General features: G+C 39.2%; 1 protein-coding gene across 3 annotated transcripts; it reads left to right on the forward strand.

Moving 5' to 3' along the window:
• The first annotated feature begins 364 nt into the window (after positions 1–364).
• Positions 365–46,551, forward strand: LOC124140780 (probable methyltransferase-like protein 24). Of its 3 annotated transcripts, none has more exons than XM_046508540.2 (7): positions 365–486; positions 31,340–31,561; positions 33,414–33,499; positions 34,103–34,231; positions 37,137–37,211; positions 40,220–40,361; positions 41,584–46,551. In XM_046508540.2, the coding sequence occupies exons 2-7, from the start codon at positions 31,382–31,384 to the stop codon at positions 41,899–41,901; spliced, it is 930 nt and encodes a 309-aa protein (XP_046364496.1). In that variant the 5' UTR covers positions 365–486; positions 31,340–31,381; the 3' UTR covers positions 41,902–46,551. The 3 variants fall into 3 exon arrangements, with proteins under 3 accessions (XP_046364496.1, XP_046364505.1, XP_046364514.1); XM_046508549.2 differs by lacking the exon at positions 365–486 and adding an exon at positions 15,279–15,418; XM_046508558.2 differs by lacking the exon at positions 365–486 and adding an exon at positions 30,518–30,537.
• The last annotated feature ends 18,836 nt before the right edge of the window (positions 46,552–65,387 follow it).

Below are 65,387 nucleotides of genomic sequence, written 5' to 3' on the forward strand. Positions count from 1 at the left end.
TAAAAGTGGAAAAAATCCTCGGCGAGCCTCGGAGTTTTCCCACTTTTATCAACTCGTGTTGATATATTTGATATCAAAAGACCCTCGGGTGAGATTCTCTATTTAACAATTGACGCCAACCATGTGTAAAAAAACCCAAAATGGCCGCTCTCCGCATGTAGCACGTCCCCCATTCTAAATTACAATTCGCACCTCAAGTTGAAAGACGGACAAATACCACACATCAGATGTCGATACAGTACCACACCCTAGGGGTTCACTAGTTATTGGTAACTTAAGTCAACAGAATTATAACGAAAATCAGCTAACTTAGTCTAACACGGGTTTTCAAATCGAACGAGGCTTTTATGTTATCATGATCACTGCGCATGTCAAACACCCTTGAGGTCAATTCCTGAACAGATACTCCCTTATCAGGTAGTGTTTCTAGACCCAGAGAGTGTTCGGAACTATACTGAAAGGCGGAGACTTGATTGACCACGAATGGTATGTACATATTCATGTGTACCTCTTGTGTGATGTAACATACTAGCCTGTGAGATCTTAAGCTGACAGCGTTGCTTCTTTTTCAGCAGTGCTAATATCGACATGTGCGATAAGATATATTTTGTGAGTGAGGTCATGAGTTGTTGATAACATGTCATGTTGTTGATTACTATATAACATGTCATGTTGTTGATTACTATATAACATGACTATGCTGCGTGATTTTTACGAGTTTTGTGTCTGAGTAACTTCGTTGAAAATGGGAATATATATTTTGTGTTCTGTCATTCACATTACACCACGACACTATATTGTCATACACTTAAATACACTTAAAATACAATTTGCAGTATCAGCTGAGACATTTTGAGCATTAATGTACATTAATATACGATAATTTATTGAGGCTATAAATGTCATAATACTACGTAAAAGAATTCTGTATTCGATAATGGCACAATAACCTGGTTTTACGCCCAAAGAGTTCCGCATGCGAAATAAACTGCCGAAGAAAAGAAAGTAAAGAGACCGGATAGTGATGTAGAAATTGATTTTATTTATAACATTGTATATTGTAAAATAGGATCTTCATTACCAGCGGGAGACGAAAGAAAGACAAATATTTTATGCTTTTCTTTAGGGGCGGCTGGCCTGTGAAATTGAAAATAACGTACATAGAAATAGCGTCCAAGTTTCACACCAGGGCGTGGTCTCGTATACCGCCGACCACGCAACATTCCTAAGACTAGACTCGCTCGATCTGTTTGAACAATTCGCCTGTCGCGTTCCCGCGTTCCCAGGTTCACATTCAGCAGCAGTCAGTTTATGATAACAAGTAGTTCCCCTATGCCACCCCATACACTGTGTGCTGCTTCATCAGCTTCACAAGCTGTATACCGAGGAAGGATACAGAGTACGTTAATAAGACCTGCCCTTATTACTTCGTCTCCGAGAAAAATAGTTTTGATATACAAGATATGCAATTTGATATTCTGAGCTCATTGTCAGGGTTCACTGACTTCACATAGAGACCATATAATAGATGGTCTCTGCTTCACTTCACTAAATGATGCCACGCTGAGCTATTCTATCAACGATACGACTCGGTGATTCACACACCACAAGCCCTACCCGCGCTACACAAAATCCCATAGCAGGAAGTAGAAGAGAATCTTATTTTATTTTGGTGTCTCATATATATACAGAGAGAGAGAGAGATAGAGGGAGACAGTTGAAAATGGGAATATATATTTTGTGTTCTGTCGTTCACATCACACCACGACACGAGAGAGAGAGAGAGAGAGAGAGAGAGAGAGAGAGAGAGAGAGAGAGAGAGAGAGAGAGAGAGAGAGAGAGAGAGAGAATCTAGTTCATTAAAATATTCATAGTTAAAAAATGTACAATATCCGGCCAGCGGGCCTATGAGACATCCAGCCTAATAATAATTGTAATAATTATAAATAATAATAAATAATATCAGATGGTTTCAGTTTAAGATTATTCACTACATTCTTACAACTACCAAATATTTATATAAAACCGGATATGTTGATTCTCCTGTATGTACTTTCTGTACAAATCAACCTCAAACAATAATCCACATGTTGTATGATTGTGAACATGTGAGAAAGATTTGGGAGAAACTGTACATTTGGATAAAATCCGCTGTGGAAGAAACCATTGATTTAAACAGAGAAAATGTTTTGTTTGGATTTCAAGGCAAACTTAAAAACCCATTGAATATTGTACTTTTAATAACAAAACAAGTAATGTACAGACAATGTAGGAAAGGATTAAGGCCACATTTTGAACACATACAGCATGTGATATTAAGTTATTATAATGCTACAAAGGTAATGTCATTCATAAATTGTAACTATGGAAACTTTTTTAGTTTTTGGTCTTCCCTCTACACTTTGTTAAAAACTGATACAGTGATACACTCATACAGTACGTTGACTTTACAGGCAAGAATTTATATGTATGGAAAGATGTACATTTCTTGAACTCCATGTACCACAATTGTATTGACATGACATGTATATATAGATGCTGTACCTGCTGAGATGAATAAAGAGGGAAAAAAATAAATAAATACAAAATATTGTCACATTGTGGCCAGAAGCCACCACACACATACGTATATTCATATACATGCACAAAATCAGTCACACACCAAACATATAAAATTGTACCTCTCCTCCATCCATTCACATCATAGGCGTACCTGTCACCCGTCCACTTAAAGGGATGGGTAGGGGGGCAGAAAATAAACAACATTCAGTTTCGCAATGCATACAAACTGCTTCCATCTATCAAAGTACACCAAGCAAGGTTTACCATGTATATACTTTCACACAAATCCATTCCTTTCAAATACGCATCTCTTCACGTTAGACATATAGCACATGTATACCATCACACACAATGTAAAATATCATACAATATATGAGAAATAAAGGTGTAATAGTTATCCCACAACACTAAATGTTTACATCAATGGTTTAACAAAAGCTGTTTTCTCCGTTGAAATATTTGTAGTACTAAGGCGGCTAGGGGTGTAACAAGCTTATCATTCTGCATTAAGAATGAGGTCTGGTCGGCAGGGGACATCTGTAAACTGTTGGGTTTAAGTTGGATGCTAGTTTCCATAAATCGTACCTTAAATATGAATAGAGATTACAACCGACAAGAAACTGTATCTCACCTTTAACGCCATTATTATTACAGAGTTTACAAATTATGTCCTGAAGTGGAGTTTTAGGGCGAGTAAATCTACCTAATTCTATTTTTAATGGCAGGGGACGGTCAGGTAGCGTAGTGGTTCAAGCGTTCGCCAGTCACGCCGAAGACCCGGGTTCGATTCCCGACATGGGTACAATGTGTGAAGCCCATTTCTGGTGTCCCCCCGCCGTGATATTGCTAAAAGCGGCGTGGTCCGGAGTAGAATATGTCTTCAGCAACCCATGCTACCCGTAAAAGACGACAATGCTTGTCGTAAGAGGCGACTAACGGGATCGGGTGGTCAGACTCGCTGGCTTGGTTGATGCATGTCATCGATCCCAATTGTGTGGATCGATGCTCATGATGACAATCACTGGATTGTCTGGTCCAGACTCGATTATTTTACAGACCGCAGTCATATTGCTGAGTGCGGCGTTAAACAACAAACAAACAAACAAACAAACAAACAATTGATTTGTGTCGCCTTAGACGACTAGGCCACCCATTGCCTGCTGGTTTCAGAACAAATATCCTTTCACGATCTATTAAACATCTTCCTGATAGCAGATCCCTCGCTATAAAATCGATACTTGTACCCCGTTTACATAAATCTTGGATAAGGTCCCTTGTAATCAGTGTTAGTCTTTTTTGACCCGATACACGTCTTCCGACACGATTCGGGCAATTTACATTCAATCAATACGTCTTCATAAATGTTTGATGTTTCCACAACAACGGGTGGTAATGTTATCGGTAGATCATTCATTTGCAAAGTTTGGGCTAAATTCTTCCAAGACTTTTGAAAAGAATACTGGATTCCGTATGGTCAGTCAAAGATTTCAAATCACATCATGCATTAGTTTTGTTCAGCGGGCGAATTCGTAGCCGCATCACCTCAGCGCTAAAATTTAGTACTTCTATGTCAATCATTGTCAAATAATATTAATGTGCATATTTGCCGTATCAAGAATATAGATAGATATTCAGAGAATATATGTTTCAATAACATGGCAAATGAACGTATAACAGCAGAGTTGTTAGATTTTATAAGACTGATCATTAACATGTTGTTTTTATGCCTGTTGTTAAACATCGGAATATACTTTGCTCTAAGCGGTTCATACTTATCACATACTAATAAAACATGAAATTCATCCTCAATTTCTCCTGATTAGCATATACATATATTAGTTTTTACATATACCCATTTCAACGTCCCTTTTTTACAGCTACGTCTAAAATGTACACTGAAATTGTGTAATGACATTCTGAACTTACATAATGCCATAACAAGCGATTTATCATCTGACATACTTATATATACTTCTCTGGTTCTATAGACTTGATATCCTTGTAATGGCTAAGGAAACGAGAAGAGGATATACTATCATGCCAGTTTTGACTATACATATCCTGTAACCTTTGCCACCCGTGGAGTGTAGGCGACACGATACCAATCCCTGCCAACATAACTGTCATATATGGAAAGGAGAGGCTGGGGATTGAGACAGAGACCTAACATTCTTATAAGCTTTCATAGCCTGATCCGAGAATTGTAATTTCAGTTTTAGTAACCTTATTATTATAATACAGGATAATTCCTAAATATGTAAAACTATCTACAACTTCAATTAAAATACCATTCTAATGCCACTGCTCTAGAGCTTTAATTTTACCACCTTTCTAAAACAACTAGTCTAGTTTTAGAAATATTAACTTCTAATTACCTCCTATTCGAATAAGCGTATGATGAATTCAGCTGTTGCCCATAACAGTTTCAGAGAATATCCCAAGGTCATCAGCGTGCTTTAACAGAAGGGTGCTAAACAATTTATAACCTGTTACATCAAGTTTGAACGAGTTGTCTATCCAGCATTCACACAGAAATACAGTATCATATAAGTTCAGAGAAATGTTTTTGATTTTTATCCTCCATTAATGATCCAGGATATGATTTTGATCTGCGCTGACACCGGTACCACACCCCCAGGAGTGCCGCACCTCCACGTGGGTGCGCCAGGCCGTATATTATTTTACCCTCGATGTACAAATTGTCACATACAAAAAATGTTTCCTTGTTTTCAGGTTTAGCATTCCTGAATGCTGACACCAAATATTTCCTTATTTCTTGTATTTCTGTGAGACATTTCCCCGAAACAGTTAATTTTATAATTTAAAGTCTATAACAGATTTTTCTCACTAGTTCACGTTTAGGAAGCGGGATTTGTCTACGATGGGTCGGATTGTCACACTAGTTTGTTTTCCAATTCTGTGTGCCCTGTTTGTCTCCAGCGTCACTGTTACCCGCACCTCAACTGCACTGAACCTCTGAACAGTAGCCACACATTCCTCTGTATCCCAATCCTCCTGCGTGACGAGGAAGAGCAGATTATCACGCATAGATCTACAGAGGCGGTGAGATGGTGAGGTGAAATGGGGTTTAACGTCGCGTCCAAGAGTATTGCACTTATATAGCGACGTACATGTACGCGCGCGCGTGCGTGCGTGCGTGCGTGCGTGCGTGCGTGCGTGCGCGTGTGTATGTGTTTTTTTTTTGCAATGTCTTCCATATTAAACATCAAATCCTGCGCCCAGGGTGGGTGCTCTGACGACTGGCTGCCGTGGGGTACGAGTAGTTCACAAGGGTGACCGTGGGGGCTGCTATGTGGACTCCGTACCCCATACTGGATGTATTGAGAAGAAAAGTTAGTATATCATCTACGACAAAATATGAAGCTCTCAAAACTATCATAGAATAAATCTACACCTCAGCTCGAAACGCTGGGCTTTGTGGTCAGTTGGCGGAAATTGCGAGCCAAGGAAGTAATTAAACTGTAGATTGAACTGACAACCCATATCACCGAAAGCACAATGTAGACGGCCAGAGGACAATCTGATGCTACTTTTGTAAGTGACAGCCATCTGGTCTGGATATGATTGTATGTAAGCACCAGATGTACGTTACAGCTACTTCACTACTCTCCTTCCACGTGGTACTTGACCACGTTGATCACGTCAGCACCGTGTGGACGGACAGACAGGTTCAGGCAGACAGGCAGAGAGACGGACAGTTTATTTAAGTCTCACTTATGTTCAGCAACATTACAAACAGGTTGTAACGTTTACATCCGGGAGACAATGGTACAGTCGAACCCCTTTGTGAAAAACTCGTAATGCCTGGGAAAAAGGTTCGAGAAATCCGGGTTCGAGACATCAGAGGAATTTTATTTAATTTGGATACATACATTTACCTATTAAACAGTACTTATCTTCACTTGAAACTTAAAATATCTGTGTCAAATACGCATGTATAAAAATCACAAAATTTATTACACAATATATTTATAAAATTCTGTCAATAATACAATAAAGCCCGACGGCGAGATATAATATAATATAGGGCTTCGGTAACGTAACAACACATGTCTTCGTTTGACATAAACAAAATCCACCTGATTTCTGTATATCTCCCTTATTCGCCACTGAAACAAAACTGTCTTCCACTGTGAAACAAGCAAGGGTGACCAACCCACACCCCAGGAGCAGCAGTATTAGGCGTGCACTTGCCATCTCCTTATAAGTACTAACCGGCCCTATTCTGGATTGTGGTTATATATGATTCTCCCATGAATTTGGAAAATTACTCGATTCTGATTGGTCACTTGGAGGTTGTTAAATCACAGTGATTAAGGGATTTCTGATGATTTGATTGGTTTATTTGCTGACCACATGTTCCGTTCATATTTAAAAAAAAAATGACGTTTACAAACTTAAGCATAAACTTCAATTTTTGACGTTTACACGATTTTTGAACGGAACTACTTTCCCCGAGTGGAACAGTTCTCTATTTGTCTCCCCTGCTTACCACCATCGTGAGGATCGGCCATGTCGGACAATAAATTAACGTTCCTTTTCAGTAAAGGTTAATTACACATCCGCAAAACCCCCTGGATGCCACAGGGACAAATATGCCCCTCCTCTTCTGTCCTGGCTAGATACTCCTCCGTGGGGAATTCCCTGTTCTGTGATATCCTCCAATCTCATCATAAGAAAAGAAAAAATACTGAAACTGACCTCTGAAAATTAGGTACATCGTAAATCTCACCATATACCATAGGGTATGTTTTGAAATCAAATGTATATTTACTCGGATATTAAATTTCAAAACTAGCATGTCGGTGATCTCGGTGTATATGTTTTTTTTTATCAAATCACCAATGGTCATTGTAATACGTCGCCGATAACTCTAAAATCGTTTAGTGTGTTTTGGAAAATACGCAAACACGAACGCCGAAATAACTTTCGGCCATTTTGGACAGTGTTTACAAATCACGTTCACGTATTCCGGTTAAGGGACGCCTATTACATCACGTATTTATTTACACTCAGCTACGAAACATACATCCCTGATTTCCTCATATATGTTAGAATCAAATGATAGATGGTCTTTGTCAACAATACAAACTGTCTAGATGAACCCAAGCAAAATACATTAGCTGTGCTCGGAAAACTGCACTTGTTTGGATGTAAACAAAGCAAAATGTGTTCTCTATCCACCATGATGTGACAGTATTATCCTTCTGTTGTCATTAGGGCGGTCGGGTAGCCTAGTGGTTAAAGCGTTCGCTCGTCACGCCGAAGACCCGGGTTCGATTCCCGACATGGGCACAATGTGTGAAGTCCATTTCTGGTGTCCCCCGCCGTGATATTGCTGGAATATTGCTAAAAGCGGCGTAAAATCATACTCACTCACTCACTCACTGTTGTCATTACCTACTCATGTTATCCCACTCATGCAATTGTTGTTACTGTTAATCCTCCTCCTACTATAATATTCTGTACTCAAACTCCAGTACAGACATAGTCAACAACATTCCATACGAATATACAAAACTATCGGACCAAGGCAAGGGCAACAGCTGAAGCTGTGTTGTATCCCCTTTCACATAGATATTCATGGAAATGAAAAAAAACAGGCACACTGGCGAAGCTAGCTCTAGACAAAGCGGATATACAGCCTATTCCCTTTAGTAAACTAGAGATGAAAAGCAAAATCAAAGCCTCTTTAGCCCAAAGATGGCAAGCCCAGTGGGACGCAAGTAAGATCGGCAGATGACCATACAAAATTCAACTTTTCTATATACAGCTGTGACGTCATATCTTTTGCATCACAATGAGCGATATGTCGGGCCGGGCCTAAAAGTCGGGCCGGGCCGGGCCAAGACGGGCCAAAGTGTTATTGGCTAATTACTTCATTATCGGCGATCATACCTACATATTATTGATGCAACATACACACATGACATTAATGAACAATCACCAACCAAAAACGTGAAACATAATTAGGTATTTCGGAGTAAATCGTTTGAAATCCATATCACATATTTCCATCTGTCGGCATAGCGTTTATATTTATAGGGTAGTACTATGTCTATGTAAATACCACTTAATAATGTCACTGTTCATCGTGTATAAAGCAGACACGTTGGTTAAAGTAGACCTCTTCTCCCCATACTCTCAACAGTCTCACAAGTGTTCGGTCCGACTTGGCCCGGGCTGTCAAAATCAACTTAAACCTCACAGATGTAACATGAAATGGATTCACATCTATAGATTAGTATTATATCTACCTAAATATCTCTTTATAGTGTCTCAGATCGCGGTTTTTAAAGAAAACAAGGTGCTCAGAGTGAAGCCCTTTTCCCTCTACATTCTCAACATAGTCTCTATCAGAAGTGTTTGGCTTGTGCTCGGTCCGACTTGTCCCGGGCTGTCAAAATCAATTATACACACAGATGTATCATCAAATGTGTTAATATCTGTAGCTTAGTGTTGTATCTACCTTTAAAACACTTTATAATGTCACAGTACATCGTATTTAAAGAAAACTTGGTGCTCAAAGTGAAGCCCTTTCCCCTCTACATTCTCAACATAGTCTCTATCAAAAGTGTTTGGCTTGTGGTGGGTCCGACTTGGCCCGGGCTGTCAAAATCAGCTTTAAACACACAGATGTATCATCAATGTAGAGGGAAAAGGGCTTCACTTTGAGCACCAAGTTTTCTTTACATACCGCGATCTGAGACACTATAAAGTGGTATATAGGCAGATATTATATCATTTTCTCTTGGAACATCTATAAGATGTACAGCTACATGTATTTACCAAAAGAAAGAATCTACGTTTTTACTTCATTAAATAAACATTCACTCATTGAACATCTCCAACAGTTTTGTCCATGTTGAGATCCACTGAAATGGTTAGTTCACTTGTTACATTTATATAGAACAGAACGATATTTGTGATTAAATATGATTGTGGATACATATACCTTGGCTATATTTTAAAATTCAACAATAGCTTGCGTGTGGTTTGTTTGGAAGCATAAAATCAACTATTGTTTGTAAAAACCATTTTTGTCTGTTAATATATATGTTTTTTTAAAGGAAGAGGTGTTTGAATAAATAATTATTTGTGTGTTCACAAACCCCTATAATGTAATTATATTTTCCTGAATAACATGTTGTTTGCATGTAAAATAAATGTCCCTGTTCACCTATGTAGAAAGTCAATAAGCGAAATAAAACTGAGTAACAGACTGTGTATTATAGATCCATAGAAATACGATTGCATAGACGATTAATTCAGAATACAACAGGTGTAAGGTGTGGCTAATTAAAATGTATCTCGATGACTAATTGAAATGTATTTCGCATGTAATAATCAATAAACATTGTGACATAAAACAGCAGTGTAAACATGATCTAACATGGCTTAATGAGGAATGTGTCTAGGATTGTAAACTGTCCATATTATTCCAAATTGTATGCATACACAGTACATGTGTCATGTCTTTATTTGGTTTTGTGTCTCTACCCGCAAACATATGTGGCAAGATACACCTTCAAGGATAGTGGACGATGTGGACACTGACGAAAATTTCTACAACATGTCCAAACATTCCCAAACAGACAGAATCATATGCTTTCTGAAAGTCAATGCAGCACATCGTTGTTGTCGTTGTCGTCGTCTACGTCATCATTATCCTTCAAGGATAGTGGACGGTATGGACACTGGAATATTTCGAATATTTTGAAATGTGTGCATTTTAATTCATATAAACACTATTTTAAGCGTCAGGAAACGGGATTTTTCTTATCATGAATTGCGAGTATAACAACTTGGGAAGCTAGCTTGACATTTCGTTAGTACGGTCCTCATACTGTCTTTGCCTTGTTTCTCCTGAATCTCATTAGTTTCAAAAGAAACAGATAAATCGGTCATACAATGCTTTCATTGGATTTATCAAAAAGGACCATATCAGGTTTGTTCGCTTGGATACGTCTGACTCTGTATGTGGGCGTATTCCAAAGAATTGTATTTGTAATTATCATTTCCCACGACGCCCTCTGCATATTCTGGGTCGTACCATTGATGGTCTCGGAGTCAAAACCACACATTACGGTAACAAGAGGGTCGAACCATGCCAAAGATACTGTGTTTGTGTCAAGCTGGACATCAACTTTGACACAAAATCACACATTGACGTTTTCGAGTGGCAAGTGACTGGTTCTGGGTCGATTTGATATGGCACCTCGCTTTATTGACACTCATTTCTGTACCGTCCAGCACCATCAACAAAATAAACATTAACATTGATATTCAGTACTGCATCAATGGGTCGTTTAGGAAAATTAATTGAATGACTTGTTTTCAGTCTTAACATGCTTCACAAGAGGATAAATAAATATGTGCAATAGTGCACGATTAAATTCAATCATGAAAGGCCTCCTTGTTAATCAGACCATAGACGTTAAAATATGGTGATGATCTTCATCATAAACAACTATCATCATCATTATCATTATAATGTTTATGTTCCCGTCACAGTACATCGTATTTAAAGAAAACAAGGTATAAATATAAACACATTTGATGATACATCCGTGAGTTTGAAGTTGATTTTTACAGCCCGGGCAAAGGCGGACCCAACACAAGCCAAACACTTTTGATAGAGACTATGTTGAGAATGTAGAGGGAAAAGGGCTTCACTTTGAGCACCAAGTTTTCTTTAAATACAGCGAACGGAGACTCTTTAAAGTTGTATATAGGTAGATATTAAACTCGTTTATAGATGTGAATACATTTGAATATTCATCTGTGAGGTTTAAGTTGATTTTGACAGCCCGGGCCAAGTCGGACCCAACACTTCTGACAGAGATTCTCTTAAGAAAATACAGTAAAAGTGTTTGACTTTAACGGACCAGTTTTCTTTATATACGATGTACTGAGACACTATAAAGTGGTATATACGTAGATATTAAACCCGTTTATAGATGTGAATACATTTGAATATACATCTGTGAGGTTTAAGTTGATTTTGACAGCCCGGGCCAAGTCGGCCCCAACACAAGCCAAACACTTTTGATAGAGGCTATGTTGAGAATGTAGAGGGAAAAGGGCTTCACTTTGAGCCCCTTGTTTTCTTTAAGTACAGCCATCTGAGACACTATAAAGTGGTATTTAGGTGGATATAATACTAATCTATAGATGTGAATCCATTTGATGATACATCTGTGAGGTTTAAGTTGTTTTTGACAGCCCGGGCCAAGTCGGACCGAACACTTCTAACAGGGATTTTCTTAAGAAAATACAGTAAAAATGCTTCACTTTGAGCCCCTTGTTTTCTTTAAATGCGATATACTGTGACATTATAAAGTGGTGTATAGGTAGATATAACACTAGTCTATAGATGTTAATACATTTGAAGATACATATGTGTGTTTAAAGTAGATTTTGACCGTCCGGGCCAAGTCGGACCCAACACAAGCCAAACACTTCTGATAGAGACTATGTTGAGAATGTAGAGGGAAAAGGGCTTCACTTTGAGCACCTTGTTTTCTATAAATACTGCGATCTGTGACATTATAAAGTGGTGTATAGGTAGATGTAACACTAGTCTATAGATGTAAATACATTTGAAGATACATATGTGTGTTTAAAGTAGATTTTGACCGTCCGGGCCAAGTCGGACCCAACACAAGCCAAACACTTCTGATAGAGACTATGTTGAGAATGTAGAGGGAAAAGGGCTTCACTTTGAGCACCTTGTTTTCTATAAATACTGCGATCTGTGACATTATAAAGTGGTGTATAGGTAGATATAACACTAATCTATAGATGTCAACACATTTGATGATACATATGTGTGTTTAAAGTAGATTTTGACCGCCCGGGCCAAGTCCGTCCAAACACTTCTGATAGAGACTATGTTGAGAATGTAGAGGGAAAAGGGCTTCACTTTGAGCCCCTTGTTTTCTTTTAATACGATGTACCGTGACATGATAAAGTGGGATATAGGTAGATTTAATATTAATCTATAGATGTAAACACATTTGAAGATAGATTTTTGTGTTTATAGAAGATTTTGACAGTCCGGACCAAGTCGGACCTAACACAAGCCAAACACTTCTGATAGAGACTATGTCTAGGATGTAGAGGGAAAAGGGCTTCACTTTGAGCACCTTGTTTTCTTTAAAGACGATGTACTGATACATTATAAAGTGGTATATAGGTAGATATAACACTGATCTATAGATGTAAACACATTTGATTAAACTTCTATGTGTTTAAAGTTGATTTTGACCGTCCGGGCCAAGTCGGACCGAACACAAGCCGAACACTTTTGATAGAGACTATGTTGAGAATGTAGAGGGAAAAGGGCTTCACTTTGAGCACCTTGTTTTCTTTAAATACAGCGAACTGAAACACTATAAAGTTGTATATAGGTAGATATAATGCTAGTCTATAGATTTAAAGACATTTGATGATACATTTGTGTGTTTAAAGTGCATTTTGACAGCCCGGGCCAAGTCGGACCCAACACAAGCCAAACACTTCTGATAGAGACTATGTTGAGAATGTAGAGTGAAAAAGGCTTCACTTTCAGCTCTGTGTTTTCTTTAACTACTGAAATATGAGACAATAAAGTGGTATATAATTAGATATTATACTAATCTTTAGATATAAAGAATGTTAGGAACTTTAGAAGTGCTTGGACAGTTATTACCACGTGTCGTGTCAGTCCTTTGACATTCGCGAATATCCACTTCCAGAAAACATCCTGTGTTGGTTTAACACGAATTAGTAAAGGTTAATTAGGGATGCCCAACACGTTAATTAATGAAAGAAGAGTAGTCAAAACACTGTCGTTTCCTGCCCAGGACATCACACCCCTACACGCCAAGGTCGGTGAGAAGCATTCTAATCAAAGAATACACACAGTCAAGACACTGACTTTTCTACGAGGCTCACGGTATGTAGTCATAATCATCAGTTTATTACATTGTTGAAGGTGCATTCTTATTCAAACTCAATTAAATGAGCAAAACTATACGTTTGTGGACATTTGAGATCTGCCTAGATATGCGCGTTTCGTTTTATTATTCTGCAATCCATTTTTAGTATTACCCGCTGGCCCGGCACGGCCAGACTTTTCTTGGCCCGACTTTTAGGCAATCCCCACTTAATGCAACAACAACGCTTCAACCTCGTCCAATTAAGCTGTGGCCGGAAAGTTGAGTTTGTCTTGTCCCAGAAAGGTGCCCCACAAGTTCTCCTAGACGGCTACACGTATGCTAAGAACAGGACGAAGAAAGATATCGCTACAATGATATTGCATCACAATGCTTTTCAGACCATTGCGACGTCATCGGTTACCATGCCGTCAGAATCAAATGGCACCACTTCCATGGCACTGAAACGTGTTAGTTTTACTTTTTACACTCACGTTATTGTTTTTTACCGTTACTGACAAAAAATTGAAAGAATGAATTTGGATTATAAATAAAATCATCGTCAACATACTCGTCGAAAAAACTCATCGGCAAACTTTCAACAACTTGTGTTGATATTTTGCTGTAAAACGAACCTCGGGTGAAATTCTATATACATCAGAGAGTTGTACATATTGATTCTATAACTCTGCTTTAGTGATACTGTTGACATTTGAAAATGAAACCCAATCTAACTTGGTCTTTATGAATTATTCATATTACTTCATCAACAATTGCCTGAATTTAACAGTATCAGCATTTGTTCATGATATGTTATTTTTTGTAATATACGATACCCCGTGCAAAATTAATAAAAATCCCTCAACCCAAATTGTAACCGCAGAACGATATTTTGAGAATCAGAAAAAAGATATTATGCGTGCGGGTCCACAACTGATGCCAAATCCTCTAATCAAACAGACTTGACTATTTCATTGCGGATATAATTTCCAGCTCACATAGCCTAGACAGGTCCATTCGGCAAGTAGGTGTTGCCACAGTTAACCTTATAAATAAACATTATTGACATACAGTAATGTCGGACAAGTTCAGTTTATGCACAGATGGATATTTCCCTCATATTCTCACCATCCTCCGTCGATTACCTGTACCCTTTCTCCCAGTGCTGATAGTCATATCTTTCCCAGCATATGTGCGTTGCCAAGCTACATTTATGGGAACAACTTACGAGACACCCCCCTCTAAAAAATTGTGAGCGCATATTGGAATTTCCAGAAATGACGTACCACAGTTATTCTTCATTTTTCTTTGCAATTTATCGCGTAGCTATTATAGCAATATAGTTTCCCTCGTACATTATGCGACCGCCTCCGTGGTCTTGTGGAAGAGCGTCCGCCCGGAGAGCGGAAGGTCCGGGGTTCGATCCCCGGCCGCGTCATATAAAAAGACGTTAAAAGATTGTACTTGTTGTTGCCCTGTCTGGCGCTCGGCATTAAGGGGCTGAAACAAGGACTGGTCGGCTCGGAGTCCGTATACTGTGTCTGAGTGGGGTATTCATGTTTAACTGCGGCATGGTATCTCAGTGGGCTAGCACTATAAATCGGCATCAGTCCGGACTAGTACAAGCAGCTACACACACACATACACGTGGACACGACGTTAATCCCACTTTCACCACACCTCACATTGTTCATTATGCATTGAATTCAATCAATACACGACCCTCGCTAAATTGTACCATTACCACGTCACGTGCCGTTCTCCTTTCTGCGCATGGCAAACACCTGAAGCTATCCGGGATTGATATTGAGGCCAAGGCTTATAGTTGTGGTGGTCCACTGCTGCGATCGGATATTGTTGGACGTACACGAATGTCCTATACACTCAAAGAATTGCCTCAAGTTATACTGCAGATGGTATGTACTTTTCTGTTGACAATGTACTCTATCGTTGATAAGTAGTAGTGAGTCTGTCACTTTATGCATTGGTATTTTACAAGAGGATCATTATTAGCTATTTGCTTTTCGAAATTAGACATTAAATTACTTTCGGCGATAACAATAATCAGTTTAAAATAGTTAACCACACGTACAAGTACATTACTGACTACTCATTTGCCTTTATCATGTGTGGTGATGTTTATGATGTCGTATAACAACCGTTATATGATGGTACATAGGTATGACTTTCGTCGATTACAATAATCAGTTTAAAATAGTTAACCACACGTACAAGTACATTACTGACTACTTATTTGCCTTTATCATGTGTGGTGATGTTTATGATGTCGTATAACAACCGTTATATGATGGGACATAGGTATGACTTAGAAAGGATCACCTTTATGTAATTATTTAGAGTACAGGTGTGGTATTCTGCTGTGTTAAGTCAATACACCCGTGCCAGGTATTCGCCTCCACACGCGTTCTGAATCACACCAACCTGGTCCTATTCACTATACATGCAATCGACGTCCAAGTGGTCGAGAGAGGTGGGCGATGGCTCATTTTTTGTTTAGTTGAGCACGATAATAGCTCTCAGAATATGCGATATTGAAGGGTGTCTAAAACCCGGCACCCTACTTTGTCTCATAACGCGTTATGATCTATAGTCACAATATTGGTCTGATAGCCACACGTCTAACATCTGTGCACAATGGACTTGATCAGTTTGTATTCAACAAGAATGTTCTCACTGTCTATAGTCTGTGTTCACCTGTAGTATATGGTCAATGGCTTTGATTCTAATAGTGTCGTTTTCACCTTGTAAATACAGCTCTCATCGCGGGTGTCAGGCCCATTTCATCAATTCAAATAAAAGTAACTGAAACAGACTATAGCCGCAGTTTATAGAAAAGTCTCAACACGCAAGGTTGATTTGACATACACTGGGCCTGCAGTGAGCTGGCTGAGAATATGACCCGTCTTGCCTGACCTGCCCTCTTTGTGTGAACTGGTTATACATTTCTGTTGGGCGTTTAAGTACAGTTATTGTGTTATTCTAAACGTCTTTCACTTGCTTTGTGTTCTCTGTTGCCTTGGTAACTAAAGGTCAGTCACTCAAAGGTCAGAAGCTATCAGCCGAGTCATATGAAGGTCGGGGCCAGCAATTATAAAAGGGAGGAGTCCAAAGTATTAAAATCCCACCTCATGTACCCCTACTGCCTACAACATACAGTCAAGTCCCGTTAATCCGACATGGTTGGTTGCATATGACAAAAAGACTGATGCAAGTGCAAAATCGTTTAAGTGGATAGCAACAGGAAAACAAAATACTTATTGATGTCGGACTGTCAGAAGTATTCATAAACTCGTCTATTTGCTCTACCTCATGGCTGGTTTCAAAGGTGGAGAGAACTCTTAACGACCAATCATTCTCAACAGTGGCGAGAATGTATCTTATCAAGTCTCTTTCAACACCGTAGGCCGGTTATCCGGCCAAGAAGCATTGAGTCCCCAGACACCGCAGGCCGGTTATCCGGCCAAGCCGTAGTCACGTCAAAATAATATATATTTTTATGGACCTACCTGTAATATCATTCATTTATTAAATCTATCACATTTCACAATGTCTGAAATACATATTCCATTTCAATTTAACATTTTTTATCGTTAAATTAAAAAATTATTCACTATTTCCCGCGATGTTATTGAAAATCAAATTCTCGGACACACATTTCGACAACGGGTCCACATCGAACACGTCAAAGAGGAAAATAAAGACGTTTTAAACAAATCTTTAAATATATTATACAATGTAAGGAATAAAATCAACAAAAATATATCTAAAAGTAATCAAACTTACATCTAAGTTATTATTTCCATCTTTTCGTGCGATCGCGTGTAATGTAAGTCAAATGACATCTCGGCTTTCGTCGCCTTGAATTCTCGGCTCGGACACGATGTTTAATGCAAAAATATATGCATGAAAAATCTTTGTCACAGCTCGTAATCTAGCACGATACATTCACGAAGTTCCATATTTTTAATATATATCGGGATTTCCTGCTCAAAACGTTCAGAATAACACGATTTAACAAAATTCTTTCGCCAACTTCTGTAATTTATCGAACACGAGCTTGGTATCACAGCTGTAATTTGATTGGCTGCCTTAGGTCACGTGCTCAAAATTGACCAATCACGAAACTTGTAGCAGATTTCAGCAAGAAAGCGTCATTAGAAACCAATTTTAATCCAATGAAATCGCTTGTTATAACAACGAAAAAAACTCAGTCGATGTTACGAGCGTGTAGATGAAGGAATAAGCTTTCCAGCGATGTGTCATATGCCATTCTTCGACGAACGTGTTATTCATACGAAACCTCGAAAACGGGGGTATTTCTTCATTTTACTGAGCGGACAGTCGCTGTTATTGGGAAATGGGTGATGACAGAAACTATTTATAATTCTTTTTAAAATGATTTTCCAATTACGTAAACAATGAAAATAAAACAGAAATAGGTACGTGGATATTATGAAATCATATATTTGCCGAAAATCGTCAAGTTTTCGCTTCCTTGGTCCTTAATCTGGATGTTAACAACGTGTTAGTGTACATTTTTTATTTACAATGAATTTAATTAAGTTGTAAATGCATTATTTTAAATAATGTGAAAAATATAACTTTCATATTTATAAACCATAGGATCAGACCTTTCAAATGGTGTATAACATGTAGTAGCAAATATATTTAACAAGCAGGTATTTTCTTTGATAAATGTTGGCTTCATCTATCACACAAGAGTCTCTGGGAACTCGGTGTCCCAGAAGTAAACACTTCTGGTTGACTGGTGTTGAAAGAGTTAAAAAGGTTTATACTACCAACATTTAAAAGAATTACCAAAATTCGAAAAATTTCATTACTTCCCAAGACTGTCTACTTGCCAATTTTACAATTTCGAACATCCAGTCATCATTTGCCCATTGTAACCTGCCGATGGCGAGGGTTACTGAGAGAAGACCGTGTTTTGCACACTATGCAATTCAACTGCTGCTGGAGACGAGTTTTACTATCTTTTTAGTGTAAAATACTAAATGAGATACGCGTGTGTATTCGCAAGTTAAGCCTTGCGCTTGGGCAGGGTCGTATCAAAACTGGTCAACAGCAGAAATAAATACATAAATATAAAATAATATAATAAAACATTAACATGCACAGGTGGATGGGCGTGGTTGGCGTCTTGCGACGGTATGTCGCTGACAATTCCTGATCTGTCATGGTGCATCTACAATACACCACTTCTTCCCATTTTGCAGATTCTATAGAACTTTAATGAACTTTATTTTTCTCCCTAAGGCTAAACCACTTCCCCGCGGCAAAAGAGAAATGTATTGAACATGTGATATTATATTGACAAAAACATAGCAATAATTTCTTAGATATTATTTTCGAGCATATAACTGATATAAACTTAGATACAGATTTCATATTGGATGTACAAAATAGGCGTTGGGAAGAGACCATACACAGTATACCAACAATAGTATATTTTATTAGATAAGCACAAATGTGTATCTTCTATACTTGAAACCAGCTTTACTAAAAACATATCTGCTACGTCGGGACGTGGTGTGAAATCTCCAAAGTTATGCACACAACTTCAGGAAATTTTATGCAAAGGATAACACTCGCGATCGCTTTCGAGGTTTGGTTTGAAAATGTGAAAACCGTATAAATACAATAAACATCATAAAGAATAAATAGACCAATGGGATACCTTATAGTGAAAGAATAACAGAGTCTGCCTGAAACGAATTCGATGACAGTGTGCGAGAAAAAGGCCACGTGCAACATGCAGACAACTATGGAATACTGTAAGGGACATTCTCGCATTGTGAAGTCAGTCAAAAATAAGATTGAACACATTTTTATCACCTTCCCGGTGGCTCAGTGGGGAAATAGTGGGTTAGATTACTAAAAGTTAACTCGAGTTATGTAAAGTGTAACAAGTCAAATGTAAAACCTCTGCAGTTGTCACGCGAATGTGTTACCTCTCACGACGTTACTATGGGATTTCCATGTGGCAGTAGACTTATTCATTATTTAGTCAAGCGGGTCAGGTTTTGAACACGCAGCTAACCCCTGTAAGCGCAGGTTACATTTTTCACAAAATCCCTCTTATGAACACACGGAACACACCAAGACTTAATATTGCTTCTGTTAACAATATTAAGTTTATCATGACCCGTGAAGATCAGGGTAGAATAGGTCTTTAGCAACCCATGCTTGTCGTAAGAGGCGACTAACGGGATCTGGTGGTCAGGATCGCTCATTTGGTTGATGCATGTCATCGATCCAAATGGCGTAGCACGAGGCTCATGGTGTTAATCACTGGATTGTCTGGTCCAGACTCGGTAATTTACAGACGGCCGTCATAAAGCTGGAATATTGCTGAGTGCGTCGTTAAACAAAAAAACCAAAACAGTTTATCATCATGTATTTGTAAAATGTATTTTGTATGTTGCCTTCATGAATATAACGTGCGCTGGAGAGGTATTGTCGTAAGTGTGGTTTCCCGTTCCGTGTAGTCATGGTCAGTTATATTAAGCTGGCTGCAACTCGCCTGGTCATCGGATGTTCTCTGACCGTTACTTCTAGTTGTCCTATTGATATAAACATATTTATTTCCATAAAGTGGAGGGATTGGCAAACAAGCAAATTTTGCTTATCTGAATGCCTTTCCCAAACATGATACATATACAAACTATAATATATTGAAAGTTACATGAGAAATAGCATACATTGTATAATTGACATTAAAGATAAGTATTGTTCTTTAAATGTTTAATTACTGGATTATCTTTCGTAACTACGGTTACGTTATTATTTACATCCAGCACAACATCGCAGTATCATATGGCAAAGCCAATATCTCAGACAAAATCTCTAGATAGTTGTCCTCTTCATGTACGATCACCTACACATACCTAAGGATTAGGACAACACAATATTTTATACACATATAAGTTTACCCAGCCAGTGTATCTGAACACATTCCCGCATGGCGGGTTACTAATAGCTACATTGGAACAGACTATAGCGACATTGGAGGCCACAGATACAGATAATCAGCTTAGGCTACAGACAAGTGGCTGAGTATGCAGATAATCCGTTGAAGTAGAATACTGTACTGGGATTACTTGTTTCACATACCCACATATTTAAAAGTCGAAATTTGTTATTGAATACTTTAATAACTAAATGTTCCGATACTAGTTTATGATCTGAAAACAAATAATTTAACAGCAAGACATTTGAAAGGGAAACACAATTATGGTCATCAGTTACACACAGGGTTCTACCCCATCCGTCAGACACCCCATCCGTCAGACACCCAATGTGTTAGACACCCCATCCGTCAGACACCCCATCCGTCAGACACCCCATCCGCCAGACACCCCATCCGCCAGACACCCCATCCGTCAGACACCCCATCCGTCAGACACCCCATGTGTTAGACACTTTACTGAAAAAATAAAGTGAGCTTACCTGTGCTGTAATGGGCTCGTCCAAACTAGCTAGATTGATTAGAACTACTTCCACTAACCGATGAAAAGGGATTAAAGTAACTATAAGCTCTCTTGGAAAATGAATTACAGTGTATATATAATACACTGATAACTACCACTAATAAGGATTACTGACCAGTGAAAAGGGATTAAAATAACGGAGTTAACTATAAGCTCTCCGAGAAAATGAATTATTTGAGTTTAAACTAGATTGTTAACTAGGATTTTCTAATTTGGTTGACAAAACAATAATTTACCAATTTATATTGAGTTCTTACCATCAAAGATAGGACCCCTATATAATCCCAACTCAAAACAAAATGGAGTAAAAGGGAACATGGCAAACTTCATAGACAGCTTCCTGCAAGACAGGTCGCTATCAGTTAAAATAGGGAACAATCGATCTGATCCTATGGCACTGGACAATGGCACGCCACAAGGCAGCATTATAAGCCCAACCCTGTTTAACATCATGATCAATGATCTTTTTGTTCATGTCAACTCTCCTACCCAAACTCCTTTACCCAAATATGGGTAAAGCACAGAGATATTTCACAAATCAGAAAAAAAACTCCAGTCAGCCCTGGACGAAGTAGATCAATGGTGCTATAAATGGGGATTCACCCTTTCAAGTGAAAAAACTGTTGAAAGTTTCATTTATATACCTAAAACACCCATACACCTAAGTCATTCCAAAAGAATCTTAAAAATTCTTCTGGAAACCCATCCTGGCTAGACCTTTTGATATTCTTTAATGATTTACAACTTTTGCAAGTTCAAACATTTCAATAGGTTTTTCAAGGCTATCCGCAAGTGAGTTACTAAGTACAGGAGTATCAACATTATCTGATACTTATCTGATTTCCAAAGTTTGTTCCCTATCAGAACTTCTAGATGAGAATAGGTTTTTGTAAAATTCTTTCTGTTCAGACAGTATTTCGTCACCTTCAGTGATGACTTCACCATTTGTATTTATTAAATTATTATTAGTCTTATTTGTGTAAGTTCTGTTTTCCATGTGACAAAAATACTCAGACGGTTTTCCCCTTTTTCATACCACTTACTTCTTATTTGCCTTCCCCTCTCTTCATCTACCTTCAACTGTTCTAATTCTTTCTTATACTTTGATAAATCAGAGAAGCCTCTCACATACTGATTGAAAGTCATTTCTTATCGTTTCTTCTAATTCTAATTTTTTTTCTCCAAAGTTTGTGTTTTCTCTTTTTTTCTTCAGAAAAGATGAGAATGAAATGGAATTTCACCTTATTTTCATAAGGAAGGTTTCCAAAAATAGAGAATCACTGATGGACAGTTTTAATTCAGAGTCATTACTATTTCTGAGTTATTTTCATTAAGTGCCAAATATGCATATTCCCTTTTTGTTTCAACAAAGGTTCTTTTCACAAGATCCACATAATCTTTGTTTTACAATAAAGAGGTATTGAATTTCCAATAACCGCCACCCCTTTCTTTGGATGAAGAATCTGACAAAGTCCTAGTAATAGCAGAGTGGTCAGATTTATAGCCAGGTAAGATTGAGGTATTTAACGCCAAATTAGCAAAATCATCCGAAACAAGAAAGAAATCAAGTCTAGCCTGTTTCCTTGGATTCTTCCCCCCCCCCCCCCCCCCCCCCCCCCCACCAAGTAAATTCCTTACATCTTCATTTCGATCTCTCCAGATATCAACTAAATTAAGATTTTGGAGTTTCTAAAACTATATTTCTTGCTCTTGGATTGTTAATATTTTTATAATTTTCAAGATCAATAGTTGGATTCAAAACCATGTTCCAATCTCCACATATAACAATAGAATGATTTTCAAATTCCTCAATATTAGTAACAAAATGTTAAAATTTATAGAAATTTGGATCATCCTGGTTAGGTCCATAAACAGTAGCTAGAGTCATCCTTATGCCTTCACAAGTTCATTACTTCTTTTCACTTATTCTTTTTTGCTAGCCCACGGCAATTAGCAGAAACTATTTGCATCTTATTAGACATTGAGATAATAAATAGATACATGTAATTTGTTTCTCTGTCGGTTGCCTACTGAATTGAATATATTTTTTGAAATGTGAAAAATGAAAACAAACACAAACATGGTGTGCAAAACAAACAAAAAGACTCCTTAACACCCATGCCATACTTAATCCCAACTCATTATAACAAGAACAACACTCAAAGCCACTTTGTGACCCCAGGACATCACTAGTCCCAATACATAAAATTGTTCAATGACGAAAATGCAATCTAATATTTAAAAAAAAAAGTATTCAATTTTGTAACCGAGAACCGTGAAAATGTGTTTTGAGCAGCATGGAATTAATCGTGATAAAGTTCAGGTGTTACAATCTGATTCATATTACCTTGTTATTCCACCTCTCCTTGTTATTTTTTGAGTTAGAGAGAAAAGGAAAACACGAGGAGGGGTGATAGCTCTGGTTCTGCAATGTGAACAATGCATATTTAACATGTTACTGCACATCCATACAAAATAAAGCTTGTTTAATTAAGACAGCAGGTAAACTCCAGATTCCCAAAATAATATTACCTAACATCTTTAACACGTTTATGTTGGATATGGGTTAAGTAGGACAAGATGCATCGTTACAGTCACCACTGCCCGGCGAAACAACTGGTCACTATGTGCACGTATGACTCATGAGGACACTACACAACAGCAAACACACATACACGTAATATGAACTATTATAAACACTGTACACAGAAAAGAGCCAATTTGTACATATCGCTATTTCAATCCTTGAGTAGGAAGTAGGTTTATATAAATGATAGCTTGATAATGTGACTATCACGTATCAGTTTCAGTTCGATTTGGTCTAATGTGATTTAATCAATCAGGACCGTATCGTTTCCACAATTATGGTATAATATGGGCATAATTCTCGGTAAATGACTTTTGTTGGCCGGTAAAACATGTTTTTCTTATGATTATGGCGAGGGTTTTATTCAACATGCATTTTATAAAGCCTCTGTACAAATACGCCCTCAATGCCACCTTTATGCCATTTGCCCTCATATTTTATACGCATGACGTACATCGGCGTGATGAATGAGACGTTGCCATGGTGCACAACGTCATGCAGTGGGACGATTAGTTTGTCTTTCATGAACTATATTTTGTTAACTTCCATAGCACATACCCTTTAATTATTCACATTACTGTTTATATAAATTTAGGTTGGTGTGGTTCAGAAATCTAAATACAAATGTAACTATATTTAGACGTACCCTTCCATTTTTTAAAGGGAAGGGTCGAAAAACACTCCTTTTTTCCAAAGTGGAATCCTGTGACAAATATCATTTGAGCCACAGTACACCGTACAGGCCACACTTATTATTTTGACATATTGGTATATTTGTTGTCAACAGGGACCACTTTCATGGTCCAGTGGATAGAGCGTCTGCCTGGACAGTCGAAGGTCCGTGGTTCCATCCCCGGCAGCGTCATACCAAAAGACGTTAAAAGATGGTACTTGTTGTTACCGTGTCTGGCGCTCGGCATTAAGGGGCTAAAACAAGGAATGACCGGTCTGGAATAAGTAAACTGTGTCTGAGTCAGACATCCATGTTAAACTGCAGCATGGTATCACATTAGGCTGGCACTACACAACCGGCACCAGTCCTGACTTGTACAAGCTTCCGAGCATGCAATATATATGTTCAATTATTTTGAACGCTTCATTAAATCCAATTTCACCCCAACCTGAACACGAACACGTTAGGTATTGGAAACATTAAGGTATGTCTACACTGTTAGTTGCTATGGTGATATAAATTTGTTTGAACGCGTACATGTATATGCATTGCAAAGGAGTTTATCACCAGTGAGGTTTTGTTGTTCCTAATCGTTTGACTTATAATCAATGAAACATATGTAAACACTATAAATTCACTAAAGTCCAACTCACATATGTAGAATGCCTGGTGACTAACCAGATGAATACAAAGTGTTATTGATTTTTTGATGCTATCTGACTATATGTACCAGATGGTTTTTCTGGTTGATAACAGTGTGTGGTTATGACCGATGGAGTTATATTTTCCACCATTTAATTCCCAACAATAAAATAAATGATATAACAAAACGTCCAGATACACATATATGCAGAAAGGTGTAACCGTTTAAATTTCACACTTTCATCATATATTTGTGGAACAGAGTTTATGGATGTCAACGTCCCGGTGTTTGGTCTAAAACCTGGTGTCAACGTCTAAATGGGAACATCGTTTAGTATCGTTATACTCCTTATGCCACCGTCTTATTGGTATTAGGTACATGTCGTTTTTTTAGTATTGTCAAACTCTTCATGTCAACGTCTTATTGCGAATAGGTACACATCGTTTCTTGGTATTGTCATACTCCTTTTGTCAACGTCTTATTGGGAATAGGCACACATCGTTTCTTAGTATCGTTATACTCCTTATGTCAACGTCTTATTGGTATTACGTACACATCGTTTCTTAGTATTGTCATACTCCTCATGTAAACATCTTATTGGGAATAGGCACACATCGTTTCTTAGTATTGTCATACTCCTTTTGTCAACGTCTTATTGGGAATAGACACACATCATTTCTTAGTATCGTTATACTCCTCATGTCAACGTCTTATTGGTATTAGGTACATGTCGTTTTTTTAGAATTGTCATACTCTTCATGTCAACGTCTTATTGGGAATAGGCACACATCGTTTCTTAGTATCGTTATGCTCCTTATGTCAACGTCTTATTGGTATTAGGTACATATCGTTTTTTTTAGTATTGTAATACTCTTCATGTCAACGTCTTATTGGGAATAGGTGAGTTGAAATGGGATTTAACGTCGGGTTTAAGATTGATACGCTTATGTAGCGACGTGCATGCCCGTGCCCTCGAGCGCTCGTGTGCGTGTGTGTGCGTGTGTGTGGCTGCTTGTACTAAACATTTAAACATATTTATTTGTTTTAAACATATTAATTCACAGACTGTATGAGCTGGATTGGTAAACAAGTAAAGACTGATGTCAATACCGCTTCAGTTGTCATACAATGCCATCAATTGTGGTAGTTATTTTTCATAAAAATACAGAACTTTATCGACGAAGTAAAACGCTGTAAACAAAAATCAGTTACATGAGAGATTAAACACCAGCATCACGTGTGTTGACAAAGGAGAGCACATATAAGTTCGCGTGAATTTTATGATATCATTATACCGGATAATGTGAAACTATAGCTATTTAATTTCGTACAATTTTTCCTTCAGGGGAAACATGGCTATAATTCATGTTTAGGTGTGTCAGGTTGACCCAAAATCTCCGTTACAACTGCATATACAGCAAGCGTATTATCTAAACTGGGCCAAACATGTGTTTCCTCCAACCTCAGCATGTTCAACAATAAACGGCCTATTATTAAAGCCTATCACCCCAAAAGGCAAAAAAGATATACGAAATTTGTCCAGATATTGTATGTCTATGTAAGTTAATTAGAAAGAACCGTGGACCCTGTCACTCGTCTTTTGTTTTGGTGGTTTCCTTGAAAATAAACTGATTCTGAATCTGAGCCAAAGCCCTGTCTTGCACGGTGTCTTCACAGGACGTCCACCTTTTGAAAATCAGGAATGCATAAGTCGACCTGCAAGCCAACAAAGAAAACATTGATCCGAATACCCATTCCTCCGATTGCTTTAGACCCTTGTACGTGTGTCATTAATAGACACATGCATCAGACAAATGAATCCAAGTTTTGGCTCATTAAAAGCCTTCACAAGTACGCCCCCTCCCCACGTCATAGCCTAGCACTTGCGTAATGAACGGTATCAGGTTACAATGTACATAAACGCTATCGATGATACTCATGTTTGTTCAGTATATTTCGAACATCTGGATCTCGAAAATATCTCGAGACACGAGGGGCGGTCGGGTAGCCTAATGGTTAAAGCGTTCGCTCGTCTCGCCGAAGACCCTCTCGTGTTGTGTTAAAACAACGTTCACTCACTAAGCCACATGGAGAGCGTCTAATGTTCCCTTCGTGGAGACGAGACAATGAAAGAAAATATAATTACAATCATGTTTTCATTTTGTCTCAACTAAAAATATCCGCTTAATGAATATGGTCTTATATATTCTTAATGAGAGTATCCATGATTGGAGTATCCATGTTAAAGATAGGCATGCACCCCCTCTTTTCTCTCTCTCTCTCTCTCTCTCCCTCCCCCCTTCTCCCCCCTCTCTCTCTCTCTCTCTTTCCATCTCTCTCTCTTTCTCTCTCTCTCTCTCACACACACACGTGGCTAAATAAGGGCAATAATCTTGAACGCGACCGTAAACCCCATCTCACCTCACCTCTCTTATCTTTTCAATACGTTGTGATTCAAGCCGACACAAAGTCAAGTACCTGTTCCCAAGGGAACGCCGTTTGGGTTGGGAAAGCAAATACAGCTTATCTTGACGTCGATTTATAATGCACAATTTTCTCCGGGACATTATGTTTGCTTATCGTCAGTAAAGTCATTTGCTCATATAAATTACTCTCGGTATACATGTACGTGAAACTAAGTGTGCTCAAAAGATTGTTTAAATAGTTTCTCACATAAGGTTAACAACGCCATGTCATAGACTTCAGCGAAACCCTGGCTGGTCTCGTCAAGACTCGGATATTTACAGTGTGTGGTGTGGTGGAGTGTGGTTTTGGGGGGAGGGATGTGGGGTGAGCTGGGTTGGGTTGAGGTGGGGTGGGATAGGTTGGCTTGGGGTGGGTTGTAATGGGTTGGGGTGTGATGGGTTTGGTTGGGTGGGGTGGGGTGTGATGGGTTGGGTTAGGTTGGGTTGGGATGGGGTGGGTTGGGGTGTGATGGGTTGGGGTGGAGTGGGTAGGGTCGGGTTTGGTTGGGTGGGGTAGGGTGGTGTGTGGTGGGGTGGGACGGGTTGGGATTGGGGTTGTGTTGTGTTGTGTTGGGGTGGGGGGGGGGGGGGGGGTGGGTTGGGTTGGGATGGGATAGGCTGGGTTGGGTTGGGTTGGGTTGGGTTGGGTTGGGTTGGGTTGGGTTGGGATTGGATGGGTTGGGTTGGGTTATGTTGGGTCTGGGTCTGGGTCTTTTTGGTTGGGTCGGGGTGGCTTGGGTTGGGTTGGGTTATGTTGGGTCTTGGTCTGGGTTTGGTGGGGTGTATATGAAGGAAGGGTAGACTATTTGGTTCACGAACGTCAACGGGCAGTGAACCACCAGCTATAACCTATGGGCCATATTTTGCGATAACGTGTAAACACCCACGACAGATTCAATACGATTTCGCATAACTTGGCTCTCAGCGTCATCTTCATTGTGATGAACTGATTTGCGTTACGAAAAACTAGGGTAAGCGTTATCACGTGATACATGTTATGCAAATAGTCCATATAATCTGCCGGGCAAAAAAAGGTGGATTTGACCCAAACATTTTTCAGCCAAGTAGGATGAAAAAGTCCCCAACACGCTGCAAACTTTAGGGCCAAAGCATAAAAACTTCTGTTATACCCGTATCAGATATATCCCCATCGTAAAACCATTTCCTGTTTGTTTCATGTTAAGCGCTACACTGAACCAGGCAATGACCCAATGGCCGCCTCCACCAGACGTATTTACTATAGAAAAACGCTAGAACGGATGGTTAAAATATTTTCTTAGCATTTCCATGAAGGCTCTTGCAATGTATATGTCACGAGAATAACGTCCATTGTTACTTTTAGTGAAGGAAAACATTATTTGAGCTGTCGTCATATCGGTGAAATGTAAACAATGACGCACACCACATTTTCAAAGGTGATATATGCGTTAATGTTTCGTGTCAGCTCATTGTTGTCACGAAATCGTACTCATAATACCCGGAATTAAACGACCACGTCAATGAAATTTGATGAAGCAAATGGGTCAGTGTAGCGCCAGCGCAGCATACCCAGGGAACCAGGCTGTCAGAACTCGCGACAATGCATCAGCAGTAGAGTTACCTTTGCCTTTGATATGCTTGATGTCTAAATCTAATTCTTGCGAAGGCAGGTTCCAGCGCCATTGGCGTTGCTTTTTGTTTTCATTTTATGAAGAATAGTCAAAACATAAACTACCTCACACTATCAAAATCACCATCGATATCCTTTGAAGTACCCCACCTGTCAAACAGAATTTCCGAGATACCATGCCGCAGTTTAACATAAATATCCCACCCAGACACAATATACTGACTCCGAGCCGACTGGTCCTTGTCTTAGTCTCTTAATGTCAAGCGCCAGGCGGGGTAACAACAAGTCCCATCTTTTACCGTCTTTTGGTACGATGTGGCCGGGGATCGAACCCGGACCTTCCGCTCTCCGGGCAGACTCTCTACCACTAGACCACGGAGGCGGTCCTCCACGTTCCATGAAGGACGGAAAAGAGTAAGTGAGTTGGGTTTAACACAGCTTTGAACCAACACGGTGTAGGTCTTAGACGTTTAGTGTGATGACACGGTCTGGTGGTCACATCATTGTGGAGGTAATAAAATTAGGGCTGGATAAAGGTTTATCTCTGTATCCATGGTAACATATATACTAAAAGAATATGGCAAAAGTGACGTAAACTGGATGCAATTTATGGACGTTTACCACATTGGTAAAATCCATAAGTACTGGTATAGTGTTGACAAACCAGGACGAACCGGGATTCGAACCATAATCACCTGTTTCTGACTTGCCTGAGGGACGACACTCTGCGTGGCGAACTGCGGTTATTTATGTGACTGTCATGTCATCCATGTCCCCATATATCGACAACTAATTGATGACGCTTATGATGATATGGACTCCGTACATGTGACATCAGAGCATCATTTCTCTAATTGTAAACGACCATAACTAGATATTTCACCTTAAGAGCTTGTGTAAATTCTTGAAATTAGCCATCTTGAAATTGGCGGCCATCTTGAATTTTTGTAGATTTGTCAATAGTCGATAACATTCAGTAGTAGTTATTGTCTTTTTTTGCAATAAAAAAAACATGCTTTTTTCATCAAAACATTGACCTTCATCTGAAATATGAAGATATATTGATAATTGGTGGCCATATTGGATTATGCAAATTAGACATATTTCCCATACTGGGATTGCTCTGGACTTTAATAAGTATGTTGTTTTCGGGACCCTGTAGAAATGCATTGTGGTGAAATAAATTCTGTTGCAAGTGAAACCTTATTTTGCATGGACTAATACCCATTAGCGCGCATTAGATGCAAGCATAATAATCGGAGCGAATCTGGAATTTGAACCCACGGTCAGCAGACCCTGGCCCGACACTGCACATCGACAGGTTAAATAGAATCACTAGACATAACACTGTATTCACAAAAAAATATTGTAATATCATATGGTCTCGAACATTGGACGTTTGTGCTTGAGATCTACGTTTCAAGGATATATCTGACATGAGAGTAGCGTCCCCTGGTAATGTCCTTGACCCATTGAAAGCGGCGTGGTTGAAACCGTTTTGCTCCCGACTAAAGAAAAGTAACAGTCAGGTAGTGTGTACAAGATATATTTGCATTTGCAACTCCAATAAGCAGACAAAATGCATTTGTTATCTTTTTGTCTTGATTATTTTAAGATAATTTGTGTTTGAAAGTGAGTGTTTATCTGCACCGGGTCAGTTGTCTGGGAAATATATGGTGTCACATCATGTCGTTGCAAACTGGAATGCCTGATATGTCTTCTATCGGTATAAGAAATGTGTCGGAATCGATGCACAATGATTAAAAAACAAAACTCAAGAGTGCCGTTGTACAAAACAGTACCACGACTGCAACTGCAACTGTCTTCAGGAACAGTGATACTTCCTGAAGACAGTTGCAGTCGTGGTACTGTTTTGTACAACGGCACTCTTGAGTTTTGTTTTTTAATCATTGTGCATGTCTTTAAATAAACACGAATTGCATGATCTTTAATATGGACACAAGGTATCCACTATGTGATATTCTTAGGGGGTTGGGGCTGGGGGAGCGATCCGCCATTTGAAAAACAAAAAAAATATAATAATTTGTTCCTGAACACAAAAACTAAAAAGAATTAAAATCTTATTTGTTTTACAAAAAAAAAAGATATTTTTTTTCGCTGGATTCGTTAGATTTCCTGAAAAAAAATGTATTGTGACTGTTCCAGAACCAAAATGCGTATTTTGAATTTTGGGTCTGGAAATTAAGGAAGCACTGGGTGTGATGTACATGTACGTAGTGTTTTTTGTTAAAAGGTTTTCAGCCCTATGGGGCAGCATGGCTGAATCAGCTTTAATGTCAATGTCTAACTCCAATATTTTATTCTTTGCAGAGTCTCCGGCACTGGACCAGACCGACAAACTAAAGGTTCATCATGCCGATCCAGTTTTCTAAAAGTCGCATCCTTGGAGTTGTCCTATTGACATCTTTTATGGTGTTTGCAATGTTCAAATGGACCAATCTCAAGAACGTCCAGGTTGTCTATATGAGTACTGGTGGTTCGGGGAAAAGCATACAAGCGCCTGTCGCCTCAGTAAACACTGTGGTGATATCAGTAAGTAGGTTTGCTCATTTGACAACTGTTTGTTCTTGGTTAATACACAATCTGATTAAAATAAGATATTATACTCCCATACCATACTTCTCCTTCATATGTCGCGTGGGGTGAACTTTCTAATCGGCCAATCAGCGTCGATGCTTCTACGTTCTCTACTAGCGAGCAAAACATTCGGGCATCTCGAAAACGAACGTTACGGCCAGTTCCGAATGCAAACATTAATGGCTGCGCCAATTGTGGGTATGTCACACATACATGGTTATTCCTGAGCGCAATGGCATCTGTACACAAAAGGGAATACCATTGAATGAAGAGTAAGTTCTATTCTTAGGGTTTCCTTTACAATTTTCGAATCGAGGGGGTAAAGAAATGAATTTGAAATTTGACATCTGATTGGCAAGAGAACCAACGCATCCTTTGTGGGTGGTCAAAGTTGTCACACGCTTCCCGACGTGACTTATAGTAGAGGAGTTGTAAGATCGTCTTGCATCGCATGGTATGGGAGTAAAAGATTTGATTTTAATAAATGGTGCAGAATATCATCTCTAACCATTGTCTGTCTGTTAGTTTGTTTGTTTGTTGTTTAACGCCGTACTCAGCAATGTCCCAGCTATATGACGGCGATCAGTATATAATCGAGCCTGGACCATCCATGCAATTGGGATACGATGGCATGAATCAACAAAGTCAACGAGACTGACCACCCGATCCTGTTAGTCGCCTTTTACGACAAGCATAGGTTGCTTAAGACCAATTCTAAGCCGGATCTTTACAGTAGACCTTCAGGATAAGATGATACACCAACCGCCAGGTCAGATGATCACCCAAGACCAATTGTAGCCCGGATCTTCAGGGGTCTTACCAGAGTGACTCTTGGGGTCATATGGTTAACCTGGACACCGACTGACTTGCAGCTGTCACGGTGATTTAGTGTATATGGACAGCGACTGTCAAAGTGATTTAGTTAATCCGTACAGGTTTGAAATTAAACCCCTTAGAATTCGGGTTGCAATTGGTTTCGAGCAATTGTAAATGCTTCTCATACGAGTCGACTTAATGGATCTGGTGGTCAGGCTCGATACCTTCCGTGGATGACCTCCCGTTGCTTAAGTTGCCTATTATATCAATTACTGGTTATCTAGTCCGGATTCGAATATTTTCATGTCATATTATACATGCAGCTGGAATAGTTCCAAGTGTGACGTTTGACAAGTTACAACTAACATATACAGGTCCACAGTAATATAGGCGTTTCCCGTACTGGAGCGGGGCGGTCGGGTAGCCAAGTGGTTAAAGTGTTGCTCGTCACGACGACCCGGGTTCGATTCCCGACATGGGTACAATGTGTGAAGCCCATTTCTGGTGTCCCCCGCCGTGATATTGCTGGAATATTGCTAAAAGCGGCGTAAAGCCAAAACTCACTCACTCACTCACCGTACTGGAGCTTCAATGTTGGGCTTAGCATACAAAGCAACCTGTTAAGTTAATGGCACAAAATTAAATCTAGAACCGAACGAGCAAACATATGTCTACCTTGTGTATAGCACCTTTAGAAAATATTTGATAATATATTTATATTTATCAAATAGAAAACTTTAAATGAATGATGACTGCAATTTATTGAAGTATAACGTCTTTGATGTTTCTCGGTTGCATTAATGACATACTTTGTGGTTTGTCAGCATCCTTCTACGTGGTTCCATCAAATTGGTAAACGTCTGCAACCTACGTCAATTCAGGCTTTCCTGCCAGATTGAATAAACACCCTAATGGAACTCAATTAAAGATTAAACATTCGTCTAACATCCTCACTAAAGGCACTGTTTCCATCAACCTATATTTCTTTCAGAAACCCTCTACACAAGGACAACCTATGCCCACTTCACAGGTGTTGAAAACGTTGGACAGAGCACAGCTGTCACAGATATACCACAAGTAAGGCCTGAAAAAATAGATTATGCCCATGAATGCCAGTGAACAGTGAAAGAAACCAAACATCAATTTAGAAATGTGTGCAGTACATCAATAACGCGCAGATCGACATAGTGATTGTGTTACTGAACAAAGGAATCGTACATACCTCAATTCAGGCATTGCAGGTACAGAGCGGCCTTTCTGCGTGTGGATCTAAATCTATACCCAATATCAAATATGCCTCCACTCGGTGTCGTTTCCCACCACTGCATTTGTGCTGCACTCAGCAATATATGACGGCGGTCTGTAAATAATCGAGTCTGGACCAGACAGTACAGTGACTGAGACAATGAGCATCGGTCTGAATTGATGTATTCATGTTAAAGTATCTGGTCGTCAGGCTCGGGAACTTGGGTTTTGTGTGTTATCGAACCTTTGTGACGTGTGACGTCGTTCATCATATCAACCACTGGTTTATTTGGTACAGACTCTGGAACTCATTATTTACAGGCCTTCGTGAAATAGCTGAAATGTTGCTGACTGGCGTGGAACAATATACAAACCTTGAAATATATACAAACGCTTAAGAGTTTAAACTACAGTAACAGTTTAATCTTTTTTCAGCTATGTGAACAGCGTTCAGATGTCATGCAAGAAGGTGGCCAGGCGTGGCAACGCCGGCGACGGTGGCTGGAATGTTTGTGAAGACCCTCCCTACGAAATCAAGACACCCTGCAATATTTATTCCTTTGGGTAGGTCTGGTCGATTCCTTGTCGCTATAGCAACAGTATTCCCATTGTGATGTTTCATACTGAAAACAATCGGTGAACTCCCACCACCAGTCTTTGATCGATACTGGCTTAGACTTATATCTGTGGTACAACTATTAGCAATGAGACATTTTCCATTGTCGAGACCCTGAGAACCTGATGACCTTGAGCTCCGAACGAAGATCAATAAATAACATGCCAACGCAGCATTAACGACCTGGCTGTTACCTTGACACTTGCTCATGGGTAGAACGTGGTTATTGATCGAGTCACACAGGATCATTACTGGACGCCGAGTACAGTAACATTTACGGGCGGGGTAGTGTAGTTCTTGGCTGGTGTTTCTGATGAATTCCGCACAGCCCATCATCTGTTCTGTCTGTGGGGCGGTTGGGTAGCCTAGTGGTTAAAGCGTTCGCTCGTCACGCCGACGACCCGGGTTCGATTCCCGACATTGGTACAATGTGTGAAGCCCATTTCTGGTGTCCCCCGCCGTGATATTGCTGGAATATTGCTAAAAGCGGCGTAAAACCATACTCACTCACTGTTCTGTTTGATGAGCAGTTAACCCATCTGTAGGCATCTGTTATGAATGACGCAACCTTTGCTTTTATACTATAAAGCAATTAGTCGTTCAACTCAAATCCTTAAGAACATTTGAGTTTTCCACATAAGGAAATGCTTACTGCACCCTTGGTCGTTATTCAACCAGACAGGAAAGCTTCATACAGTTTGTTTTTATGCGATAAACAGCTTATTCTCAGGAAGGCGACACCTCGACGGGAGTATATACAAAACGCTAAAACGGTTCATCTCTGGGCCAGGTAACCAATTAACTTGAACAATGACTATAATGTGTTTATTTAAAGGGGAAGTGTACACACAAAAGTCACTTTCTATATTTTTCTAAACAAAACGCAATTTTAGAATTAGTTAGTATCTGTGTTTGAAAATATACACTCATTTTTTTCACAGTGAAAGTAGGAAGCTCACAATAGTGTGAAAATGATATGCCGTTATGAGGCCCTCGTTTTTCGAGCTAAACAGGCCTGAGTTATCCCCCTTAGATTATGACGTAATTGGTGCCAATTCAACTGGGTCCCTGTCTATTCTCAACGCAAAAGATATCAAGTACCAGTTTGTGGTAAAACAACATGGCCTACGACACACTCCGGCGCAGTGGTGACTCAGCATAACACTATGCTGGCTGGCATCTGAGACGCTAGAATCACACACCTGTACCTACACCACGTGAAGCGGCTCTAACAAAGCATGATGACGTCATAATGTTTATCAATTGGCACCAATGACGTCATATTGTAAGGGGCATAAGCCATGGTGTTTTTGTTATGGAAATAGAACACTTGGTAAATGTGAAAAATATAAATCATTTTAATGCAAAAATTATGTCAATTATTAGTGATATTTTTATATTTTTGTCTATGACACTTCTAGGTTAACACTTTTAATGTGGAAAAAGTACAAGAAAAATAGGTTCATTTCCGTGTGAACTTGCCCTTTAAGGCATAAATTGGAATCCCGAACGTCTACTTCGTCTAAATATACCAAGAGAAGAAAGACTCTGTCAGCTCTGTGATTCACTTTGAGTAGGAGATGAGTTTAACACATCTTTTCAGATGCGAAGCTCTTCTCCAACAAAGACTTCTGTATATTCCCAAGAAATTCTACTTGTGGCCAAATATTTTTTAAACTCTGTAGAACTGTATCATCCAAAAAGATATAAGAAATTTGTCCAGATATATTGTATGTCTATGTAAGTTAATTAGAAAGATCCCGTCACTCGTCATGTTCATATCTTTTGGGGGCGGTGGGGTAGCCTAGTGGTTAAAGCGTTCGCTCGTCACGCCGAAGACCCGGGTTCGATTCCCGACATGGGTACAATGTGTGAAGCCCATTTTCTGGTGTCCCCCGCCGTGATATTGCTGGAATATTGCTAAAAGCGGCGTAAAACCATACTCACTCACTCACTCACTCACTCATATCTTTTTGTACCCCGATGGCGGTTTCTTTGAGATTAAACTGAATCTGAATCTGTATCTGTCTAAGACGTTTAACTTATCAGTAGACTTTGTTGATGCGTTCTACGTGTACATACATTTTACACGTAAAATATGTATACTTCCCTTAAAACAACACTTGTTTTAACACACAAAAAAGATTAACAAACAAAATTTTGTCTTTACCGTTATACCTGCCTTGAAGCCAGACGCAAATTGTTTTTAAAAGAGTCCATGTAGCCGTCATATACATGTCAGATAGATAAAGTATGTGTACAGTATTGTGTGGAATTAAATACGATGTTGATATTATGAACGTGTTCATCTGGCGAGACATTTAAAAACAATATGTCTAAGTATAGTTTTGACACGCTGAGTTAACGGTAATATATGCACACACACACACACACACACACACACACACACACACACACACACACACACACACACACACACACACACTGATATATATTTCAGGTTACAAAAACATCAAATCTTAAAATGAAGGAAGTCTCTGGGCTCCTTTGTATTATATGTTATAACTAGTATTTAACAACTGTTTTATTTGTAAAATATGTTCATTTCAGAGACTAGATGCTAGTCTAGGTCCACATCATCAACATGGTACATGTATTGAATATGTTGTTAAATACACCTTTTATCTCAGGGCGTGCCCTTGACGTATTGAAAACAAATTCCAACCACATCACTGGGATATATAAAACGTATAAAGTTACAAAAACGTATTTTTGGTTCGGGTAGTTTCGGACCATATTTGATGGGGTGAGATTGTAAGATCACCAGTTAATTAGTGATATCTACTCATGGTATAGTTAATTTATGTCACAACCATTTGATACGCCTTTCAGGATCAACAACGACTGGAGTTTCGACGATGCGGTTGCTACAACATACGGCTGCCAGGTGCACTCGTATGACCCCAGGTGTGTTCTTAGGCCTTATCCTCCTTTGTTAAAGATCAAGTGTCATGTTAAATTAGTGTATAGTTGAAATCTCAGATACCAGAGCCATGTCACCTCTGGTGCAGTCCCGTACGATTATGATTATGATTATTCACAGGACGCCGTGACATGTCTCATCCTACCGGGTACCCATATTTAATGCTAGCTGAACAGAGGCATATTTCGAACAGAGTTGCCTGCCTCAGCAGACGCCACATGTGTTACATGTGCTTCAGTGAGGGGGAGGGCTGACTCCATGGAAGCTCTCACGGCCGAACACGGTCACCCATCCAGCTACTCTCCGCGACCGACGTTGCCTGATTAATGAGCTCATGAGCAAGCGTGAGCAGGCATTCTATGTAAAAATCCCAGTCTACACTATTACTTGTACCAGCTACTACACGGATATGACTGTATGTAAGACACATACGAATAATGGCAGAGTGGCTTTAATGTACAGACGGATCAAGGGAGCTGTGGGATAGCCTAGTGGTTTAAGCGTTCGCTCGTCACGCCGAGGACCCGGGTTCTATTCCCCACATGGGTACAATGTGTGTAGCCCATTTCTGGTGTCCCTTGACATAATGATGCTGGAATATAGCTAAAAGGCGTAAAACCATGCTCGCTCACTCACTTAAATTGAATGCCGAATACCAAGACAAATAATGTGGTGTGCGGAATGCTAAGAGTAGTGGTTGGCACCCTTACGCATCCTGTTCCCGATTAATAAAAAAGTCCGTCCGTAGTTTCGTGGGGACGAGTTACCAATTTGAGTTCTTTTATTGCTTTAACGGACGTGGAAATGAGCTCTCGGTAAGCTGACACTAATAACTGCAACCATTAGACAGCTGTATTGATTTGGGTGGATCTTCAAGCGCCGGCTATGACACGGACAACTGAATCCCTAGCAACTAAGTATACGTAAATATATACACCGTGTACCTTTGTTATACACGATACTGACATTATGAATTCCACTACCCTCATATCAATATTACCTGCCATAAATTCCCAGGTGTTATAAACATACAGAGCTCCTCGAGGTAATATTATCATGGTACATGTAATCAGAAGAAAAATACTCGGAAATCCCAGACAGTATGTATTAATCGACACAAAATACGTTTGTAGACCTGATCGATTGCCCCTTATAAATAATACAAAAAGAAAAGATACAGCTGGCCGGATCTAATCTCCAGGGAGACATTCCCGTGAAGATCCGGGGTAGAATAGGTCTTAAGCAACCCATGCTTGCCGTAAAAGGCGACTAAGGGGATCGGGTGGTCAGGCTCGCTGACTTGGTTGATGCATGTCATCGATCCCAATGGCATGGATCGATGTTCATGATATCAATCATTGGATTGCCTGGCCCAGACTCGATTATTTACAGGCCGCTGTCATATAGCTGGAATATTGCTGAGTGCGGCGCTAAACAACAAACCAACCAACCGACCAGCCAGGGAGACATAAGTGTTTGTGGGTATTGTGGCTTTATCTTATAAGGAAAGTGGAATGCATGCAACCTTTGTATTGATCCAGTCAGCATCATTCTCTTCTGTTCGTTAAGCGGAATAGAAACTGCATCTATTGTTTCGTTAGTTACACGCGTATGACTACCAAGAGCGACGGGTCACTTTGAATACATTCCGATAAAAGGCAAACGTATTGACTGAGAAAGGGAACATTCATTTGCATATTCAATACTAGGAGGAGAAGTAGTAAAACATGTATTAACGCGTCCTCACAAATAACAAATACGTTTTGTATATGACCTATTTTTGAATAGGGACGTATCATGTTTCGCCCTTGGCAATGCTCGGAGGCGAGTATCCAATTGATTTGAATTGGGAGGTATTTCTTTTTTAACACCTGTCACCAACTAAACTATTTATATGCTGGGCACCATCAAACAATCTATCCGTTTTCACTATGAAGGCGAAAATGACGTTTGGGTATTTTCCACAAACCACTCAGTTTTGTCGCTACTACCAACAAACCATTCGTTCACACCCCCCCCCCCCCCCCCCCCCCCCCGCGGGACAGAATAGGTCACCAGCATCCAAAGCTGATAACATTAGCTGACAGTAATGAGGTAGGTTCACAAATCAATTATTTACTTAACACTGCGCTTCAGGTATCAGTGGGGCGGTCGGGTACCCTAGTGATTAAAGCGTTCGCTCGTCACGCTGAAGACCCGGGTTCGATTCCCGACATGGGTACAATGTGTGAAGCCCAATTCTGGTGTCCCCCGCCGCGATATTGCTGGAATATTGCTAAAAGCGGCGTAAAACCCCACTCACTCACTCAGCCACTCAGGTATCAGTGTTTTCCCATGTTTTCTCATTGTGTCGCACGTGCAATGTATTTCCTGGAACTAATTGATTCAATAATTTACACACTTGATCATTGGTTAATGACTCGCATACGACCTTCACGCGGAAGATAGTGTGTCTCACAGACCCGAAACTTATTATTTTCCCTTCCGGTCAGCCCTTACTGTAATGCTGGAGTTCCAAATGAGGCAAGTCTAGATTTCCCCACAGGTTCTAAATTTCCCTTCTTACCGGGGCCCCTTTTCAATTCAAATAGAGTCGTTTTTCTATCAGAATATCTATTTTTTATTTTTATCCCACATAGAGTGAAGTACTTTTCTATCCCTGTCTATCCCACACCAAATGACGTTAAAAATGGTTCTTGTTGTTACCCTGCCTATGGGGATAGAACAAGAACACAAGTACTGGTGAGCTTGGAGTCAATGTACCCATCCCCCAGCAACACAAACACACACACACACACACACACACACACACACACACACACACACACGTGCATGCACATCCCTATATAAGTGCAATAATCTTGAACAGAACAATCTTCTGCTCCATTTCACATCACCCCCTTGAATGATGAGGATCATTCCTCCTGGCAAGAGGTGATATAACTAAAAAATGTGTTAAACCCGACTCACTCACTCATTTGTTTTGTTTCAGCATGACAAAAGTGAAAGATCACGACAGAAAACCCAACCTGCACTTCCACCGGACAGGCCTCAACATATCTGACGAAACGAACAAAATGGGCTGGCGCATGCGCACTTTCAGCTCCATCTTGAAGGAAAATGGCCACTCGCAGGTAGGAAAACGGGCAATTTACGATGTCAGTGACTGTCATATAAACCCCGTTTGTCTGGACGGCGGCGCCCCCTGTAAAATCGACCGGGTTAATGAATTTCCGAATTTATGAAATGGTATGAGAAATATTCATTTGTATCCATTTTGACGTTTCAATCAGTAATTGTCCGAAAATTGAGATTCAAGTCCCGGATAACCGGGGCTTGGACTAAACAGCTTCAATACAACATTAAAGGGCAAGTTCACACGGAAATTAACCTATTTTTCTTGTACTTTTTCCACATTAAAAGTGTTAACCTAGAAGTGTCATAGACAAAAATATAAAAATATCACAATTAATTAACATATTTTTCGCATTAAAACGATTTATATTTTTCACATTTACCAAGTGTTCTATTTCCACAACAAAAACACCATGGCTTATGCCCCTTGCAATATGACGTCATTGGTGCCAATTGATAAACATTATGACGTCATCATGCTTTGTTAGAGCCGCTTCACGTGGTGTAGGTCTAGATGTGTGATTCTAGCGTCTCAGATGCCAGCCAGCATAGTGTTATGCTGAGTCACCACTGCGCCGGAGTGTGTCGTAGGCCATGTTGTTTTACCGCAAACTGGTACTTGATATCTTTTGCGTTGAGAATAGACAGGGACCCAGTTGAATTGGCACCAATTACGTCATAATCTAAGGGGGATAACTCAGGCCTGTTTAGCTCGAAAAACGAAGGCCTCATAACGGCATATCATTTTCACACTATTGTGAGCTTCCTACTTTCACTGTGAAAAAAATGAGTGTATATTTTCAAACACAGATACTAATTAATTCTAAAATTGCGTTTTGTTTAGAAAAAGAAAGAAAGTGATTTTTGCGTGTACACTTCCCCTTTAAGCAACCTATAAAATCTAAACATACCGGAAGGATGCATCGTATAACAATTTACAGTCATGGCGCTAACGTATCTGAAATAAAGCATTGCAGGTATGAAAGAGTACTTACTGAAGCAAGGATATAGAGTCTCAGTCTACTGCATTCTGACCCTGTTTTTCTCCTGAAATAAGCATTCATATCGTTTGCGGGATAATTATGTTTGGACGATAATGATTTCTCGAATAGTTGATAGAGGTTTCTGTAGTAAATAAATCACTTTTCACCAACTGACGAAACCATTGCAACGAAATGAGCTTGTTTTGTTCTTTATTCAGGAGTATCCGTTATCTTTCAGGCTGTGATCGATCTACTGAAGATTGATATTGACTATTCGGAATGGTGGGCATTTCCTGAAATGTTAAAAAGTGGAGCTCTGAAAAATGTGAAACAGTTTTGTTTTGAGATTCACGTCAAGCTGAACGGTCAGCCAGAGCCGGACATAGACAAGTACTTGAAAGGTCTGGAGCTGCTGAGAGACTTCTACAATGCAGGTTTTAGGATATTCCTTACGAATAAAAATATGGACGCTAAATACAAGTCAGTATTTGGCATGGAGCGAACAGGTTGTCATGAGATTTACATGGTACGCAGCGACACACAGACATTTGGATAAAGGGTTAGTGTGCAAGGTAATTTGGTGTTGCAAAAATATGCATTGAATGTCTGGATAAAGGGTTAGTGTGCAAGGTAATTTGGTGTTGTAAAAATATGCAATTGAAAATGCTTTTATCCAGCGGCTGCATTTTGATCAAAAAAGAGGCATGGTAATTTTCTTAGTAGATTGAAAACAAATATATATGCCATCGACAAAAATTTGTAGTTTCACCATTTGTGAGTAATCTGCTGTTAAATGGGATTTGTCTCAAAGACTGCCTGTTGTTTTTGTTATCAAATCGTATTTCATCCTCCAACCAAAAATATTGCTCAGCTAAAGTTCTGACTGATGACACAGATGCAATAACCAATATATATTCTGCAGTAAATGATATTATTGTTTTATACAGAGACGGTGTCTTATTTTGTAGTACACCGTCTCTAACTTCGGGAGCAGTCTATCATGTAAAGAATCACACATTCGGTGATTGTGGGTAAATTGCACGAGTCATAGGCACCATACAGGAATCAACGTTTCTACAAAAAAAACTGCACAGTTCTCATATCATCCCCCGCCCCAACGAAGCGTGCGTGCGTGCGTCCCGAAATCGTTTCTGGAGCATACATCAGAAACCGTTAAATATTTCTCTTTGAAACCTTGCATGTCTATCAGCTGAACTGGTGTCTTTTGCAGTTTATGAATTTTAGAAATTTGTATTTTTTACGTTTCCATGTAAGTTAGACTTAGGTTCTATAAGGGTGGTATTCGTTTCCGGAACGTAACTCAAAAACCGTTAGACACTTCCTCACAAAACTTTGCATGTCTACTAGGCACATCCCGAACTGGTGCCTTTTGATATTTAGAACTTTAAGAAATTTTTAGTTTTTACGTTTCCATAGCAACAAGTTGGATTCAAGTTTTAATATAGGGTGGGTTCACTTATGGGGTATAACAAATAAACTCTTAAATATTTCCTTGCCAAACATTACTGAACTGGTGCCATTTGATATTAAGGAGTTTTAGAAATGTTAATTTTAGAATTTCCATTGCAGCTATTTTGACACGGACTAAGAGAAATGTTGGGTCAGTTACCTGGTTTGGGACCATAACGACGGAGTCGTGTTAAAATGGGCGGGGGATATAGATGACTTCGTCGACTATACGCTTGTTTTACTTAAATTGGGATTATGATTACCCTTCTGAATTGTAATCTTCAGTGGAACATGGATTCCAACATTATGAATGCATTGCAGTTAACAATGGAAACCATGCTTTTCTACAGACAAATGCGCACATATTTTGCTTACATTTTGTTTATGATTGCCTTTTACAATTTATTAAACCATGTAGTTATGCCACGACATACCGTTGTGGGGTTTAATGTTTGAATACTCATTTGAATGTACTTTGAATCGTGTGAAATGAATGTTGTTTGACCTATGTTCAACTAACATTATTTTTGGAATATTCTGTTTTATTACATCACACATCTCACCAGTGAAGATCCGGGTTAGAATAGGTCTTCAGCAACCCGTGCCTTTCCCAAGAGGTAACTAACGGGATCGGGTGGTCAGGCTCGCTGACTTGGTTGATACATGTCATCGCTTCCCAATTGCCTAGGTCGATGATCATGATGTCAATCACTGGATTGTCTGGTTCAGACTCGATTTTTTTCACAGTCCGCCGTCATGTAGGTGGAATATTGCTGTGTGCGGCGTTAAACAACAAACAAACAAATATCTCAACAAAATATCAAAATATCTCAACATTCCATAGAGTATCATGCAAATATGTGCCTTGCCATTCCAAATTTTATTTTTATGGCATTTGTTTTCCTCATTTTATTATTGGTTGTTTTACTATATATATATGTACCCCAAATTGGATTGAAATTTCAATGGCCTCTGCGAACATGTGATATAGGTTCTCGTGTCTCTGGTGACACTGGCGTGAGTATTTTTAGATGATAATAAGATTCGGGTATGTGAGCATTTTCACAGTACATATTTTGTTGTATTATCGTTTGATGTGAATTCCCTAAACCTACTTAACCTCAACTCAAATATCTGAGAGACGACTAAATGGGGGTCGGGTGGGCAGTCTCCGGGACTTTCAAGGCTGTTTGACACCGACGGCGTGGACCGTTCGTCATGCTATCAACTTGACTATATACAGGCTGCCCTATTGGTGGGATACTGCTCAAGAGTTGGTAGATGCGGCGTCAAAAGACAAAATACCCTCCAAAAACCTACATGTGTCTTAGAGCTGTATGTGATCTCGTGTTGGGAATAAGTGATGCAGGTGTGCATTTGAAATCAGTATGGCGCAGAATCAGAGGGAATTCTACGATTCCGCGATGGCGGAAAGTTTTGAAGAAAATCATTCGTGACCAACTCGTGTTATTCCGGGACAAGCCGAATAGCGGTCTTCTTGTGAGTTACGGAAAGGGGCGAGTGGTGACGAATGGAAGAAAATGTGACTTATGGCCGAATTTTATTAGATTGAATATTTCATAAATCAATACTCTATTTTTCAATATTTTCAAGCTTTCTATCGCATTTGGCACTTGAATGATGCCCAAAATTTAACATGCGATCCAAACATGCGAAAAATGAATCCTAAATAAAACGAAATTCAAAATGAATAATTGTCACTTTTTAACGTTCATGTGGTATCATGACTACATGAAGCTGGCATGCTAAACTAACCATAAAAGTCTAAATGCAAGAGAATAAAATTTGTAAAGAAAAGAGAAGAGTTCATTTTTGAGGCGGAAATGGTTTTGTTTTTACGGCAGACGTTTCGTACTTTTACAGAAAGAATAACGTTGGACTGGATTGTTCCGGTTTTAGATTAGAAGACACGATGTTAAGGAATGAGTTATGTTATTTCATTGTGAAGACAACTCGATGTGAAAGGGTTGGATGAAGTTATCATATTGTGAAGACTTTACTCGGTGTAAATGAGTTGGATGATGTTAATATATTGTGAAGAATGTACTCGATGTGATGGAATGGATGATGTTCTTTCATTGTGAAACTTACTCGAAGTAATAAGGGTTTGGTGTTGTTATTTTATTGTATATAGATTTTATTGTGAAGACTGTATTCGATGTGAAAAGGTTGGATGATATCATGCGTATCATAGACCAGATTTACATGTTCTTCCATGACTCCATTAGGTACAGACTATTTTTTTTCGAGGCGAACGAATCAGCTGCAAAACCAGATATGTTTTCAAGTAAGACTACGAGCCTAAATATTTAAAACAAACAAGCTTGCAAGAATGTGTTTTTTGTGGCAGACAAGCTTAATTTTAATTTTCAAGCAAATACTGGAACATTTTTAAAATAAAATAAATAAATAAAATCCCAGGCTTCTCACAGAATATGAAATGGTCGGTCCTAACATGTCTGTGATTATTTCAGCAGATTTCGTGGTCTCTTTTATATCTATTTTTCTATCACTAATACCTCGGCACTCGCACTAGATAATATAACAATCATTAGATCTTGACAACAAAATATACACTTGGCATTATGGTTAACACAACGCCTTTATGTTCGTATGTCTGAGTGTTTGTGTATCGTTTGAAAATACGTGACGTCAGTTTATGTCTCATGTTGATGCTGCTGAAACATTGGTACAAGTACTGATTCATATCATATGCATATATCATAACCAATTAAAAGAGTTATCAGTATGTATGGAGAAGTTACAGTTAGTTTTCTGTATTCCAATACATAAACATTGTATGTTACTTTGTGAATGTTTTATGTGACCATAAATATCAAACGATGCTGAACTCATTTCCGGGGATACAATCGTACAACGCACGTCTCGACCAAAAGCACAAATAGCAGCTCTGCATCAGGTGATGTCTCGCATTAGCGACTGGCATCGGTCGTTATTCTAGGCTACGGGAACAAAGAGCGCGTGAGATAGTTTGGTTTAACACCGCTTTGAAGAGTATTCAAGTCAGTTTAATGTGGAATGAAAGCCCGAAGTGATGCCGGTCTCTGATGTGTACCAATATGGTGAAACCCACGAGCACGGACGTGGAGCTGACAAACCGAGACACATAATCGGGGCGAACCGGGATTCGAACCCACGAGCATAGGTTTCTGACGTGTCCAAGGGACGCAACTCTGCACAGCGAATGGAGCGCCTTAGACGACTGGGCCACCCGTGCCCCCAGGGGAACAAAAATATACTGCTGTTCAAAGAAATACTGTTTGTATCTACATTATGTATCTCGTTAATCATGCTTAACTTGATATATAAATATTTTTTTTATATAGTAAAGCGCTATTGAGACTGCTGGTGCTATCAAAACTGTAATTTCAAGATTTACCGAAAGCAGTTCATGCGATTAACGAGTCTGTCCCAAAAATAATTGCAGGCAAACTAATAAATTCAATAGTGTTTTTTTTCTGACGATTTTTTTCAATCGTGTTTGTAACCATCCCTCTCACCCATATTGGGGATTTTGCGCAATGAATAATGTTTGTCATGGAAGAATTGGGTATGTTTTCAATTTAGAACTGTTCTATGTTGATTGCCCATGGGTTAGCGGTGTCATTGTGTTTATCTCCAAATGGTGCGATTATATTTTGTCTGCTTGATCTGATGTTGATTTAGGTAATGTTGAATAAAAACTAAGGTTTTCTTTCCTGTGTTGTTCTTAATCCGTTGATTGAGTGAAGTTAGTACACCAAGCTAGGCGTGCCTGACGGTGACGTGGAAGCAACATTGGGCGCGTGGCTTGTCGGGGGCGGATGTTGTGCTCCCTCAACCGGTTGCTTACAATTCTGCCACTAAGTGCTTTCAACCCAGGAAGTGTCCTGGCTGTTTATGTGGCAGTTTGTATCGATTCTGTAGATGCACCATCCGAATATGGTTGTCTTGTTGACGTGCCGTCACGTGGACGACCAGCCCTTGGCAAGTCACGAGTGTTGCCCTACACGCACGCACGCACGCACGCACGCACGCACGCATACCATCTACCCAAACCCCAATACCAACCTTACGTTCAATATGACGAATTAAATTCGTCCACGTGTCAGTTTCCAGACTACTAGTATGTGACTAACTCGCGGCTGTTTCCAAATAGGATTTTTTTTTCGCGCCAAATGTTACACATCCGTCATGGTCAGGTCTGACGTTTAACGGTTAAAATTGAGGTAGAAATACAAACGCCGACGGCTGGCTCGCCAAATGTTACCACCTCAAACTCAGTGATCAATGACTTGAATAATGAAACTACTTGCCTGAAGTAGTCACATACTGTAGTTTTGCCCTTTGGATTGAACCATGTTAGATCCCAGTATTGCAGCAAGGGGAAATGTTTCACTTTTCTCTCGTAATCAGGCTACATATGACGGGAAAACTTACTTCCCTTACATCATACACATTGACAATGCCAAAGCATCGACCACAAGTTAAAATATTTGTCTTTTGGGAGGTGGGCTGGTCTGTGCATAACACACGGTGAAATACAAACACCGACAAGAATCAGATTCGGCTCGCCAAATGTTATTACCTCAAACTCAGTGATCAATGACTTGAATAATGAAATTACATAAAAACGTGTGCATTCGTTATTATTGCATGTCAACGTCTGTTGGAAATTGAATTATATTAATTTTATAAACATTGCGTGTCGCATCACGTATCGCATTGCGAAACTCAAATTCCAGGCGACTGGTGTAGGTACGGCCAGACATTTACATAGGACATTAATCCTGTAACAATTCGGGGCAAGGGTGGACCATTCGTCAAAGCCGCCGCATTTCGCTGTGCAGAGTTGCGTCTCAAACCAATGCTCGTGGGTTCGAATCCCGGTTTGCCCCGATTGTGTTTCGAGGTTTGTCATACCCGTGTTCGTGGGTTTCACCAAAGTGGTAAACATCTAAGACTTGCATCACTTCGGGCCATATTTAGCTGACACGCCATGATATAACTGGAATACTGTTCAAATCGGCGTTAAACCCAACTCACTCACTCTCTATCTACCTCACCGGAACAATTAATCCGAACCATTCCACTCGGAACGGTCCCGTCCGGTTTAACGAGGTTTCTCTGTATGTAAATTTAATTTCACACGAACGCATACATAATAATCGGCATCTTATTGTGTACTAGTGTAACATGTTTTAATATTCTACACGCGTGCACAAATAGATGTCGATGCATGTACAGATTTTTTATCTTTAATGTAAACTCTCTTGAATGAAATTTAGCATTATCAGATGAAAAGGGAACCACCAGAGGTAAATCAATTCTTGTCTTGGAATGGATAGGATGATATGGCGTAGATTTGTTTGGAGATCAGATCAATAGAAAATAAATAAATTAAAAGAAAAGCGTCAAAAACATTTCCATAATCATACTAAATTTCCTTTGAACTATTCCGACTAAAGCATAAGCATGTGTTTTGGAATCACGATACCGAAGTGATGAGAAAAGGTGACGTAAACTATCCCACCGGTGGCACCAGTCACAAACTTTTCGATACTGTTACCGATTAATGTAAATTGAAATTAGCAAGAGAGAGTTCACTTCAAAATATTCGAGACAGCGAACTGACAACAGTTTTAACTCGCAAACAGATGTTACCGATTCTGTCATCGCAAATTAAGAGTGTTTGATTTGTACTGATCTACAGCTTACAAGACCCGTAGCTGTAATACCTAAATATCCATCAGAAATCAGCATTCGAATATAGTAAAACACATTTCTCTTTCGCCGTCATTTATATATATTTGGGAAATGGAGGCTTCCTTTTTATTTTTGTTTTTGATGAGTTCAGGGGCTGTGTTAACCGAATTTTAAATTTCCAAACTTACATCTGGTTGTTTTACATTAAACTTAACCCAACTCACTCACACAAGGGGTGTTAACTTAGTGCATGCAAAGAAAGGTTAACGTTCGCGCATCTCCTCCACAACAGATGGACGCACCGGCATGACCGATGTTATTGACCAGTCTTCAGTTCAAACCAGTAACCAGATTCCTGTCAAGTTTTATATAGCATTGATATATAATGCAGAGTCACATTGCACTGGATCCGATATATCCTAAACACGCAAAAAACAGATTTTCATAACATAATACAATTTTGTATAAACTGTTTTTCTATCTATTTACAAAAGCTTTAAATTTTCAAAACTCCAAATTCAATACTTTGCGTCTGTGGATGAAGATTTGGATTGCCAACATCACACGGCACTGATGAAACTTGCTAATTCATCATGATACTGCTAATTCTTTACAAGGAGAAGCACATTTCATTTCCCAGGCTGAGAGGGTACCTCAGAAACTTTATTGCTCGTTTATGACAAGTGAAAAAAACATGACTGTGTATTCGTGACTTTGGATCTTATTAGTGTCGTAAATTTCCTGTAAAGTGGTCATTCGGACGTGCAAACTGATTTTCAGTGGTCCATTCATAAACTTTTCACAGCTCTTTTGCGCTTTTCGCCAATTGGATCTGTTGTAGTGGAAAATCTAGACTGGTTACTCTCTTGCATTGACAATATATATTTTCTGAAATTGGGACAAAATACTTTAAGATACTGATGCCATTTTCAAATTTCAAAAACTTAAATGGTGCTTCATTCCGTCACCCTGATAACATATTTTATACACTTGAAATGTGCAATTTGTTTATCATATAAGGTAATACCTGCAGTTTGTGTAAACCTTTTTTGAAAGTAATATAAACCAATAAAAGATCGTTTTGTAGGGTTACCTTAACCTTTTATCAATGGGTCGTTTCTGTGATGTTTGGGCTATTCATGTGACCGATAATATATACCTAAAGTACTAATGTCACATTCCTAGATGTATAAAACGATAACGATATCCATGTTTGTGGGATTAAATAATGTTAATTTCCATGAAACGCATCATGTACAATATCAAGCTGTCACGCTTTTATCTAACTGACATAAAGCCTCCTTAAACATGGGGCACGGGTGGCCCAGTCATCTAAGGCGCCGCAAATCGCTGTACAGAGTAAATATAACTTGCTGACCTCGTCATCAGATCTTTAGCGTTTAGACTTTAACAAGTGTACATCCATGTCATTTCTATGGAATACTGTAAGAGACATTCTCGCGATCTCGCATTCTCGCGATCTCGACCTTTGGAAATGAGCTAAATATGCCCCAAACACGAGAATGCGAGATAGCGAGAACGCGAGATTTAGACAAAATATCGCGTTCTCGCGATCTCGCGATCTCGCATTCTCGTGTTTTTGATACATAGCACTTTTTGTCAAAAGTCGACAACGCGAGAATGCAACATTTGGACATGATGCAAAATCTCGCAACCTCTACTTGTCAAATTAGGCCACAAAAACACGAAATCGCGAGAACGCTAGAATGCGACATTTCATTTTCTCGTGTTCTCGTTTTTTAGACGCTGTCGGTGCTCATGCGTAATATCATAAGGTCAAGGCGCATGCGCACGTTAGCAGTCCGGTGGTCATGCTTCTTTCATGCTCTTCATTCTCCAAGTAGCATTTAGCAAACTTGACTTGAGTTTGAAAATGCTATCATGTAATTTACAAACACAAAGTCCAATGTAGCGCAGAGTCTTTTCACTTTGGTACAGTTTCCTATGTACTTTAAATTAAAACCCTCAACATTTTCATTATAATTTAACAAAAGAAATTGTGTACATGAATGTCCAGTGATAGTGAAAACATTGAAGTGTGAGGAAGCTGAAAACAATATATATCACTGTCAGTGAGAGAGTATATATTGCTTAAAGCCACATCAGCAGTATTGCAGCTATTCGCGGCTGCACTGTCAATTACACGAATAATCACAGGCCAGTGATTTTCTCCATGAGGCAATATTATACACGGCTAGCATATTCATCAAAACAAAATTCTCAAAGACCAATTTGTAGCATTCGGCTAAAATGAGATTGTCCGATGTTTTAACACGACACCATAGTCGCTAATTTAGGCCATACAAAATTGATTAATAGATTATCATCGTCTCCCACCTGACTACAAAACATCCCGCCTTACATTATTCTATTGCCTCAAACTTCCTAGAAATAGAAATATCTCTAAATGTGTGATCCTACTCCGTGCACGTAGCCCTACTGAACACACATGATACATGTGAATAGCACCCTTCGACAGCAATTGTACACAGATGCCCTAAATAGTTCGATAAGAAAACAATAAAATGCTAAAAATAAAATACGTTCCGTCTCCCATGTATTTTAAAATTCAATCAAACTCTAACTAATAGTTCACTGCGGCCTTGACATCCACATGATAGGTATGCTTATACAGTAACTGGAAAAGTACCCCCAATATCCAGGGACCGACATGGCTCTGAATAAGTGAGTGAGTTTGGCTTAACACCGCTTTGAACAGTATTTATATTTCAGTTATACCCTGGCTTGTCAGCTTGATATGGGACGAAACCCACCATCATAGGTTTCTGGCACACCCAAGAAACGCAACTCTACACAGCGAATTGCGACGCCTCAGACGACTGAGCCACTAGATGACTGTATAGGTAATTGACACAAAAGTACGAGAACGCGATATCGCGAGATCGCGACATTGGTCAAGTGTCGCAATCTCGCTATCTCGCGATTTTGAAAATAGTTGCACATAACTGTATGGGCGATTGACACAAAAGCACGAGAATGCGAGATCGCGAGATCGTGATATTGCTCAAGAGTCGAAATCTCGCGTTTTCAAACATAGTTATTTATAATTGTCTAGGCAATTGACACAAAAGCACGAGATCGCGACATTGGTCAAGTGTCGCGTTCTCGCGTTCTCGTGTTTTTCAAAATATTTACAATGAACTGTATATTAGGCAATTGACACGAAAACACGAAAACGCGGGATCGCGACATTGGTCAAGTGTCACAATCTCGAGCTCGCGTTCTCGCGTTTTTGCAAATAGTTGCATTTGACTGTACAGGCAATTGACTCAAAAGCACGAGAACGTCACTAAAGTACGCAATAACAACTTTATCGTCAGTTTAATCAGTCAATGAGATTATCTGTAGTTGCTAGAATAGGTATAAATACGGACGACAGACAGTCACATATCATTCTGATTCCCAAACTCTTGTGTTAATAGTACCATCATGTTTCCGTGGTTTGACATGTCTTTGCATGTGTTTGTGACGGGTGCCATCGGTTACAATCCTCTGACTGGATCAAGTCGATATATTTAATTGAATATCATAGATACAATTATGAAATTTTGGATTCGTGATCGAGGAGGTGCGGGTTGGAAAAACTAATACCCCGGCTCGACCCGTCTCGAAGGGTTAGGGTCATCCTATGTTAAGTTCCCATTGGCGGTCTCGGTGTACTATGCCGTCACAACACGCGAAGTTATGACATCACGCCACGCGAACTATGACGTCATTACCATGGAAACAAGCCATATAAGACAGGTCAAACTTGGTCTAACCGTCACATTGCTCATAACCACGCTCACTTTCATCACCCACGGATCAACTTACTCCATCTTAGATTGGCAACTGCTCACTACACTATGTCGGACTCTCGCACGGGATTTCGAGACGAAACAACCTACCAGAAAAAGGAAACATGACCCAGAACTCGTCGTGGGAATGGAGAAAAAAAGGAAGGACCAGTGACAGGTAAGGAGTCTATATCTACCGCTTACTACTATTGGAAAATAGTGATACAAACCTGCATGCCATATACAGAATTCAGGGGCACGCAATATTACAGAGCATTAAAACAAGCACTCAAAGCCCTCGGAGAATACATCGTCGTCGAACACCCACCGCAAACACGACCAAACAGAGATTTAACAGAACAATTCAAACCGTGGAACGGGGTTGACCACATTCATGTCGGCATAGCTACAAAGACATCCTACCAATTATCTAAGCAATACCAATGGGTAAAGTTTACAAAATATGTCAAAACAAATTACGCACAACAAATGCATCCCAATGTAGAAAAAATGCGAGTACGAGAAGGATGGGTAAAGTACATACAAAAACCGCCTAGAGTCATTACGGACGATACAACCGAACACTGGGAAAAAATGGTCAAATTATATCCAAAGGGGGAGGAACAAGACGGTATCGATGACATAAACACAAACAAAGAAGAAACACGACAAACAAACAAAAACGCCAGCAGCTTGAAATTCTTGATTGATTTAATTAAAGAACACAATGTCAAACATGCCGGAGAAATTCGAACACTTTACAACCAAAACAAATTGACGAAAACTGAAGCAGACACACTCTTTACCATCATCGCCAACGCCAATTATAACACACTGTTACAAAAAGCCATAGCACTGGAAAGCCAACGAACACAAACGTTAACATTCGAAGAACTATTGCAAGAATATATGACCAACAATGAAGAAAACACCAAAAAATATGAACCCACAACTACCTCACTCAAAATCATAGACAAACTGATCGAGCACAATCACTGGGACAAAGATGAATTCAGAGGGGACATCAAAAAAGTACTTAACAAATCAGAAACAGAAAACAACACGTTCGTCATGCTAGGTGCACCCAACAGTGGGAAGTCCATGATAGCTACATCACTGATCCCTATCGCTAGATTTTACGGAGAAATTAAAATGCAAGGCAATTCAAACTTCGTGTGGCAGGATGGCATAGACGAGAACATTCTTCTCATTGAAGAACCCTGTTTGGCTGACGAGAATATCCTAGAGGAAGCAAAACTGATATTAGAAGGGGCAGACACCATGGTGCGACAAAAGTGTCGGCCAGACATTCTATTAAAAAGAACTCCAGTCATCATCACAACAAACACCAGCCTCACCAAATACTTTCCCGCCAAAAGAAAAGCGTTCGAGGTCAGAACGACCACTTATAATACCAAAACCGCACCCTTTCTAAAACATGTGACAAAACCGCTAAACCCCCAAATCTGGGACACCCTCTTCAGGCAACATTCAGAACACATGGTCAAAAAACTCGAAAAAAGCACGAAGGAGGAAGTATGGTCAGATGCAGAATGGGAACTAGTCCAAACCAGTCCGCAAACACCAAGAGCATCAAACATACCCCACGAACAAAAAGATCAATCTCCAGTTGTGCCCAGGAAATTGAGCTTTGAAAACACACCCGAAAAAAATGTCCAAAGTTACGGTAGATTGACTCCTTACTTGGACCAAACGTCTGACGTTTCTTTTATCTCCCCCCCCCCCCCCCCCCCCCCCCTGGAACACCAGGGGCAAGTCTACCTAGAGACGAAGAGGACCGACCTGACCGTCCTAACACCGAGAGACGATCTTGTATTGCTTGGGCCCCCCTGATGGTGAAGTACAAACAGGGGCACATGCAGACCATGAAGAGTACAAAGGCAATGATAATTGTTCATTGTCATGTCACATAAGGCCACAAGGTTGCACTAAACTCTCGCGTATAACTGTATTAAACAAGTGACTCAAAAACACAAGATCGCACTAAACTCAGTATCTCGTGTTACCGCCCGGGGCAGCAATCACGGTTCTGCATCTCCTCTGCACTGACTGGTTAAACGTACGAACTCTGTCCTGCGGAATTCGGCGCCATTTTGCTTGTAACGCGTTGGCCAGTTGTGGAATATCTGCGGCGGTTCTGACGTTGACGTACACGTCGATCGTTTTCATCGCAGAGTTGTTCCACTGGGGTTGAGATCTGGAAATCTCGACGGCCAGGGCAAGACGTTGATGTTGGCATAAGGAGGTAGTCTACCGTGACACAAGCAGTGGAGTGTTGTCCTGTTGAAACAGCTCCCTCTGGCGGTCAATGATTGGAAGAAGGTGAGGTTGAAGAATTTGATTCATGTAGCGATTTGCTGTCAAATTTCCCTGAAGTCAGATCTCGTGGTGTAGGATATATATATAATTTATGATGTAGCTAAGGTACGTGCACGTGTAAAAACTGTATTTTGCTGTCAACCAAAGAAGATTTTCAACACCTTATAATTGTAAACTGTTTTGAAATATCTCGCCTCATGAACACGTTCCTTATTTCAATAATGTATTCAGTTCAACACATGGCTGTACACAACACTTATAGATTTTACATGTATACGACGGCTACATGGGCAAGCATAACGGTAAACACAAACGTGTGTTTGTTTAACATTTGTGTGTGTTAGACACGTATTGGTTTAAAGGGAAATATAAACATTTAGTCTTGTCGGGTCACTAATTCTAACTATTGTTTCCTGAAATAAATATTATTTACTTCAGACATACACTTATTGTTTCATGTCATGTGACACCAGATGTTGTTATCAACCAATACTCCTGTATAGAAATATGAAACATCAATGCTTGAGAATGCTAGTGAATAACCAATTTCGATTTGCCAACGAAACAAATTCCTGACAACGTTGACAATAGCGGTAAGAATATATTCATGGATCAGTGATGACCCAGTTGTTTGCAAAAAGAAGCTGTTGCCTCCGATGAATAGCTGAAGTTATGCCGAAAAAGTAAGCTCTTAGAACTCTTGTTTGCCAGCTGGGACCATGTCAATACATCATGTATGAAATGATTGTACATGTTGAACGCATTGACAGAGAGTATTATTATCTTGAACGAATTCTGCAAACGAAGTAGACATTTGGGATTCCATTTATGCACACGAAGATGTTTCATTTATATAAAATATGCCTATGTTTGTTGGAAGGGAACATATGCATGTTCTTCACCGACTTTGCTGCAGGCTTCAATGCAGGGTTGGAGTACACAAAAACTATTCAGAGACAATCAATTCAATTAATTAATCTGTGTAACTACCAGTGCAAATGAAGAATGTTTATTGTCATTGTGTGTATATATGCGAATTCTGATTGGCAAGCGCTGCATGTTTCGACTCAAACCGTAATGAATGCGAGATCGCAACACCTGACCAATGTTGCTATCTCGCGATCTCGTGTTCTCGGGCTTCTGTGTCAATTGCCTTTTCAGTCATATGCAACTCTTATCAAAAACGGGAGAACGCGAGATTGCGACACTTGACCAATGTCGCGATCTCGCGTTCTCGTGCTTTTGTGTCAATTGCTTATACAGTTATACGCGACATTGCGACCCTTGACCAATGTCGCGATCTCGCGTTCTCGTGCTTTTGTGCCAATTGCCTATGCAGTTATATGTCACTATTTTCAAAAACGCGAGAACGCGAGATTGCGACACTTGACCAATGTCGCTATCTCGCGATCTTGTGCTTTTGAGTCACTTGCTTAATACAGTTATACGCGAGAACGCGAGATACTGAGTTTAGTGCAACCTTGTGGCCTTATGTGACATGACAAAGAACAATTATCAATGCCTTCGTACAACGACAATATGTGACTATCGAGGTCCAAAATTTCATAATTGTATCTATGATATTCAATTAAATATATCGACCTGGGCCCACTTGCACAAAACGATCTTAGCGCTAAGACTATTGTAAGCCTATGCTAAAGTATGGGAGTTACAATCATCTTAGCGCTAAGATCGCTTTGTGCAAGTGGGCCCTGATCCAGTCACAGGATTGTAACCGATGGCACCCGTCACAAACACATGCAAAGACATGTCAAACCACGGAAACATGATGGTACTATTAACACAAGAGTTGGGGAATCAGAATGATATGTGACTGTCTGTCGTCCGTATTTATACCTATTCTAGCAACTACAGATAATCTCATTGACTGATTAAACTGACAATAAGGTTGTTATTGCGTACTTTAGTGACGTTCTCGTACTTTTGAGTCAATTGCCTATACAGTCATATGCAACTATTTGCAAAAACGCGAAAACGCGAGATTGTGACACCTGACCAATGTCGCGATCCCACGTTCTCGTGCATTTGTGTCAATTGCCTTTATAGTTATATGCAACTATTTTCAAATACGCGAAAACGCGAGATTGCGACACTTGATCAATGTCGCGATCTCGCGTTCTCGTGTTTTCGTGCCAATTGCCTATACAGTTCATTGTAAATATTTTGAATAACACGAGAACGCGAGAACGCGACACTTGACCAATGTCACGATCTCGTGCTTTTGTGTCAATTGCCTATACAGTTATGTGCAACTATTTTCAAAAACGCGAAAACGCGAGATTGCGACACTTGACCAATGTCGGGATATCGCGTTCTCGTGCTTTTGTGTCAATTGCTTATACAGTTATACGCGACATTGCGACCCTTGACCAATGTCGCGATCTCGCGTTCTCGTGCTTTTGTGCCAATTGCCTATGCAGTTATATGTCACTATTTTCAAAAACGCGAGAACGCGAGATTGCGACACTTGACCAATGTCGCTATCTCGCGATCTTGTGCTTTTGAGTCACTTGCTTAATACAGTTATACGCGAGAACGCGAGATTGCGAAACTTGACCAATGTAGCGATCTCGCGTTCTCGTGTTTTTCTGCCAGTTACCTGTACATTCACCTAGTGGCTCAGTCGTCTGAGGCGTCGCAATTCGCTGTGTACGTAGAATTGCGTCCCATGGGCGTGCCAGAAACCTATGATGGTGGGTTTCGTCCCATTTCAAGCTGACAAGCCTGGGTATAAATGAAATATAAATACTGTTCAAAGCGGTGTCAAGCCAAACTCACTCACTTATTCAGAGCCATGCGCGTCCCTCGGGCTGGATATTTGGGGTACTTATTCAGTTTAAACATGTTATTGTTTTCTTATCGAACTATTTAGGGCATCTGTGTACAATTGCTGTCGAAGGGTGCTATTCACATGCATCATGCGTGTTCAGTAGGGCTACGTGCACGGAGTATGATCACACATATTAGAGATATTTCTATTTCTAGGAAGTTTGAGGCAATAGAATAATCTAAGGCGGGATGTTTTGTAGTCAGGTGGGAAAGGATGAAAATCTATTAATTAATTTTGTATGGCCTAATGTAGCGACTATGGTGTAGTGTAAAAACATCGGACAATCTCATTTTAGCTGAATGCTACGAATGTTGTTTTAATGAATAATAATGTGATTATTTCTGTAACTGACGCGAAAAGCTGCAATACTGCTTCCGGACACTTTAATGTTTTCATTATCCATGAACATTCATGTGCACAGTTTCTTTTGTTAAATTATATTTAGCATGTTGAGGGTTTTAATTTAAAGTACATAGAAAACAGTACCAAAGGGAGGGGAGTCTACTCTACTCTACATGGGACTTTGTGTATGTAAATTACATAGCATTTTCAAGCTCAAGTCATACATTTTCTAAATGCTACTTGGAGAATGAAGAGCATGAAAGAAGCATGGCCACTGTGCATGACTACTAATGTGATCATGCGCCTTGACCTTATGATATTAAGCATGCGCACGGACAGCGTCTAAGAAAAGAGATCGCGAGAAAATAAAATGTCGCGTTCTCGCGATTTTGTGTTTTTGTGGCCTAATTTGACAAGTCGAGATTGCGAGATTTTTCATCATGTCCAATTTTTGACAAAAAGTGCTATGTATCAAGAACACGCATTCTCGTGTTTTTGGCATATTTAGCTCGTTTCCAAAGGTCCAGGTGGCGAGAATGCGAGATCGCGAGAATGTCCCTTACAGTATTCCATAATTACCTGTAGGAACATATTGTTTATACTCGTCCATGTTTTTGACGGACAATATAATTTACATGCTCGGTAATAGTGAGGACCGGCATCATTGTGTGTACCCGTGCTTTGTTCACATGAACAACTGACTTGTCCTTGCATGTGTTTGTGATCGGTGCCACCTGTGTGGCAGAATACGCTCACCTTTTCGCGAACACCCGTTGGATGGCCTGAACCACTTCGGATTTTTATCCCACATCAGTCTGATACACCGTGATATAACTGAAATACTGTTCAAAGTGGTGTTTAATGCGATCAGCGCAGTGTGTTAATGCAACTGTCCAAATTTTGTGTAGTGATGTTATGTAATATGTAAAATAAAGCACATTAACTTATCCAACATCTGTTATAGTTTGTTTACAAGAAATATATTCCCCCAAAATACCCTCATTCTTCCCCGCCCTTAAGGCGGGGAAGTATACGGGAGAGGTTAATTTTGGAGCATGTAAGTCGACATGTTGGTTTCTTAGAAATTTCAAGCCACACAGTTACCGAAACGAAACATACAAATCATGTGAAATGTGCGTGAAATGTTGATGTTGATCTTTTCCAGCAATAAGAGATACTTCAAAATCGTCTTGCTATTCTGAGACTTAGTCACTTTTCGTAATGCTGATAACCCATGAAATGTGTTCATTTTGTTTTTAAAAGAGCTAAAAATGATCCCATTTCGCTAAAGTTAACCGGTCTATATTTTGTAAGAATAACTATTGCGCATTGAGCGATTATCTCCATTAGCTATAGGCGTAGTATAGAAGTGATAAATTCACGCACTGACCTTGCATTGCTGTACATCGTATCTTATTCAAGCTGTATCACTGAGAGTGAGTGATTATCTCCCTTCCCCGAACAGTTCAATTGCGCACTACCTTTGCAATGTATAGTATGTTATTCAGGCAGCCATCGAGAAACGTTCCAGGAAGGAATTTAGGCCAAGCCTGTCACGCGCACCCAATTTTCACACTGCTATTGCAACGTATTGTTCAACACGATTAAATAATACAGGTTTCTATAAAGTATGACTTTCTTCAATAAACAACACATGTAAAACAACGGGTTTGATTTGAGAAATTTTTTATTAGTTGTCTTCATAATCACATGTATGGCGCTTGCTGTGCATAGTTGAGCACAGCATTGTTTTAAATACTTCACTGTATGTAATGTATGGTACATACCGTTTCATGCGGCGGTTTACGTTTCTGCATGGTTTATTGCTTTGAAAAAAAAAATTAACTTCCAGCAGAGATCATACACCCGTATATGTTCTTTGCTTCTGGATACATAGGAAATCAACAGGTTGGTCTGTAGTTTGCAAATATTTTCCAAAAAGATAATACGGTTGCATGATATCTTCACGATGTTTGGGTTGAGCATAGTAACATTCTTCTAAACAAATTTCCAATCTAAGCCGGAAGCAATCACAACACAAACCCAGTTAACCAAACGGAACCATACACAAGAGTGAGTGAGGTAGTTGGGTTTAACGCCGTCTTGAATAGTATTCCGTGTCAGCTTGAAGTGGGATGAAAGTCTGAAGTGATGCAGGTCTTAGACGTTCACCACTTTGGTGAAACCAACGAGCAAGGGTTTTGTGCTGAAAACAAAATCGGGGCGAACCGAGATTCAAACACACTGTCATAGGTTTCTGGCGTGCCCAAGGGACACAACTCTGCATAGCGAATGCCAACCATGCCCCCGTAAACAACTGTAAGAAACTATTATACAACAAAGATGTTTTAGATGAGATATGTATTGCGGAACATTCCATGAAGAAACAGTGGCAATATTGCACAATCACAAACTACAAAATACATGCACAATAAACGACAATTAAAAAACACAGGAACATTCAACATTCAAAAGAGGTAGAATTTAATTTCTAAAACAAGTGTTTTATAATGATATGGAAACAATATGAGAATTGAGCAAAACTATGGTAATGTAGTACATACATGTACAAGGAATTTCTTTGTAATTGTTAATATGTTAACAGATCTTGGAAGTTGTTTCTGGATAACTGTTGGTAAACTTATTAAGAATCTGCTCCTTTTAACAGAGTGTACCAAATTCTTTATAATGATTGGGGATTATTTGTGATTCTTTTTCTTGGTTGTATTATGTAAGACAGTGCGTAATGTTGTTCATCTTCTGAGACATCACATGTTTCACAGAGACGTTGTTCAAATGGGGTTGGTGTTTTTGTATATCTACAATTTTTTCAATTTTTAGTTTGTGATTACTTAAACGAAGTTTTGAGAAAAGTGACCTATGGCCTTTGTTTTTACAATATGTAAGATAATCCTCAATATTTATAGATAACGTGACCAAACTGTATGTTCCTAACTTGCTGCTAGATAAATGGGAATCCATTAATGATTGCGTGAATTTTTACATTTGAACTGAAGTATATTTAGAGTGTATTCATTACATTTTTTGTGTTTACTATTTTAAAAGTTTGCTTTATTTAAACCAACCAACAATTCGACCAGAAATATTGATATTTGCTGCAAAAGCATGCTTTAGAGTGACATTTGTTGTGTTATCTATATAGGACTTTTTTTATTGGTACTAATAGTGGGTATATATCAAGTTTTGCCTGACAGGCCCAGTTTTCTTGCCTGGGTTTTCTTTGTGCTGACCAATTAAAGACACTGTTTCTTTTATTGTGCTTTCCAAAGATAAGTACATTAATAACAACCAATTTGTACTTAACACAAATTCTCTCCTCCCATAGCTTACAATTCCTTCCTCTGCACATAACATTATATGGCGGGGAGCTATTGATGCTCTGCAGCAATCTCTACTTGTTAGACGAGTAGGTCTGTTAAGAACTACCTCAGTACGTCAATCACAATGACAGCGTCGTAATACATTATATTTACATCAAGTACAAGACGTCAAAATGGCCGACACGACAAACCTGACGGGAGATATTTCCGAAGTTGTTAAATTAACCTGTGGCGATTTCAAGCCTTTGTCATCACTGATCAATTGTCCGATCATTGAAAGGTGATTGAAAAGATGTGTCAAATAGATACTAAGGTAAATTCATAGACTGCTGTAGATTGTCACTACGACAGTTTGGATTTTTGGTGTGTTTTTTTCTATAGGATGGGTTGTAGCGAGGGTATGCTTGAACGGGCATGCAACCAAGCTCTATGACTTATCCCCGAGTATGCAAAGACGCTACGTTCAAAATTAAAGGGTCTTAATGATGAGGAACAATACTTCTGTATGAATTCGTACTAGGGAATGTGGAAGTAGTCAGTGCTTACGTAATTTCAAGAATACAGTCACGTGAAAAACGTCATGTTACCCACCTCTCGTCCTATGGAAAAGCCGTATATCGTGTAAACTTCACATTACAAAATTAGTTACTGTTATAACCAAATGAAACACAACCCATTATCCGATAGAGGTCACTGTGCATAGCGGAGGGATATGTTATATTAATAAACTTGGTAACATGGTTTGGTTTGACTTCTTGGCGCGTGTCTGAATTCCATTAACATGTTACATATCCTAAAACTGACTAATCAGCAAATCTCGCCGCGCGCGACAGATACTAGAGCAAGGCATGGCAGAAATACGAAACCTAATGCTTCCGAAAGGAAGCCTTGGGCATCACGTGCGTCGGGGGACCAGCGCCATCTGATTGGCCGTTAACAGTTGTACAAGGCGGAGCAAAAAGCATCGTTTTCCCGTCCATTTTACGCTTGAAAACTCGACGCTTTTCCGGACACTTTCTAGACGCTAACCAATTAATCATTTTAATGAATTTTTAGTCGTTTTTCCGTCCAATGACCATATACGGAAAAAACGACGTTTTCGTGTTTGCGGTGTAATGTTAAAACAGAGAGACAGTGCTTTTGTATTTGTTCCATCACAGCTCATCTTAGTTTTGCAGATTTATATACATTGCAAGATTCTTTAAAATACCTTAATTTTTACTGGACATTTTTTTAATTGAAGGATTTACACAGAAGTTTGCTGGTATATAATAGTTCCTAGTTCCCAGTTCCGAGTTGTTAGACAGTGGGGTAGAGATGGCTTTCAAAACATGACTTTTACCTGCTGTGGTAATGCACCAGATCTGGTAGACTAATAATAGACTTTAACGGCGTGATATTACTGAAGTAATGTTAAAAGCGGCGTTAAACTCATTGATTCATTAATAAACTGAATATTTAATATTTCAAAAATAAAGACATTCGCCTGAAGTTAATGGGTAAAATAATTCCTTTACTCTGACAAAACAGCGTTATATATATGTTTTTGTTTTTCTACCCGTATAGAGATAACTAATCAAAGATTTTCAATCATGGTAGGTATGCAGATAGTTGATGTTGTTATATCACAGGTAAGGAAGCCCCATGTTCACTTTCAACATCACCTTTACAGCCAGAACAAGATTGGGTGAATCTTATAAGTGGCAATATTGACACATGCTTTAATCAAATAATGAGTAAATAACCTCAATTTTTGGGTATAAATTTTAAAGTTTCCACGAAATTAATTAATAAAAAAAATAATATATGAAATCAACATTTAATGTCATGGACAAATGCATCCAACTAATTCTAATTAGTTAAAATTCAGAAAATCTCAGAATTAGACAACAGAATTAGTTCGTGGTTATTTAAGATTTGCTTATATAGAGCTTGGTAACATCCTCAATACTGTTTTATATAATTAAATAAAATGCGTGTTTAATGCAAAATGAACTTTGAACTAATAACATCCTAAATGAGAAGTAGGATCAACAAGTCTTATATTCACATAAGGTATCTGACAGATGGGGTATGATCGGGACTAATCCGTTTTACCACTTGGGCAACGAGCACTGGATACAATGGTAGTGATCCAGGTTCAGTCATTCGGGGTAAAAATATGCCGCCGTTGTCTTGTCATTGTTCGTTAAGGATGTCTAGTCCCATATGGACGTTTTTTTATTGTGAAGGTGTCACGGTGAAAACGGTTGGTGGTTACATTCAAATTCTAGCTTTGATATACCCTGATGGCAGTTTTACTGTCGCCTAACGATCTGCAGTATATAATCGAGGATTTCACGAATATTTTAATTACTAAACGTTAACGCCAGCGAATAATCACAATTACCAACCGATCAAATGGGCGTTAAAGGCAATAGTGGTGACAATCACTGACCACGTTCTGCTCTAACGGATGGAAGTGTTAATGTCGCTAAAATATTGACATATTTAGATCAGGTGCGTATATGAATAATTCTTGAAATGGCATATGCACATATTTGTACGTTTCATGGGAGAATCTAAAACATATACACTTACTCTTTGCATTTATAACAGTTTTGATCATGGTCAGATATCATTGTCTCCCGCTACGTTGTATGGTAGTGGTATATTTTCTGATTTTGAAAAGTGTCCTTAATGTTAATCCTTAATCTAATACTCCGGTCTTGTATTGTGATGCAGGACATTTACCACAGGACAGCTCATATACATGAACAAACGTATTATTTCATAATGGTAACAAATGAACACACTAATGATTATACATTATCGTATATAAAATACAATATTTCAGCACACGTTTGTACCAATAAAAACGATGTAAATGTGAATGTAAAATGACAAGAGAAATTTGTAAGTTTAAAATATAAATGCATCACTAAAAGAAAAATGCATTTTATGTATTTGCATTATCTTATGCAATGTATCAACAATTTTCTTGATGCGGGGCATATAGTTTAATGATAAAGAATGTAATTATTTCATACGATTTTACAAGGAAAAGGAATATTGCAAGAGTGGCTTATTACATGTTCGGCAATACATGCGCCTGACAAGCAGCAAATATAATGTTGACCCTGTTTTGGGATTAGCCACATTAGTCTCTTGATGATGTTATGTATTTTATTACATAGTAAACTAGCGGAAGTGTTGTATCAGTTACTTCTGTTTTCAGTAACATATAATTCCATAAGATAATATCAGAAGAGCTATGGATATGATGTATGGTTAAGTGGAATGATTGCAACGTTCAGTTTAATTAAAACATCAATATGAAAAAACCCTCACATCATTCATATAGCGAAAGGCTGCCGCTGCGGTAGTGTTCGAGGTTAGAAACTAGCAGTATCATTTAACATGGATATTAGAAAAGCACTATTTCAAAAGCGGAAGGCTGCCGCTGTGCTGAAAGAGCAGTACCATTAAGCTAATATCAGAAAAGCACTATCTTCATTTGTGACTGATACTTCAAGGCATATCCAGAACCTATTCGTTTGCGACTTTCGCCGCAGGGAATGTAATGAAGCGGTTAATTTTGCGACAACACAATATGGACTCATTTTTTCATAATTTTTAGAAATTATATACATCTATATTAAATAAGCGATTGACATTTTGGTGTGAGGCATATGGTAGAATATATGAATCGCTAGGAACATTCCAAAAGGGTTACAGCACCACAGACAAATTAAATTTCTTATTATCACTCTATAATACAGAGGTACATGTAAAGAAACGCGACAAGCTGTACGTGGCCTTTGTGGTTGTTACTAAGGCGTTCGATTTAGTTAATAGAAATAAACGATGGTATATTATAAAATGTAGAGGAGGGTGCGTTCTTATCCCACTATTGTTCTCAATGTTTATTTATGAACTTAATCATAACAAAAAAACATTGAATGTGTTACATTATATTCCTACCTTGGAATCATATTTTCTAAATCTTTGTCATGGAAAAAACATGTTGCAAATTTCACGTTGCAAACAAAAAAGGTTATGTGTGGTTTATGCAGGACATTGTCAGCAATTTAAGCCCTGCCAAATGAGACATATTTCAAGATGTTGTAAAGAAATTGAGGTGATTCATTTATCGGCATGCAAGCGTTTCTTA

The sequence above is a fragment of the Haliotis rufescens genome, unplaced genomic scaffold, assembly GCF_023055435.1.
Source record: "Haliotis rufescens isolate VD_foot unplaced genomic scaffold, xgHalRufe1.0.p SCAF_2, whole genome shotgun sequence".
Classification (NCBI taxonomy): Eukaryota; Metazoa; Mollusca; class Gastropoda; order Lepetellida; family Haliotidae; genus Haliotis; species Haliotis rufescens.

Bases quoted from the DNA above. Each gene is read 5' to 3' on its own strand.
- LOC124140780 (XM_046508540.2), top strand. From the start codon at position 31,382: ATGCCGATCCAGTTTTCTAAAAGTCGCATCCTTGGAGTTGTCCTATTG. The intron at 31,562-33,413 runs GTAAGTAGGTTT...TATTTCTTTCAG, and splicing joins TAAACACTGTGGTGATATCA to AAACCCTCTACACAAGGACA. The intron at 37,212-40,219 runs GTGTGTTCTTAG...GTTTTGTTTCAG, and splicing joins GTGCACTCGTATGACCCCAG to CATGACAAAAGTGAAAGATC.